At 41.3% G+C, this 60,948-nt stretch overlaps 1 protein-coding gene across 1 annotated transcript; it reads left to right on the top strand.

The window, feature by feature from the left end:
- Positions 1-996: 996 nt before the first annotated feature.
- On the top strand, positions 997-43,068 carry LOC134624171 (NACHT, LRR and PYD domains-containing protein 12-like). The gene is made up of 14 exons (XM_065470063.1): positions 997-1,090; positions 2,475-2,595; positions 2,680-2,772; positions 3,990-4,091; positions 5,080-5,158; positions 5,320-5,506; positions 5,663-7,463; positions 12,856-13,029; positions 20,850-21,029; positions 23,984-24,163; positions 26,214-26,387; positions 32,185-32,349; positions 42,332-42,378; positions 42,527-43,068. Exons 2-14 carry the CDS (start codon positions 2,507-2,509, stop codon positions 43,066-43,068), a joined length of 3,813 nt encoding a protein of 1,270 aa, XP_065326135.1. The 5' UTR covers positions 997-1,090; positions 2,475-2,506.
- The last annotated feature ends 17,880 nt before the right edge of the window (positions 43,069-60,948 follow it).

Raw genomic sequence — 60,948 nt, 5'->3', positions numbered from 1 at the left:
AAAGTACCAGGAAACTTTTTTTGAGATTGTATCAGCAGCACAGCAGCTTCTGCAGGGCACCGTCCAGAGCAGCAACACATGGATATCTTTCAGCACTCAGCTGTGTTAGAGCCTCTTTCACACAATGATTGTCTAATAAACACTCAGAGCTCCATGTTGATGAAGCATGATTCATGAGTGTAAACTAAGATTTATGATGTGTATTTTATGATAGTATTGTAGTTTTTGGGATATTAGACTTTATTCTTAAATTTACAGATTTTTCAATGGACTTTGGTGGCAGCAGGTTTTATTTTTGCAGTCACTGAAGGATAAACCCCCCCGTTGTAGAGCCAACAGTCTGCTGCGGCACCCTGAATGCATCATTAGTGTACAGGTAAACTGTCAGGTCAGGAACATGAATCTGATCCTGGATCAGTGTGGTCAAACACACAGTGAGGATGAAACACTGCTTTAATGTTAGTTTCGTGTATTTTCAGGTGTTATTGCTGCTGTTGGGATCAGCCTGTCTGTAGTATTCAGAGTATTTACTGCAGTAAAAGTCCTGCATTAGAATCCTGCTGATGTTCATACATCAGATGAAGGTAAAGTGTTACAGTAGAAGTTTAGTACCTCACACTCGACCATGATCACTCTCATCATGGATGTTTGACTGTCAGGAGAGAACTTTGGATGTTTGGATGAATGTGGAGCTGAAACAAAGTGTTGACAGATGTTTGTTTCAAACAGGAAAATGAGCAGAAATAAATCAGCTCTGAACAAACAGCCACCTGTCAGTATTATTATGGTCTGTGCAGACTAACATGTGCTGTTCATTCACTCAAACTGATCTATTCTGTGTTTTTCTACGTTCAACAGAAAATGTGCTGCGTTCACTGACTCCATCCTCTCTGTTACTGACGCAGTTTACTGCTGTGGAAAAGCGGAGGGGACGTAACAAAAGCAGAGTGAAACGGAGCGCTGTGATTGGTCATAATGTTTGTGGCTGTGGACCCTCTGTCCCACAAGCCCCTCCCTGTTTTTTCCTTCCCGAAGTTTTTCTCTCCTGAACTTTGACGCTGATCGTCTCCGTGTGAAGCTCCGTGTTAAGGTAACGTTAGCAGTGTGTAATGTTTCCTGGCTAACATCAGCTGTGAGCAGCTTAGTTCAGCACAAATCTGCCGCTCCACAGTTCTGATAGTTATTCTGATTCACGGTAACGGACTCACAGCTGGACCAAGACGCTGACCCGCCCTGAGCTCTGAGTGAGGCCGCTGTACGTGACGTGGAAACAGATGTTTCTGCCGAAAAAATGAAACATGCTGTTAATATTTGCTCTGTCGTTTCTTTCTCTGCTCGCTCTGCTGTCGCTTTGTTTTTAAGAGAAAAAAAAACGTTTCAGTTAGTCTCTGTGTTTCAGGCTCTGAGTGTTGGAATCTGGATTTAAATGTAAAGTTAAAGTGAAGCTGTTTGTCATCGTGTGTCTGGGATGACGTCACATCAGAAACAGATGGTTTGGAATCAACCTGAATAATTAGGAACAGAAACACGCAGGCCCAGCGTCATTATGTCACTGAGTTATTCTGGAGAACCGCAGAAACTCCCTCCTGCAGCTGCGCACACTGACGTCAGCGCTGCACAGCTGCTCTCTGCTCTCAGTGCACACAGGTGACAGTCAGTAACCATGGATACAGGTGACAGGGAGGGTTTCTCTTGGATGAAGAGTCCCAATAAAAGATCTCAGCTCATTAACAGACAAACTGGTCTCTAGAGTAACTTGACTGGAAACCATATGATCCACAGATTTACATGTGTGCAATGATTTGTGTGTTTCATCTGAGGACTCACAAGCGTGTGCTTCAATCCACACATCCCAACCTGAATAGATGCTCAACATTTATACTCAGTTTATTAAATTCAGCTTCACGAATCAAAAACCTTCCTGTGCACAAATATCTAAAACATCTGGCTCCATCACACGTGCAGTTTTGAGATAAATGTCACGCTGTCAGCTTCATGCAGCTTTCCACAAACTGGGCTACGTTTGTCTTACAGATAAACAGATTAATCAGCATTTCCATTTTTTTCCTTAAGATTTTTTCTGTGGCTTAAAAAAAAATCAACTGTAGCAACGATGAAGAACTCAGTGCTCTGTTTGCTTACATCAGCATCATCCTGTGACTCCAAGCTTTACTTTTCACTCTTTAATGTTTTATTTACATTTTCTGAGCAGCATTAACATGAGTTAGCTTAGCTAGCAGAGCAGTTAGAGTATGAACTCTGTAAGCAGTCAGCTCGTTCCTGGACATTGTTACTGACATAAAGCTGCTCTCTGCAGCCATGTTTGACCTTTGTAGGACTACAGTAATGGAGGATTTGGAGGCTGAACTCGGCTCGAAAGCTGACTCTCAGATGGATGTTAGTCCAAAACATCAGACACGACCTCTGCAGCTGTCAGCTGATGTGCACATGAATGATTTGTGTTTCCTCTGCAGGTAGAAAGTGTGTGTGAGCTGAATTGAGCAGCATGGATCAGTGTGAGGACAGAGAGGAGGGAGTCCCTCCCTCTAAAAGCACTCTGTGTGGGGAACATGAGAGCCAGACCAAAGCTCAGAGGTGAGATGACCATCTCTAACTGTCCATGACTCTTCTCCATGTCACAGCTCAGCACTCACATCACTGCTCCATCATTATTCACAGGAACCCACCTGGACCTCCACCCAGCTCTGTGTCCTTACAGAGTGACGCGTCTAAAGATGATCCCTATAATTTTAAAGTGTCTGCTGCAGAGAGGTGAGCTGTTAGTAACATGAACTCTTTGAGTTGGTTGGTTGCTAATAGACATAGATTAGTTCATGTTAGCTAATTAGAGACAGAAGCAATGACTTAGTGGAGAATAAAAACACTGAAGCTAAAAATCTGTCTCACTGTTGTGCTGCTCTTTGCTGCAGCAATGAGTTTATTTAAAAACTTTGGCTCTCTGTCTCTTCAGCAGGAAGTGGTTCTGCTTTGTTTGCTGGCTGAGCTAAAACAGGAAAATCCACTTGTTAGCTGTAGTGTTTGTAACGAGGCTAAAGAGGAGAAACAGAGACCGAACTTTATTAACCCATCAAGTTGGTTGCTCAGAGAAATTCAGTTAAACAACAGCTGGAACTAATCAGGTACAACAAGACAGGTAGAACGCACAACTTAACAAAATCCTTTAGAGACACAAGAGATGGAGCGTGCACAGGCAGGGGCGGTCCTAGGCTGTTTGGTGCCCCGGGCACCATCATGAAAATGATAAAAAGTAAAGGCTTGAAATACTTTACATGTAATGAGTCCATATTATATATTAGTTTGACCTTTTAAGTCGAATAGCAGACAAATCAACAATACAGCTCTTCTAATTAATGGTTACTTAATATTATGCTGAACACAGTGCAGAAGTGCAATAGATTCTATGAGCAAAAAAGGGATGACGTGTGCTAAAGTCGCAGGTTAAAAGTGGGACAGTGAATGACCGCAGGTGTCCATAAGTTGCAGTTGTGGTGCTTCAGCATCTACCTAGCCTACTGTAGAAGAGAATTAAGGGAAAAACATTTTTAAAGTACCAGGTCATTTCAAATGCAGCATTTCTATCAGCTCAAAAAACATCAGCTGACAAACTATCAGACAAAAGGAAAGAGAGCGAACCTCCCTCAGAGATGGAGAAAGATAAGAAAGGACAGGAATAAGAGAGCTTACATTTAAAGGTAAAGACCGCTTAGTAGTGTTGGATAAACTGGAAATGTAAATCTCACAGATGTTTTTTAAATCAGATATCGGGTCTGTACATGTTAATTTTTGTTGATGTGACTGTGTTTGTGAGCTGAGAGGAAATGAAAATGAATTTGTAACAAAAATCAGTTTTGTCCAGTTTTCCTGTAAAAAGCTGAACTCTAATCTAAGAGGATGTTACTGACAGGAAACAGCTGCATTATCTGCAGTCTGTGTGATCACAGCTGCTTCAATCATGTTTGTGTCTGCAGAGGTCAGAGGTCACAGTCTGCAGGGTCCAGCTGTCCATCTGTGAGGAGTGACCGGTCCAAACCTGAAAATCCAGACTTCAGTGGTGAACCTGGACCAACGAGGTCAGAGAGCTGTGATGACTCCTTTACATGTTTGTGTTTCCTGGATAAATCTGACCTGAAACATCCTCAGATTGTTACAAAGATTCATTAAAAAGAAAACAATGACAGAGAAAAGATCCAAATGTTCGACTTGGTCATTTGCTGTTTGAGGACAGTGATGCTCATATCTGTGGGGAAAGTGTGACCTGAGTGGGTTCATGTTTGTCTTTAAAGAGCTGCTCTGATTCTCTTTGTGTCTGATCTGTTAAACAGTCTGAGAGGTCACACAGAGACCCAGCAGCTAAAGCCTGGATCATACTGGCTGCTGTTACTCCATCAGGACAACACTGAACCACAGTGGTGTGGATGTAGTGGATAAATCCCACCATACTGATGCTCAGAGTTAATCACAGGGAACAAAACCAGATGTTACCTTCAGATTGTGACCTTTGGAGTGGAGGATGCAGATTTCAATAGAGAATAAATGTTGTTGTTTTTCAGCTGTGAAAAAAGAATCTAATTTTCTGAACTTAAGAATTTATGATGCTGGAAAAAACATGGAGACTATAACACAACATTTCACTGTATTCATAGAATGAATGTAAAACCTTCAGACATTCATTAAATATGCAAAATGTCCACAGAAACATCAGAGGGTCAGATGTGAAGCCCTCAGTGATTTTGATAAAATGACTCATCAGTTATTGATCTGTACTACACTGATCTACCACGTTAGTAAAGCTGGTGTTCTGGTGGTGGAGGGAGACCTCGGATCATGTTCTGGTTTTGGAGCAGTGATCTGCTGATGGTTCAGTTTGATGAGCTTCTTCAAAATCATCCCTGACATCACCACTGAAAGGACGTCCATGAAAACAGACTGAAAATGACTGATATGTTCACAATCTGAGAGGTTAAAGCTTGACAAATTTGATTCAGATGAAGTTATTTGAGCAGAAACTCCTGGATCTTTATCCTGTGCTTGAACTAATTCTTCATGGTTCCTCCACAGAGTGGACCAGCAGAGCTCAGAGGTCCCCAGTGGTCAGTCTGCCCAGCAGCATCAAACACAGCTGGACTCCATATTTATGGTCTGTACATGTACAACAACTACTGTTACATCTATTCTGCTCACAGTCATCTCCATGCTGCTCTTTGGAGACCAGTGGATTGTCAGTGTGTCCAACATGGATCTGATGTTTGGCTCCATGATTTCAGTCTGATTGGCTCATTCATAAATATTCTGTTCCAGCTGCTGGAGGACAACATCATCACTTTTGTGAAGAACGAGCTGAAGAAGATCCAGAAGGTTCTGAGTCCAGATTACCCAGAATGCTTAGAGAGTCAGAGGAGCAGCAGCAGAGAGGCATTTGTGAAGATCACAGTGGACTTCCTGAGGAGAATGAAGCAGGAGGAGCTGGCTGAACGTCTGCAGAGCAGTAAGAGGATTTCTATAAATATTTAAGCTGCTGGATAAATGAACATTTACTAATGTCTCAAGACACGGACCAACATGTTTTAAAGATTCATTCTTTTTGGAATTAAGTGTTTGTTTCCACTTTCAAGTGATATTCTTCATATTTCTTCTCATTGAGAACTTCATGCTGCAGTTTGTCATCGTAACCTTAAATCCACCCTGAAGAAAAAGTTCCAGTGTGTGTTTGAGGGCATCGCTAAAGCAGGAAGCCCAACCCTTCTGAATCAGATCTACACAGAGCTCTACATCACAGAGGGAGGGACTGCAGAGGTCAATGATGAACATGAGGTCAGACAGATTGAAACAGCATCCAGGAAACCAGACAGACCAGAAACAACCATCAGACAAGAAGACATCTTTAAAGCCTCACCTGGAAGAGATGAACCAATCAGAACAGTGCTGACAAAGGGAGTGGCTGGCATTGGGAAAACAGTCTTAACACAGAAATACACCCTGGACTGGGCTGAAGACAAAGCCAACCAGGACATCCAGTTCATATTTCCATTCACTTTCAGAGAGCTGAATGTGCTGAAAGAGGAAAAGTTCAGCTTGGTGGAACTTGTTCATCACTTCTTTACTGAAACCAAAGAAGCAGGAATCTGCAGCTTTGAAGACTTCCAGGTTGTGTTCATCTTTGATGGTCTGGATGAGTGTCGACTTCCTCTGGACTTCCACAAAACTACAATCCTGACTGACCCTAGAAAGTCCACCTCAGTGGATGTGCTGCTGATAAACCTCATCAGGGGGAAACTGCTTCCCTCTGCTCGCCTCTGGATAACCACACGACCTGCAGCAGCCAATCAGATCCCTCCTGACTGTGTTGGCATGGTGACAGAGGTCAGAGGGTTCACTGACCCACAGAAGGAGGAGTACTTCAGGAAGAGATTCAAAGATGAGGAGCAGGCCAGCAGGATCATCTCCCACATCAAGACATCACGAAGCCTCCACATCATGTGCCACATCCCAGTCTTCTGCTGGATCACTGCTACAGTTCTGGAGGATGTGCTGGAAACCAGAGAGGGAGGACAGCTGCCCAAGACCCTGACTGAGATGTACATCCACTTCCTGGTGGTTCAGGCCAAAGTGAAGAAGGTCAAGTATGATGGAGGAGCTGAGACAGATCCACACTGGAGTCCAGAGAGCAGGAAGATGATCAAGTCTCTGGGAAAACTGGCTTTTGTTCAGCTGCAGAAAGGAAACCTGATCTTCTATGAATCAGACCTGACAGAGTGTGGCATCGATATCAGAGCAGCCTCAGTGTACTCAGGAGTGTTCACACAGATCTTTAAAGAGGAGAGAGGACTGTACCAGGACAAGGTGTTCTGCTTCAACCATCTGAGTGTTCAGGAGTTTCTGGCTGCTCTTCATGTCCATCTGACCTTCATCAAGTCTCGAAAAAATCTGCTGGAAGAACAACAGAGAACCTCAATGTTGTCTAAATTAATTAACAAACCAAACCTACAATCCTTCCACCAGAGTGCTGTGAACAAGGCCTTACAGAGTTCAAATGGACACCTGGACTTGTTCCTCCGCTTCCTCCTGGGTCTTTCCCTGCAGACCAACCAGAGTCTCCTACGAGGTTTGCTGACACAGACAGGAAGTAGCTCAAAGACCAATCAGGAGACAGTCCAGTACATCAAGAAGAAGCTCAGTGAGAATCTGTCTGCAGAGAAAAGCATTAATCTGTTTCACTGTCTGAATGAACTGAATGATCGTTCTCTAGTGGAGCAGATCCAACAGTCCCTAAGATCAGGACGTCTCTCCACAGATAAACTGTCTCCTGCTCAGTGGTCAGCTCTGGTCTTCATCTTACTGTCATCAGAAAAAGATCTGGATGTGTTTGACCTGAAGAAATACTCTGCTTCAGAGGAGGCTCTTCTGAGGCTGCTGCCAGTGGTCAAAGCCTCCAACAAAGCTCTGTGAGTACATTTGCATTGCATCATGTCTTTACTTTAACATCCAACTGTGTCAGTAATTTATTTCACCAGGCTTTCTGTCTTTGTATGAATTTGTATCCTAAAGTTTTGAAACTGTAACCTCTTTGATGCCTCCAGAACTCGGTGTACTTGAGACGCTGAATCCACCATAAACTGATCATCACTGCTGCTGTTATGTTATCAGTCTTTGTTTAAAAACTTAGGCTGCATGTTCCTAATGTTGTGATACTTTATATTCACATGCATGCTCCTAGTTACATTTCTACTGCAGGTCTATTTTTAGTCACAAATATTAGTGAAACACTTGCTTTTCCATGCATGATGGGTCCTGCGTTAAAGAAAGCATTTGAATTACTCAGTTAATCATGGCAGCCAGAGAAACATCCTTAGTTGCACTGTCAACTAAACTCTGCTTCGGTTGTTTCTTTGTTGTTGTTGGCCTGCTCTCTCCTCTCACTCCAATCTGGTTGCAGCAGATGTTTGTCCCTCCCTGAACCTGCTTTTCTTACAGTTTTTCTTTCACACTGTTGTCAAAATGTTGTTAGAGACTTTGATGCAGCACCTCAGTTCATCTTCAGTCTGAAACCAGCCGTTTTAGCTACTTCAACTCAAGCACACCTTCCCTGGTCATCTCTGCTGTGGTTGCTATAAAACTTAATCTTGACTCTAAAAAATGAACAAAAAAAAACAGAAAACACAAGTCAGACTTCATGCTGTTTATTGGCAGCATGGTGCCTGTTTGTCAGTCTTTGATGATAAACTGTGCTGTCTTCATAGCGCTTGTTAAAAAAAACACAGCACCCACTTATGCCTTGCGAGCTACTGCTCCAAACATTTTATTAACACCATTCCTCCCTCACACCACAGACCAGTCTTCTTTTATGTGCTCCCCTGGAGACATTCATGAGCTTTCTTAAATACAGTTCCCCCTGCTGGTAAACCTTATCATTACATTAACATCTACATATCAACACATGCACCACAGTCTAAAGCAAACCTTCTCATCACTATTGGTTATGTTATTGATCTTAAATAGAAGTTAAACAGATCCATGTCAGTCTGTAGTTCAGCACCACTGAAACAAGAACCTTTTCCTAACAGCCTATAAAACAGATGATGGGCATAGTTTTCCTTTGTTTTTTTGTTTTTTGTTTTTTTTTACCTGTCCCATTTGGTTCTTTTGCCATCAGAATTATTGTCTAAAGGCGAAGAAAGATGCCCAACGGATTTATTTTACCAAAAGGACCATCCCAGCCATGCCGTAATGGTCCATTTGATTCACCTTTTATTGTTTATTTTATTTTCACTTGCTGAATATGGGACAGACTTGACTGGTGGAAAGAAAGGGGAGAAAGAAAGAGGGAAAGAAGAAAAAAAAAAAAAACCTGAGAAGGGGGACGGGGAAAAAGGGCAAAAAAACCAAAAACCAGCAGAATAAGCAGACAAAAAATACATATATCGATCACCTGGATCACCTGTTGAGAAAGAAAAAAGAAAGCAAGCAGAAGAAAACAAGAGTAATAAACAAGATCACATTGATATATGGGAATATGACAGTAAATACTAAATATTAAACATTATTGTGCAGCACGTGAGATTGACAGTGCACAGTGTGCTTTGAGGTAGGAGCCAAAAAGGGTGTAGTTTGTGTGTGTGATCACCCGTGTGTACACCTGTGAGCATGAACGCGCTTGTTTTTAAAAGGTTCCTTCATGTAATGATCTGCTAGAGGATGTGGGGGGCCTCTGCCCCGTCCTCCAGGGCATGAAGCAGGTATGGAGGAGATCAAAACTCCAGACATCCAGAGGCCCCCAGAACACAAGAGACCAGGAAAGACCAACAGAGGGGCAGCCGCGCCACTATCCCAGAAAGAGCTGAGGAGAGTCCCAGATGAGGGGGTCACTCAGCAGCCGCGGAGCAGAAGCCAGGGGGGGTTGCAGTGACGTGCCCGTGAGCTCCGCCGGCAGCCAGCTGTGCCTGAGTCACCGAGCCCCGGGCCGAGAGGCCGAGGGCACCCCATCCCCGAAGAGGCCCGAGCGAGCCCCAGGCTCCAGGCCCCGATAAGCAGCCGCCAAGGAGTGAGCCGGTGGGTACCTGGGCGCCCCCAGACACAAAGAACCACCAACGCACCGATGTCTGAGGGCGTCTGCCACTGGCAGGGGAAGTGGTGGGGGGAGATGGGCCTCCAAACCTTGGAGGACCTGAGATGTCCCCAGAGAGGTGGCGTCTGATACCCAACCTGACATATAGACACAGACATACAGGCACACACAGATACAAACTATTCCCACCCTCATGCTCCCATATACAATTACTCAACACTCACCCAACGAGGAGACATACATAAAGAGACACTGTGCACACAATCACACTCCCCAAGCGTACTCTATGCCCCGGGTCTAGGTACCCTTGCCCCTGGAGGGGGAAACTGCGCCCAGACCCAGGTGGTGTTACCCTTTTCCCTGCGGTGGGGAGATGCAGACCGCCCCGACTCCGCAGAAGCAGGGAGGCCCCACATTCCAGACCCCAGTCGGACGGCCAACTCCTCCTCCTAGCCCCCCCGCTCCAGCAGGTCGCAGAGAACGGGGGTGTAGGAAGACTCCAAACCTCCCTCCACCCGCTCATATGTAGTGTTGATGTATGTGTGTTCTAAGGTGCATTTAAAACCCAGGAGGGCATGGAGCTACCTGCCAGAGCAGCAGGTAAGCGCATAGCCCCTCCTGCTAGCCCTCAATGTCTACGTGTATTTAAAATTGAGAGGTGGGCAACGACGCCAGGGGTGAGGTGTACACCCTGATGGTAATTTGGAATCCGTGTAGCGTGCCCACCCCCAAGATCCTATATGTATGTGTAATGAGTGTGAGTAATGTGAATGTCTAAGTTGTGGGATAAAATTGAGGCACAGGCAGCCAGAAGGGGACAGAGGGGGGGGGGGATGTCTCCTCTGCACCCTGGTGACACACCCCTACCCCAAGGCCCTGCATGTGTGGGTGATTGTGGTGGAGCGGGAAGAGGGAGGCAGCTGGAGATGGGGAGGGAAGGAAGGGAGGGGCAAGTGACCCCTCCCTGGGGCCAGCTCCCCCGCTGACCCCAGTAGGCACCCCCATCTCTGCAACCCGCCAGGGAAAGGGGGGCCCAGGCCCATCCGGACTGGGGCCCAGTGCAGCAGCGCCACCCGGCCCCACAGAGCCCGGGACAGTCCACCTGACCCCACCACAGAGAAAACTGCACCCACCCCATCATCCACTCATCTTCCAGACTACACAAGACAATAGACGTGATGGGCATAGTTTTCCTCTGTGTGTTGCAGATCTATTTTGTGGAATTATGCATGTATATATTCTTCCTGTTCGCCTTGGACACACACAATTCAGATCAGATAACATCTCCTAATGTAGATGATTTTTAAGGTGGTATCTGGGACGAAAAGTTAAAAATCAGCTTGGATGGCCTGTACTGTATGATGGCCTTGGTTGCACCACATTGATAGCCATGCAGGGTGGTTCACTCCTTGGGCAAGAAGACCGAGGAGTGAGCCACCCTTGGTCAAAGCTTAGTCATTCAAGCTCAGTGTTTTCCCCTTGTTGGTTGATGATAAGTATTTTTTTTTTACCTGACTTATAGTCATTCTCATCATTGTCTTCAAATTAACTGACAGACTACTGCTATAGCTCACCTGGCTGAGCAGGTGACCCATGTACTGAAGGTTAGAGTTGTGACTCCAGGGCCTGGTTTGAGTCTGCCCAAGACCATTTCCTGTGTGTTATTCTCCTCACTTCTCACTCCCTTCCTGTCTTCTCTGTCCTATACAGTGAAGACAAAAGGACTCAAGTTGTGAAAACTCTTCCCCTTCATCATCTTCCAAATCATCTCTCTCATCTAAAATCACCAGTGTTCTCTGAGTAGAGAATCTTTTCACAATCTTGAATGATAAGGATCCAAGTGGGTAAAGTTATTTATTTGTTGTGTTCCTATTTGTAGCTGGGACAGATTGTGAAAAACTCTCGGCTGCCAAAATTACATCCAGTTTAAAAGAAAAACATTGAGTGAAGTGTTTGTTTCATCATCCTTCACAGCTCATCCACCAGGTGTCACAAACTGCAGCAGAACAGTACAAAGCATGTCTTACTGGATGGCTGCAACAACCAGAGTTTTACCTACCTTTGGTATTTCTTGACAGCATGAGCGTAATATTTACTGAACAGAGTCGTCTTCTGTAATGTTTTCAGATTCAGATTCAGAACACTGTATTTATCCCCAGGGGCAATTAGGATACTGACCTTGCCAACCGTACATACAATACACAAACATCACATTGGGGAGACAGGTCAGGCTAGGTAGCTGGCCGGTCAGCCGCTAGAGCAGCGACCCGGAACCGAACAGCAGAAAATGCACAACATCAGGAAAGATGAGGAGAAAAAAAAAACTCCGCCCAGACTGAGCTCCAACAGGGAGATCAGTTTGAGAACAGAAAAAAAATGACCTTAGCGCAGACCACATGAAAACTCTTAATACGCCATAGAAACACATGACAAGCAACAGGGATGGGTAACAGGTGAGAGACAGCCGGTGTAGAAAGCGCATCCGGGCCTGCAGCATTTGCGCTGGTCCCCTCGGCCCACCGTCTGCACCGGGAGGGGATAAGCATGCTTAGGATGGGAAGGAACAGTCTAAACACCGTCTGTTATCAGGGTGAGATTTGTTGTGTTCAGCTCCAGCCTTGAGACCACAGCTGGCGCCGGTTTGTTAGCCGCATGAAATGATGGTGGTTTTCTTTGGTGCCAACAACTGCATGTCACAGCTGATCTAACAGTCCGTCACTCGTCTCTCAATCTCCCGTTGGAGAGCCACGAGCTTCTCCGAGAGGTTATCAGTTTTGCGGTCAAAGAGCAAAGTCTGAGAACTCACGACCGCCATGAGCTTCTTCAAGATCTTATCCGTGCTGCGTTCAATGAGCCCATTTTGAGAAGTTACGACCCGTGCCATTGTTTCAGTCACAGCGGGCAGCCTTGTGGGGTTTGAACAGCTGATTCCACTTTCTTTAATCTTCAATAAGCCAGGGCCAAGCCAGCTCCGATCAGCAAGAACCCTTTGCTGCTGTGAATGTCTGTGTTGCTATATTTCAGTATCAGGCTCTAAATGTACAAATGGATCTGAGAAGATTTCCAATCATGTTTCTACTAGATTTACAGTTTGTTTTCATGTCTTCTGACTCACAAGGTGGAGCAGGTGGAGCTTACAAGGAGTAAGTGCTGATATAGAAGAAGAGTTGTGTTTTAATGAAGCTATTTAGTTAACCAATAATTGTATTGCATCCTGGCATTAAAAAATGTTTCATTTGACTGATTTAATTAATTTGTTTGTTTTCTTCCAGACTGAGTGGCTGTAACCTCTCAGAGAGAAGCTGTGTAGCTCTGTCCTCAGTTCTCAACTCCCAGTCCTCTAGTCTGAAAGAGCTGGACCTGAGTAACAACGACCTGCGGGATTCAGGAGTGAAGCTTCTGTCTGCTGCACTGCAGAGTCCACATTGTACAGTGGAAACTCTCAGGTCAGGATCTAAACATCCCCACTGCTGATCATTAAATGATATTATTGTATAAACAACCAAGCTTTATAGAATTGGCAGGTGAACTTTTCTTTATCTTTGGATTGCTTAGGAGATTCTTACCCAGATAGCAAGGAAACATTGAAACAATGTTGAGTCAGTATCAGGCGACGTCATTGAATCAACGTTGAAGTGTGATGTTGATCTAACGTCACTCTTGCACCCATTTTTAACATTGAAACAACGTCAGGTTTTGATGTTGAATCAATGTTGAAACCTGACATTGATTCAACGTTACATTTTCTAATACTGTTGACATTGAAACAATGTCAGATTCTGATATTGAAACACTGTTGAGCTATGGTGTTGATTTTCCACCTCTTTCACACAGTTGTTTTTTATTAAAACAAGTTAAATCATGACTGGAAATCTACCTTTCTTTATAGTTATTTTAACCAGTACTAAACTACTGCATGTTTCCATCAATACTTAAACCACCTAAACACATAATTGCACTTATTCCCACTTATGCCACCCTTTATAAAAATCAAATGTCTCACAATGTATCATGTCAATATTAATATCCTAAAATAAGAAAGCATTGCATGTGATGTAACAGAAAAAAAAAAACTAAACAAAAAAAGGTCAATAGACATGTTTCGTTTGCTAAATACTTTATTAAAACAGTTTTCTATTTACATTTATATTTTAACATAACTTTGTAGTTTTTACTCCGGGATGGGGACGGATGATGTGCGTCCTGCGCCACCCAAACGGTCTGGGGCGTATCGGAGCAGTTTCTGCACTGCCTGTGCAAAGACAAACTCTGACATAGAGTTTGCCCCTAACTGCTGCGTCAGGCCATCTAGGACAAAAATACACACACACAAACAAAAAAAGTGAATTAGAGCACATGAATAAGCTCTTGTTAACTGTCTTCAGCAGGGAGAAAGTATGTAAACTCCCAGGCTGATAAACATGAAAGTCACCAGGCGTAAATCTGCAAACTGCCGCATTTGATTCCCAAAGAGCTATGAGTGGAAAAACTGATAAGTCTTAGCATGGTGTGCCGTGCATCCTTTACAACAAAATAAACATGGGGTCCTCGGGCTGTACAAACTACAACCCAAGGACTAAACAAGCCAAAGACCAAAGACTCCATCTCCAGATGAACCTGACATGAAAGTCTTGTTATTAAAAAAGACAAAGTAATATAGCAAAAACCAGACATAGGACATGTGAAACACACCCAGCAGATCAATCGATCCCTTTATTGTTCACTTTAGGCTCATAAAACTACAATAAACGGTAAAACTTACCAAATATGCATCTGCATAGCGCAGTATCTTTAAATGCCCTTCTTTGCTTCGTCTGGTCCTTTGTTTTTTTCCCTGCCCAGTTTAGTACCGAGGCCAGCTTGTTTGTGATGGCATAAGCCATTACACGGCAGACTCGCACCTCTAGTGTGGTCCCTCCAATCAAGGCAAAGCGTCTCACCTATAGACACATTTTAAGAGATGGAATTAGCGTGTTTCATGTCTTAAATGTTTATGCAAGTGCTTGTGTGTATGCCGTAGTTATGCATTTAAATCACATCTGACAGCTATTACACTTTATAGTAACAAAGTGTACATAAGCTTTATATACTTACCATTGCCTTATTTGCCTCTTGTGATTGAAGAGCTGCCTCTGCATTGTTTAGCTCCTCAATGTTGGGCAAGGGCAAATCCAAAGGGAGTACCCCAGCATCTACAGATTCATTGGAGCCGGTATTGCAGATGGCTCTGACCTCCTCACGGAGTTCGTAAAGAGATCTCGTCAGGTCTGACCGCATCTGTTTCAAAGAACAATTCCAGAAAGATTAATGGTTTAAGCAGTGAGAGGCGAAAAACTAATATATCCATAAGTGATGGTGTAACATTCTGCATTCAATTATTAGTTGTTTTAACTGCTAAAAGTGTTTGCTAGTTTTTGCCTGTCATACATATATGATATCTGTATATGTTGCTTGCCATCACCAGTGTGTGAATGTGTGTGTGAATGGGTGGATGACTGAATGTGTAAAGCACTTTGGGGTCCTTAGGGACTAGTTAAAGCGCTGTACAAATATAGTCCATTTACCATTTATACCATGTAAAATCTGAAATTCCAAGATGTTTGAACTTGCCTTGTAATAGTGGCCTCACAGAGTCTCTGGAATCTACAGAAAAACAAATCACAACAAGATGACATTCAGGAGTATAAACTGGTGTTTTGTAGATAAGTGCACAATGACATTGTGATTCAGCTTTAAAACAATTTTAAAAACATAGCATCTATAGGGAAGGCCTTGACATCAGACTCTGCATGCTGGGGAGATCGCAAAGCCGTGTTGTTTGGAGTGTTCTGCCGAGTGGTGAAAGGTGCCGGAAGCTGGGAGGGGCATTATGATGCCTGCTGTCAGTGGGCTGGGGGGAAGACTGCGGAGTGGTGAGGGCTGTTTAGAAAAAGATACATTTTTTAAAGTATTTAAGAATACAGACAACTTGTCCAAAAAGTTTCCATGTGTCACACACAGATATGTACACAGACACTAGACATTATTTTATTACCTGGTATTTTCACTCGAGGTGCCTGGGGAAACCGTTTTTTTGTGGGCTGCTCATCCTCTGAGTCACTATATGTGTACAGGGGATTTGGTCTAAAGAAATAAGTAGAAAAAGTTCATAAGTAATTACAAATGTGCTTTTGGCATATTTTTTCCTACAGTTACAGTTTGATTTATAATAACACACACACAGGAAACGGAGATGTGCAAGAAGGTGCAGTATACAATGAATTTTTGAAGTGCACAAGTGTACATGGCTTTGCATTTTTAAAAAGTTTACAAACTTACACTTTTTGGACTATATTATGTGGTGATATTTCAGTATTCAAGCATCACAGATATGTACAAAAGACAAAATTATAAATTCTTAACAATCAAAGATATGTTTGTGAATAAAAAAAGTTTTACTTGTGCTTTCTTTTATGACTGGTCTGAGTTTCAGCTTCGGACTGAAGGTCAGACGTATCACAGTGTTCACTTAGTCCTATGTGTGAAGGGACAGTTACTGTGTGTGTATATGTAAGCATTTAAACACCGAATATACTAAAATTAACAGTATTTTGTCTAAGGCTGCCATTGCAGGAATTCATGGCACCGAGACAAAAACGTGGCGCACAATGTGACGTCAACATTGGTGCAGACCTTTGACGCCGCGTTTCCTCCGTTTTTCTGTCCACACATAAATGCAAAAACTGAGTTTTCGAAAATATCCACCCTGGCAGGCGTTTTTACAAATCTGCATTTTCAGTGACCAAAAACGCTGTTTACGTGTGGACGAAAGGTGCAAACGCAATTGGTCGGTGAGCGTGCAACGTAAAGTTTAAATTGAGTGCGAATTGAAGCGGGTGCTCTCCAATCATTAAAAGTAACAAAGTCCTTGAACACATTTATACAGTTACCATTACGTTTATCAATCATATATCACAGATTTACAATTTTTTTTTTGTAGTACTAAGCAAGAGCGTCTGGGTCAAGCGCCGAGGCGACGGCAAGAACAAAGGAAACCTCGAAGCGTTAAAGCTAGCTTTGTAAGGGAATACAACGAAGAAATTATGAAACGAAAATGTTTTCTTTGTTGATATACTTTGTTCGCAGTGCAATTTATTTGTTGCCGGATTGTAAGAAGTAGACACAATTTCGAACAACAGTAAAAAACTTGTTAATGCACAACATTAACGAGTTTTTTTTACTGTTATTCAAATGCAAACATGGAAATAACGAGTAGAAAAAAATCATTCATTCTTACCTTATACTAATCGTGGTGCAGGCCAGTGCAGTGCATGAACTGCCTTCTCCGGTCAATTCTGCTGAGAGTAAATCAAATGTCCCGCTCTACTGTACAAGACAATGAATACCTGGGGGGGATGTACCAATGTGAGAGGGGTGCTGCGGAATAGTCCAAGTGATCGCTGCTTTAATTTCCTGGTCAACTATACATAAATTGCACGTAGACACGATTTTTTAAAGCTGGTGAACTAGACCAAGTCATTGATAACAAATGAACAATAAATCTACTTTCTCTGGTACTTTATACCCGATCAGTTGCAATGCAATTTAATGCTCAACTACAAATCGATGGTTTTTGATGGTGACCCGTGCCGGATGATCGTCAACTATAAATAGACGTTTTCTCCACGTTGTTGTTGTCACCTGGTCGACTACAAATAGATCAAATATCAATGACAAAAAAACAACGGTAAATCAACATTGTTACAACGTCCCTATAGTAAGACCGTCGGTTTACCACAGTATTTCAACGTTGTTACAACATTGGCATTTCAACCCCGACCATATCCGACGGTTCAGATGAAAAATCAACATAGATTCAATGTCGTCTTGCTATCTGGGTAATTACTGTCTGAAGATTTTTTTTACAGTCACATATTTTGTTTTAATGGTAAAACAGAATTATTGTTCAGTTCAATGAGCAGGTAGCTGTGAGATTCATAATAATGAGGTATATTTGTATTAAAGATGACTAAACTTGAACAGCAGCTGTGTGAGTTACTGTGTTTACTCATGTGTGCTGATGTTGTGAGTCATTTAAACTTGAAGTAAACTTGTAATGAGTTTAATAGAGTTTCTGAAGTAAGTGTACTTGGAGATATTTATGTGTTTACTAAAGTCCAGGAGCAGGAGGCTGTGTGCAGCATAGAGGAACCCAGACCTCAGCTTTGTCTCCTGGTTTCTGTTGCTGCTGTTACAGTTTCACCTCATCGTTCCCTTCAACAGTCTCCTCACTGTAAATCAAAGTGTTACTGTATAGATTCACGTCTGAATGTTGCCATGTGCTATTAAAACTAAAAGCGATGTTTCATACACCCCCGTGGTTCAGTCACACAGTAACTGATGGTAAATAATGTTTGTGTTGAGCACATCGTACAGGTCAGCTGCTCCACACAGATCTCAGGTTTACATGCTGGAACAGTTTGTGATCATGAAGGATAAACCTCACTTCCTCTTTCATACAGATGTGACATGAACAATAACACATTCATGAAATCCTTTTAGGAACACAAACACTATTGTAGCTGGAGAATATATTTGAATGTGGGATAATGTAGGGGATCAACAGTAATAACTAACCACCACCTCACCATTTGGGTTGGTAGCTGCATGTTGATTGATGAAGTCATTTTCTTCTTCCTCCATTTCTACCTTATTACCATCAGATTAAAATCTGCACAGAGACAGGCACTGGACATGTTTAGCCTAGCTTAGTACAAGGACTGGACATGGGGGAAACGGCTCTCATCACTGGATCAAAACATGAAAACAAATCTGAAGTAAAGTTTTGTTGATGTGAACTGTGATGGTGCTCAATGTTCCCTCTAAGCTGCGCTCATGCACAATTGTGCACTGCTGGCACGTCTCTGCACACAGAAAATCTGCGTTGCACGCAAAAAAAATCCACCTGAATTGAAATTAAAATTAATACTTTAACAATTCTGTTTTGCAGTGTTAGTCAGTGAGTGACTGGCTGCTCCTGCATGGGATTAGAACGATGCCACCTTACCCCATAGTCCAGTCAATTACGCGATTCACATTCGTATATACGCAGCTAATCAACATCGCTGACAGGCTATGACAGCGTCCTTATGTGCTGACACCGGTGTTTTAGCTAGCAAAGCAGCGTGGCTGATGTGGAGTGAAGCCACGTTAATGACAACGTGTACAACCATTGGAGATGTGAGCAGGACAGACGGAACAATTGACGGGAAAAGTGTGGATTTTATACCAGTTTTTAAATTGTGTTGATAGGCCACGTAAAACCAGAGTTATGATAAAAATATCTGCAACGTTTGGTTTTCTTCCTGAATACTGTCGTTGTTTATATTTACTGCGGGAAGAAACGGCGTTTTCTAAGGAAAATGCCGTTTTCCTTAGAAACGCTGACAAAACCAAAATCCCTCTCCCTTTCCTATTGGTCGAAAAATGTACCATGTCGACCAATCAAAAAATGATATGGCATTTATTTTTTTAGGGAAGGAGAAGTTTATGGAGTGACGGCGTGTTTTGAGATGCGAGAGATTTGTGACGTTTAGCGTGTTTGGAGTGTGTTAGTGTGTAGTTAGTGTGTAGTGTAGTCAATAGTTTTGTTGTGTGTGTCAGAACAATGAGGCAGCTGCTGAATGTTACAGGTGTTACAGGAGTCATACATCTCCTGTTGTCAGGCCTGCAGGTATCAGGCTGTTGTTCTCCTTTATCTCATAGTGGACAGAAATTATTTTTTGGAGTGGCACAAATAATTTGTGTGGCATCAGATTTGATGCAGAACAGCTGATTGTTCTGTAAATAGTTTGAAATGTTTATTTAAAAAACGCCTTGGCTGCATTTTTAGGTAAACAGCTGCAAAAAACTTTGTTGTTTGCAAAACTCAGTAACTTTTTTGAAGAAGTAACTATATAATTAATTGCCCAACATTGGTCATTATTTACTGTATTTTGCAGACAGAGTTACAGGACTCTCTCCCAGACCACAGACTCATAATACAAGTCAGAGCTTTATGAAGAAAGAAAGAAAGAAAGAAAGAAAGAAAGAAAGTTGTGTTTTCAAAATTGGAGTTCAAGTTATTTTTACTTCCAATAGTGTTAACATACTACACAGGTCAATGACTACATTTTTGTTTTACATTGTAAGTGGGCTGAAGCAGTTAATTAAAAGTAGTCTAACATAAAGGTAAATGCTGTAATTTGATTATTTTAATAAACATGTAACTTGGATGGATTCGATGCTGGTGTGACCACAGTGCACACGTCTGATGTCGCTCACAGTGGTCCAAGGTATCGCTCAGGGAGTTTGTGTGTTCGCTCAGACACATGAAACATTAGAGGGAACATTGGCGGTGACTGCCAGGGAAAAAGGGAATGATAAGACTTACTGTAAATATAATTATGTATGTATTGAAAAAGGAACAACTAAAATGTTCCAGCTAAAAAAATGAAATCAGTTTCAGTTTATGAGCTCTGTTTGTTTTCTTTACAGTTCCAGCCTTTTATATTGAAATGAGCTGCTCATTCCTGTTCAGATGACCTGCATAAAACAATACAGAGCACATTGGGCTGAATATGGAAAGGAAGCATCACAGTACAGCTTCACTGAAGCCTTAAAGTCTCTGATATGAAATGAGAAATGATGCAGCCAGAGCTTTTTCATGAGTGGAAATCCACTGTGACTGTGAGCTACTGCTACAGCCCCTGGGCCTGTGGTCAGAGTGTGTGCTGGATAATCCGGCCCAGGATGAGGCCAAACTGACTTGGGATTAAATGTCTATCACATATTTGTGCTTAATTTAAAAACATCCTCCATAAATATTGAATAATAACAATAATAATAAAGGGTCAGAAGATGACTTGTTGGAATGAAAATGAGCTTGTAGTTTGTCTGCTTTAATCATGTGACTGGAAAAAGGTGTTGGACTTCAAATATGTCCGTTTCTTTCACACTTCACCTTTAAAAGTGAAGCCTTGTGGTTCCTGGAAGGAAAAACATGACTTTTTCAAGTCTTTGTCCTGTTTTTATGATAAATGTACGACTTTAATGTGAAACGTTCAGAGTTTTTTCTCTTGTTGTGTTTCTTTGAAGCTGCTTCTTGTTGGCTTCAGCTGTTTGGAGTTTCCATTTTCTAAACTTCTACATTCTGAACCTTCTTCAGCTCTGAACAGATTATGAAACACTGAATGATTTCAAGCTCACACTTTGTCTAATAAACTTACATCTTTCATTCTTTATACAGATTGAAGGACTGTGGTTTGTCAGAGATCAGCTGTGATTATCTGGCAGCAGCACTGAAGTCCAACCCCTCGTATCCCAGAGTGCTGGACCTGAGTGTAGACTACAACAACCTGCAGGATTCAGGAGTGAAGCAGCTGTGTGTTCTTCTGGAGAATCCACGATGTCGATTTGAAACTCTGAGGTCAGTCACATGTTTTAGTTGTGCTGAGATGAATATGATGTGAAAGTCGTGCTGACACTGTGGATCAGTAGGCCCACAGACCTCTATACAGGAAGTCTGGTTCTACTCTTTGTAGAACTTCTGATCCCTGATCCTCTGAGTCTGGCTCAGTAGATAACGCAGAGTTCTGAGCTGATGTGGATGAGTGGTGTCAGGCAGCCTGACAGATTTGATGTCTTCTCTGCTTGTCCTGATACACATAAACATGAGTATCTGGTCAGTGATTGTTGATCAATGGTCATGAGAATTAAGATTAAGGAACTGACTTCACAGTCCATTGTTCCTTCAGTGGGCTGGTTTCAGTCATTATGCAAATGTACTGTTTATAAGATTGGGGAAACCTGCAGTCAGCTGAGACTGAAGAAGTCACTTGGATGAGTGACGAAATATTTCTCCCACAAAACGCTACGTCCAGATGAACAGAATCAGCTTTTGGAGAAACATGAGTATCCTTGCAGGTCAGATCATATCAGTCACAGCTGTTAGTGCAGCTCTCCTCTAGATTGTAGTGCTTGTTAAACTAGGATGATTTTAGGAGCCTGGACCGCAGATCCAAGGGAAGATATTATTTGGAAAGACTAAACCAACCTATTAGAGGTGTTTGCACTAACATAGATAAATACTCAGATTTACATCTTTATTGTCTCACAAAGGGTTAAAAAGTGAATGTGCACAGAGAGGTTGGTGGTGAGATGGGCACTTCCAGCACTGTAGATGTGTTCCAGATCAGTGTTCATGGAAATAATCCAGAGAGCAGGATACCTTGATGAATGTCACATCTTCTTAAAGTTATAATCCACAGAGAAAACTTTGAAACTGATATCTACTCAGCCAATCAGGTGTTTACATGCCCTTCACTGATCTTCAGCCCCACCTTATTATCACCCCCTCTCTCTCTTTTACATCTGAATAATCTTCACTTCACATTTCAGTCAGTTCAGATTTCATTAGCACGTTCACTTTAGCATAATCCATTTTAATCCAAACACTTTTCTCTGTTTGTCAGTCACAGTATATCCAGTACAATCCTCTTCTTCACTGAGTCACACATTCAGAGATCAGAGTGTCCTGTGTGTGCTCTCATTCACTCACACTCACTCTCATATGGCTGAAGTCTGTTTGTGCAGAGGCTGTCAGCTGGCCTGAGTTAGGCCTGTCTTTAAAATCATTGGTTTCTTACTTTTATTCTGATTAATCAAAGCTAAACTCAAACATCTTTATATTTACTGATTATGTTCTCATCATTGATTAACAGTCAGTACATTCAGATATGAATCATAATTCAGTGTTTAACATATTATCACAGATGGACTCCACAGGAGATCTCCTTTATGAAGAAACTGTGACAGTTTGTCCCACAGTGGGAAACATTTCAGAGAACATCTCAGAGAATATCTGTGAAGCAGAAACTAAACATAATAATAGAAGAAAAGCAGAATAATGATCCAAATCCTGCTCTGAGACTATCAGACAGGCTTCCAAAGACTGCTCACCTCTCACACTTAAAGATGCTGGTGCTGTCCACAGATCAGCTGACCTGCTGGGTCTCCATGATCAGCTTTGTTTCTTGGAGATAAAGGCTGAACCCTTTAGAGCTTCAGTTCTGCAGAGCAGCAGGATGTCTGAGGTCTGCAGAAACACAAAAACACAGCAGCTAAAAATAGTTGTTCAAAGAAAACGAGGTGGGAGCTGCTGGTTCCTGAGCTTTGATACTGGATTAGCTTCAGTAGTTATTCCCATCACTGCTGTAGGAGCTGCATTTAGTCACAGCTGATTGTCTGCTTTGAACAATCACAATGACTACTGTTGTAAAAAAAACAAGCACACAAAGAACCAATGAGAGTGAAGAACAGGATAAAGAGCTCCTGTGATGGTGGCAAAGACATGAGCAGCAGACGGCCGTCTACATGTTGTAGTGGTTTACAGTCACCATGGGGCGCCGTCACAGCCATGCAGTCAGTGGGCTGCTCTGCTTATGCTGTTGTTGGTGAAGCTGAAGTGAAAGCGAGTGTTAAAACAATGAAAAGTGTCCACTGCAGCCTCCATCTGAGCTTCTCATGTTCTTCTTCTTTGATTCTCCATGTTTGTGCTGAACGCTGCCGTCGCTCCCTTCCCTGTTCCCGCCCACTTTCTAACCAATCAGCATTGGAGCATCACACATCCAGCTGTCTGTGACCATGTCCACAGCAGAGTGTCACCGAGGCTTAATGCTAACACGCACACATGAAGCTAATACCACCACGAGCAGCTGCTCAGTGGATTTGGAGGAGAAATGTCTCCAGCTTCTCACAGGCAGTATGCAGAATGTGGATCTCCACAAAGACTGTGGAGACCTCGTCTCACACTCTAAATCCACACTTGTCTGCAAAACTTCTCACACGTTCCCGTCACAAGTGTCTTCTAAGTGAAGCTACCAGGTTCAGGTCCAGCTCTGTTTATCTGGGGCTGCAGCAGATGGGTGATCCATCCTCACAAAGCAACACAGACACCAGATATGCAAACACAGCATCATACAACACAACCAGGAGATCCAAAGAATTTTCTCTGCATTTCTGTGGCTGATGCTGCTGGAACGAAGCTGTTTGAAACCTTGTTGTTCTGCACTTTGGGACCTGAAGAGGAAACTGAACCTCTGTGCAGAGGGTTCAACTCTGAGGATTCCTGTTCAGTTTTTTTTATTTCACACAGCAAAACTTGACAACTTTATGACAAATGTACGACTTCAATGTGAAAAATTCATTTTTTTCTCTTGTTTGTTTGAAGCTGCTTCTTGTTGGCTTCAGCTGTTTGGAGTTTCCATTTTCTAAACTTCTACATTCTGAACCTTCTTCATCTCTGAACAGATGATGAAACACTGAATGATTTCAAGCACACACTTTGTCTAATAAACTTACATCTTTCATTCTTTATTACAGATTGGTGGGCTGTGATTTGTCAGAGATCAGCTGTGATTATCTGGCAGCAGCGCTGAAGTCCAACCCCTCCCATCTGAGAGAGCTGGACCTGAGTGGAAACTACAAAAACCTGCAGGACTCAGGAGTGAAGCATCTGTGTGGTTTCCTGGAGAATCCACGATGTCGATTTGAAACTCTGAGGTCAGTCACATGTTTTAGTTGTGCTGAGATGAATATGATGTGAAAGTTGTGCTGACACTGTGGATCGGTGTGCCCACACACCTCTATACAGGAAGTCTGGTTCTACTCTTTGTAGAACTTCTGATCCCTGATCCTCTGAGTCTGACTCAGTAGATAACGCAGAGTTCTGAGCTGATGTGGGTGAGCGGACTCAGGCAGCCTGACAGAGTCGATGTCCAGGTCTTCCCTGCTTGTCCTGATACAAATAAACATGAGTATCCTTGCAGGTCAGATCATATCAGTCACAGCTGTTAGTGCAGCTCTCCTCTAGATTGTAGTGCTTGTTAAACTAGGATGATTTTAGGAGCCTGGACCGCAGACTCCAAGAGAAGTTATGACTTGGAACGAGTAAACCAACCTATTAGAGGTGTTTGCACTAACATAGATAAATACTCAGATTTACATCTTTATTGTCTCACAAAGGGTTAAAAAGTGAATGTGCACAGAGAGGTTGGTGGTGAGATGGGCACTTCCAGCACTGTAGATGTGTTCCAGATCAGTGTTCATGGAAATAATCCAGAGAGCAGGATACCTTGATGAATGTCACATCGTCTTAAAGTTATAATCCACAGGGAGAACTTTGAAACTGTTGATCTGATATCTACTCAGCCAATCAGGTGTTTACATGCCCTTCACTGATCTTCAGCCCCACCTTATTATCACCCCGTCTCTCTCTTTTACATCTGAATAATCTTCACTTCACATTTCAGTCAGTTCAGATTTCATTAGCATGTTCACTTTAGCATAATCCATTTTAATCCAAACACCTTTCTCTGTTTGTCAGTCAAAGTATATCAGGTACAATCCTCTTCTTCACTGAGTCACACATTCAGAGATCAGAGTGTCCTGTGTGTGCTCTTATTCACTCACACTCACTCTCATATGGCTGAAGTCTGTTTGTACAGAGGCAAACCTCAAGAAATCACATGATAGGATGGGGCTAGGTTTCACAATGAGCTCTCTGCAACCTTGGCTGATTGTGACCTACACCCATTTTCACACCTTGGCTCGTGTGATTAGGTAGAGGATCAACAGGGGGGTTCATGACCCCCTTGGCGGACTCTCCCACAGGGCTTAAATCTGGGACTCTCTACCATTTGACCCTAGAAATAAAGAAGCTTCTTGGATGAGAGGTGAAGCGTCTTCAAGAAACTTAAAGAAGTCCAGATGCCTTTTTTCTAAGCTCTTTAGATGACTGCGAACCTTCACAGACACCTCATCAGTGTCACTCTCAGAGCTACCAGCCCTTTGCTACAATCACAAAGCTCTTCATTGAAATCAATGATATCAAAGCTGGAATCCAATGAGTCCAAGTCTTCTGCTGATTCAGCATCACATTCATCTTTTGTCCTTGCTCTGCATCCCCACCATGGACTTCATTCCTTTCCAAGAGAGCCTTGATTGTCCTTTATTCAACTTATGATCTGCTTTACTTTTACACCTGATTTTAGCTGCTTTATCTCTCTTTCAACAAGTTTCTGTGCCTCAATCTTATTTTTCTCTCCCTCATAACCAGACAGCTTCTCCTGACTGAGAACAAGTTTGAGTGATTTACTAATCCAGGGCTGATTTTTGGGGAAAATAGTTCCTGTTTTCAAAGTAATCCCCATTTTTCCCAGGAAGAAATGTAAGTAGAAATCGATGATATAAGTGAGAACATGAGCCTTTAAAAAGGTTCTTCTGAGGCTGCTGCCAGTGGTCAAACCCTCCAATAAAGCTCTGTAAATAAATATGTGATCATAGCTTTAGTTTTTAAATGTTTATTCTAGTTAACACAGATCAGGTGGAAACAACTCAAATAAAATATCAAAAATATTAAGTGGTCATCGGTACTCAGTTTGTTCAATACTGAATACATTGAATACATTCTCTGATTCTCTCCACATGTTGCTCTGCATCAGTGCTCAGTTTTCTGACAAAACAAGATTAAATATTGCTAAATATAATAGTATCTCATTACACTTCACCATAAGTGTTTTATTTTTGTAATTGTTTATCTGTTATTTTTCAGACTGAGTCTCTGTGACCTGTCAGAGAGAAGCTGTGAAGCTCTGTCCTCAGCTCTCAGCTCTCAGACCTCTAATCTGAGACAGCTGGACCTGAGTAACAACGACCTGAAGGATTCAGGCGTGAAGCTTCTGTCTGAAGGACTGAAGAGTCCACACTGTACACTGGAAACTCTCAGGTGAGATCAAGCATTTTTCTTTCATCAACTGACAGAATTAGCAGATTAATAATAAGGCAGTCCTCTAAAAAGAGGAGAAGTGGAGGTGTTTTGAAGGGAAACATACTCTTATGTTAACAAGACAGGAAGTAGCTCCTGGGAACTGCTTCCTTTGTTATTGTCTAAGTAGAAACATGATGGTAAAACAGTGATGAATTTGCAGAGGTGAATCCACAGCACACAACACAACAATGCTGCTGAAGCAGACTTCTCACAGATTCTGAGACTGCAGGTTTCATCACTGGCCAACCAAAATTCACTGAACCAGCAGTAAATGAACGTCCAAAACTACGCTTCATGTTTGAAAAAACAGATGATCAGGGGGATTTGTGTTTACATCTTTGTTGTGTAATCTGTTCACCTGCTGTTTTAGCTGTTTGGTGGCTGTTGAGATGGTTTTGTGAACTTTTAGCTGAGATTGTGACATTTCTGTAGATACCACACATGTCTAATTACTTTGTGTAGCATGAATGGCCATAACAAGGTTTTTAACAGTAAGAAAAGTTGTAAAACTTAAGAAAATATAGTTAAAAGTCCAAAACCTTCTACGTCTGGTCGCTTGTGGTAAGGAGCAGATCAAGCGAGTAAAGAATTGCATTATAATTTTAAATGGCTTCAACAGCACATTCAGGTCTGTGAGACTCATTCAGACACTGAGCCGTGGCTCTGTGCTATATGCACATATTTCTGCATCTCTGACATTCAGACACACTTGATATATAGTTTATTTTATGTAGTATTCAATACTGAACTGTACATTTAGACTTTTTTTTAGCAATTTTTATTCAGTGTTTATTCAGTGTTTTCATAAAAGCCTTATTTTTATCCATTTACTGCTATTAGGAAGAACACACGTGAGGTTTAAGACCTGGACGAGTTTGAAACCTTTTGTCCTCCACAATGGAAATGTGTGGAAATAAAAATGGATATCACTTTAGCCAGCTCCTAATTTTATCAGTTCTACTCTCAGCGTCTCCTGTATATCTCCTATATAAATGTTGCACTCAGCTTTGTTTTCTCCAATATCACTGAAATGCAGCCAGATGCTGCTCATTTTGCCTTTTCACTCTTTCCTGACATGCTTGCATTTCAGTACAGCTCCCATTTCTCTGTGCACCTGGTCTATACCACTACACTTGCTGTCTATGGGACATCTCTGTCTTCTTTCACATAATGGTATGATCCCAGTCTGTCTCTTAAAGTGTTTGGCCACATGGTTTGCTCATCAGAATAAAATCTCAGCCGTGCTCACATTGATTATCAGCAAGCCTGAAAATTCATCAATATTTGACACATGAAATTATCTCAAGGGCTGGATTTGGCCCACGGGCCATATGTTTGACACCCCTGGTTTACACAGTTTGCTATTCAATGTATAAGTGAGTTAGCTCTCAGCTAACTAGCAGACAAGCTAACTGCTGGGACTGCGTCTTTCTAACAAGAGCGTCAGACACTCAGACTGGTTTTCTTTGTGGATGATGATGTGTTCTCACACTGATCCTTCATGCTGATGCTGCCATCCACCCACTGCTCCTGGATTCCTCATCATCATCTCCATCAGCCCTCACAATACTCCACCTTCATCAGCTCCATGTTCAGGAGCCTGGATGGACAGTAATTCTTTCCATGTGTTATGGTGGGACACTGAGAGCTGAAGTCAAACAGCAGTGAGAAATGAAAGACTGATTCATTTCTATTTAGTCTTGTGATGTGCAGATTTGTTCAGAGCATTAAGGCCCAGCAAAGATTACTGAGGTCATAGAGTCACTGATGAAACCTGTGTGCTTATAGAAACTGAAACCAGATGAACCAGAATAGAAGGACATTAAAATGAAGGGTCAGCTGCACAAAGGCAAAGCTGTTCAGTTGTTGGTGTGAGTTATTTAAATGGAGGATGGAGTCAGACTTTAAGCTGCTGGACTCAGTCACTATATCCTGTTCTGCTCATAGAACCTGGATACACAGACTCACCTGTGACACAGTGACACACAGTGTGGCTACACACACATTAGAAAGTGGATCAGTCACACTTGTGCAATCATTTGTTGTGCTGGGAAACCATGATCACTTTAAATCACCATTAATGACATTGTTACAGCAACATTTAATCATCAGTTCAAAAGTAGTGTATTGTGTACTTATTTTAATAGTACTGCAGTATGAGAAGTGCAACATTCAGTGTGCAGAAACAAATCAGGTGCTTTCTAACAGCAGTGTTCCCTTTAACACAGCAGCAGTTCAGATATTTCTGTCAGTCTGAGCTGAAACATGAATCTAATCAATTATCAAATCAAAGTTCTTTGCCTCTGCCAGGACGTCAACATCTGATCTAGTTTTTTACAAAGTTCCCCTCAGTCCAGAGCCACCATCATAACATTATAACAGGCACCTTTGATCAACAGCAAGTGAACATTTATAAATGTGTGTTTTCAGAACAGGAACCAGCAGAACTATTTTTCTGTTATCAGGTAGCAGCACAAATGCTCATCAGCTCATTTACTGTGCAGGACTTTGAGTGTGTGAAGTGTGTGTTTGTGCTGGATTTCCTTTGGAGAATCTGTCAGAAACAAGACAAAGAAAAACACTTTCAGTCGTCCAGGTTGAGTTGACAACATGAACTGCATTTATCTTCCTCTGACTTGACATTTTCTTCCTCCTCTGCACTGAGCCAGCTGCTAAGACTCACAAGCTCACTGACATTTTCTGATGATAAAGAAACTCTCTTCTTCTGTACAATATGAGCAGCAACAGAGAACAAGCTCTCACAGGTACAGATGTTGCAGCTGTGGCCAAGTACATGTGCTGCATGTTTGGAGCAGCACTCTAATGGACAGGCCTCTGTACTGATGGTGGGCTCTGTATCCACCACACTGTTCTCAGCTGAGTCTTCCTCCTGTTCACAATCACACTCTGATGAAGCACCAATAGGGCCAACTTTTTCTCTGGTGGCTCGGATGTTGTTGCTTCCACAGGTTTCCCTCCAACAACCCTCTGTTCCTTCAGTAAGTTCAGTAAGATCTGGGTAAACACTTGAGCTCCTTGAATCTGGCTCCAGTGCAGCAGCAGTTTTCACATATACAATGTTGGCATTTTGTTTGCGTGTCTCCAGGTCTGATCTGAATGTAGACTTGAATCTGAGCTCTCCATCACCTGAGAGAGACGACAAAACACAGAATCACAGAGCATGAAACCAACGTTTCTCCTCCCAGAAGTTCAGTCACAGACCTGCAACAGAAACAAGAATCAAAGATTTAAATGACGCAGAGCATTCATGTACTTATATACACAAACATGTCCTCTACATATTCATGCTGTATTTACACACACATACAGAGGCTGTTTGTCTCTCACACACAGACAGGACACTGAGAAATACATCATGTTAAATATACCTGCAGGGTTCCAGCTGTGCACGTTGTCCCTGTTAGCTGTGATTGCCATGGCAACCTTGGTGTTGTGCACGATGCAGGGACGTGTTCAAAGGCAGACGTCTGGCAGCAGCAGCATATTTGATGCACTATCTGTACTGAGTGTGCTGACTTTATTTCAAATGTCCCACTGCTGTGCAACATGAATCACATGTTAGCACGTTTCTGTAACTCCCAGGTAACCATGGTTACCCAGCTATGTCAGGTAGTCTCCAGAGAGACCAACAGCTGGTGCACGTTGTAGCGCCGTGGCTTTCGTAGTCTCTCCTTTTTCTACAGCTCATGTGTTCTTCTTGTGATGCTGCGTCTTGAGGCTCATACATGCCGTCATTTGTTGATCCTAAGAACGTTCCTCAGACCGACTTCTTCAACAACACTAATCGGCCTGCAGTTTGTAGTGTTAACAACTCCCAGTTGTTTTAATCTTTGGGCTGAAGGAGGGACAATACTCGGTGTATACATGCTCAATCAACAATATTTTATTTTCATACAATTCAACACTTATGAGCATAAGAACCATCATGATGGGGAGAGATGCTTGAAGAGGGTCACAGCATGTCTCCAAATGGTGACGGGTTACTCAGCCTTTTATAGCCCCTAGTGGCCCCCACCTAGTCGTAAAAGCCTAAACATTCACATGTTTTCTCTCTTACGGCGCCTAAGTTATGACCTCGGCTCCTTGTCTTCATGCTCTAAGGAAGGTGGGGGTATGGAATGTAGTCTATCTTCTCCTAACTGCAGACACAAGGTCTTCTGCACACAACCTTCTCTTCATGATTCAGCAGTAAAACATGTCAAGAAAACAGTGTAACACATTCACAGCAGATCAAGGATACAGAGTGGTGCACACTTATCTAATGAACTATGTAATGATTATATTCTTCTAACCCAAACGTATGATGGGAACTTGACTACTCACACAGCACACAGTCTAAACTAAAAGATAATATATGTCCTACAGTTGTTAACATAAATCAGCTATCTTGACTACAGGCATAAAGTAACATATGTTTCTACTAATAACCTCATAGTAGCTACTCACTTCACTGTGGCGTTTGTTAGCTTGTCTTTCTTTGGTTTATCTAGACTCCTCCCACCAGCTGATCCAACATAGTCTGCCCAAGCCTCCCACCTCTGTTTGTTTGGGTGGTTTGTTTGCTGCCATCAACAGCGTGTAATGCATTTAAGTGATACTTCAGACATGAAGTACTCCGGTGATAAAAAACTCAACTTTGCTTCCAGATAACTTTAGTTGTGTCAACACTGCCTCCTGGAACAGTTTAAAATGAACATGTCAAAGATCTGTACCTGTCTCCATGTTTCTGACCCCGCCCATTTCTTTCTGTCCTGGGTCATGTGAGCGCTGCAGTAGTATTAGGTCCACCATCAATGCTCTCATTGGCTGAGATGCATAATGACGCCCATTTCAAGCCAGCACTGATCAACATCCCTCCTCTGACCCATGGCTTTATCTTCAGAGCCAGTGAGAACTTTCACAATAATCATGATTTTAAAAACTGTGATTAAAATAATTGCTGACGTTAATCAATTAATGAGTTAACGAGATAATAACAGGTTAAGTTGCCCTAATAACTAGACTATGATGACAAACTGATGTGATCTCCATGTTTCCTTTGTTGGACTGTGGGCGAGTGTCAGAACTGAATGTACTGAGTAACATGTAGAGTTTAAATATGTGTCAGTTCCAGTTTTAGAGCTCTAAAGTGCAGCTATCATGTTAGGAATATGTTAGGAATAGACAGAAACACTGAGGTCAAATCTTTATTTTACCACTCGCTGCATTCTTGATGTTCATGAATTCAGCAGGTTCATGATTGTCTGCAGCATTAATCTCATATTTCCATCTAAAGTGTTGAATTTGACTGTTTGATGTTCTTTATGATCTCTGGCACCAGTTCATCTGTAGGCTGAGCTCAGTCCATCCATTTAGTGAAATGATGTTTAAAGGTCTCCTTGTTCTGTGAGCGTGCAGAGATCCTGAAGCAGAAAGCCTGGGTTAACAGAGAAATGATCATCACTGTGATGATGCTCATCATCACTGTGATGATGCTCATCATCTCTGACTGGGATTTGAGGTTTTGTCAAAGCAGCAAACACAAAGAAAGCCTGGCTATGTTGGACTGGGTGTGGAAGCAGCTCCCAGTTTGAGTTCAGGAGACAGACACCCTCTCTACTTTGACGATTAGCTTCAAACTTTCCTTTTTGATAAAGCTTATAGTTCGAGCTGGATCAGGTGACCCTGAACCATCCCTTAGTTATGCTGCTATAGAGATGGATAACAGATGGATTGTTGTTTTGTGTGTCTGCAGTCTGTCAGGCTGTCTGATCACAGAGGAAGGCTGTACTTCTCTGGCCTCAGCTCTGAGCTCCCATCTGAGAGAGCTGGACCTGAGCTACAATCATCCAGGTGACTCAGGAATGAAGCTGCTGTCGGCTGGACTGAAGGATCCAGGCTGGAGACTGGACACTCTCAGGTATGGAGAGAATGACTGTGTCCCAATTCAGGGTATGCACGCTTGAAGTACGCACACTACGCGTACTACGTACGGTGCGTACTACAAGTACGGGAAGTGCGGAAGTGAGATGCTTCTGAAATGGGACGGTCTAGCCTTCGTCGCGCTGTTCAGGTTGCCTAGCAACCATGATACTAACCGCGAGAAACGTTTCATACAGCTTTGTGTGACAGAAATGAAGGAGAAAAAATGTTTTGTTGTTCATTCATTTTTGTCATGACATCACTTTGATTAGTTGAGACCACAGGACTGTAAAACATGATAGTTGGGCTCCATTCCTGTACTGAACAGTCATTTCAAGATTAGTTAGTAAATAATAATTAGCTAATGTTGTTCATGAGACTAAAGTCATCTCACTGTGGTAATGTAAATATAATATGGACAATATTACATGTATTGTCATATATATATATATATAAATATGTGTGTGTGTGTGTGTGTACATATGAGCTTGAACTCTGGGTCAAAGATGCAAGTAGCAGTTATTTATATTTCCTATCACCTTAAATCTTCACTCAAAGACAAGTATCTCTGACAGTGTATATATAGATGTATTATATATAAGAGACAAATATTGTTCTTTCAATATGTTGGCATTACTAAATTTGGCTCAATGCTTACATATATGTGTAAAAAGAAAATGTACGAGCTGTGATAACTGTTTCTGATAAAATGAAGAGTAGACTGATATATGAAATATTCCTTTATTGGGTGAGAAAATCAGACCATGTCATAACTGCTTTAAGTCATACAGAATAGATATCAGAGCCTTAAACAGGCTGACTTCTGCTAAATGGGTCAAACTGGGCAGAAAGTCTACAAACACATAACATCCTTATAGAATATGATGTAACACTATAGATCAACTTACCTCAGAATATATAAAGCATATAAACAATTACAGCAATATGATGCAACAAACACAGCAGGACTACTAATCCAAAATACTCAAAGCTTCATAGAACTGAAACAAACATTTATTTTTAGCTCCATTCTGCTGCTGATACATACTTTAGGTTTCTGAATATTAAACTTGTTGCTGCCTTTCATAGTGTGTAACTTGAAGGCCCTGAGTACTTTCTCCCACACTGAAAACACTGGAATGATAACATTATTTGAACATTACCTAATAAGACTGATTCAGGACAGACAATTAGTTATGTTAAACTTTCCTAGCAGTCCTTCACAAACAGGGAACAGTCTGTCTATTCTCTCCATCTGTCAGCTGCTGCTGCCTCTTCCTCCTCCTCTTCCTCACACACTGCTGAGTTTGTCCTGGTGGATCATCAGGGGTGCAAAGCCTCACAGATGATGTGCAGCAGTGGGTCCCTCAGTCTGTCCTCACTCTGGACACTTGCAGTCGTCACACATGGAAATCAAATGTGTGATAAGCTGCAGGATTCAAACACAAGTGTAACTTATAAATACATGTTCATACTTTTATTCCACAATCAGAGAGAAAGAAACAGAGAGAGAGTGCAGGACAGACAGACAGGTGACAGTCTCAGGTGTACACACTGCTACAAAACAGCACAAGAGAAGGAAGATTTAGTGTTTGTGTTATTACGAGTGCTAAACAAGAAGAGTTCCAGATGGTACAGTGGACACATGTGTGACTCCTGTGATTAAAGCATCTTTCTTTCAGCTTAACGAGTGAACCGTCAGCTCGTTCAAATTCACGTTAAAGTCCGTTTGGCTCGACACCACCGAACAGAGGCAGCAATATAACATAGCTAACATTAACAGTGCAGTGAATCCTGCTTGTGCCGTCATATTCAGGACTGCAAACCGAGCAGCATCACTGACTTTCAGCTTGTTGTGTTTGTGGATATATGACTGACTTTAATTATCCATAAATCATCACATTCTCTGTAAGATTAAGGTCGACTATATATATATATATATATAGAAGTAGAGGCTTTAAAACCAAGTTACCGCTGAAAGTACAAACATCGCTAATGTCACATAACTTTGCCGACATGTGGCCAACATTAATGCTTTAATGTTCTTAAACATTCGCACATAAATAAGTGACATAATATTCAGTATTTACTTTTGACAGTTCACTCTTCGGCCGCTCCCTTCTGCCGTATTTTGCGGCAAAATTATCCACACCCACCGCCGCGCTATGGATTGTGGGATATATGAGACCACGAAGCATGCACCGGACCACGCTTGATATTTGGGGAAATCGACGGCGCATTTGGAGTATGCATTTGAAGTACCCTTTGAAATGGGACAGCCGTCGTCGCGTGGCGGTGACGTAATCGCACTTGAAATGCGTACTTCAAGCGTGCATACCCTGAATTGGGACACAGCCAATGTCTGATAGAGGAGGAAGAGCTGGAAACATTTCCTGTGTCCTTCACTCACTTCCTGTTTGTTTCCTGCAGAAAGAACAATCACACATGCAGGAATATTTTCAGGGACAGACACACTAGTCTAGCTGGATAGTACATGGATATTTATGTAGGGGGTCTCCAAGGAGTCTGTTTGCAGGGACATTAATGATAACTGATAAGTCAAGTTGAGAGTTTCATTAAAAGTAGATCTACAGTTAGGTCCATACATATTTGGACAGAGACAACATTTTGTAACTTCAGATACACTTTATTAGGTCACAGGTGTACCTGAGATAGTGGCCACTGTGTACCTAATAAAGTGTCAGCCATGTGTATGTTTCCCATGCTGTATGTCCACAATCACAGTGACAGTCAGTGACACTGACAGAAGGATGAAACAACACTGTGAATCATTTCAGTCTGTGTGTGTGACAAAGAGGCAGACAGGAGCAGTTAACATTTGGAAATGGAAGCTTAAATACTGGAAACTCTACATTCACGGCTGAAATCACAATAAATTTGTTCTCAAGTGCACATTTAGCAGCTAATGCTAATACTGTTTTCCTTTGCTTTCTACAACTTGAGCAGCTATTGCTAAGTAGGCCACTTTGCTCTGCTAAGGATTTGTGTGACCATCATGGAAACTCTGATAGGCTAATGCTGCTAAGCTAATGCTGTTTATGGGCCCTGTTAGAATCAATATTTCATTCTCATTCTGTTGTTTGAGAACAATGTTAACGTCTCACATCATTATAACACAAGAGAAAAGGGTATTAGCGTTAGCTACTAATGCTTATTCACCTCAAGTTAGCTTTAGCTGCTAATGGGAGCCTACTTAGCATAAACCCTTCACATCGTTATAATGCAAGGGAAAAGAGTCACTCATGGCAGCCTATTTAGCATTAACGTCTCATATCATTATAACACAAGAGAAAAGGGTATTAGCGTTAGCTACTAATGCTTTGTTACGCCCCTAGTCTAGGCGTGTAGTGTGTACTTAGCATTAACCCCTTACTAATATAGGTCGTGTCCAAATTCATGGGCTGCATCCTCCTGAGGACCCGGCCTTCGCGGTCTACTTGGGCCGGGTCCTCAGAAGGTCGGGTAGGCCGGAAGTAAATGGCTGTGAAATTGGACGGTCTAGCCTTCTGATTAACGTCACCGCTGTCTGGTGGAGTTTAATAAACTCGGCCGTCTGCTCCTTGCTATCTAAAATATAACAGGACACTGGCGTGCCTTGAGGCGACTTTTGTTGTGATTTGGCGTTATATAAATAAAATTGAATTGAATTGAATTGAATTGGCGTAAATTCTCGACCATCTTACACTTCTGTTTAATCGGTTTTCTGTTTGACGTTTATTCAGCTAAGTTTCATTTTATCTAATCTAATCTAATCTAATAACTTTAATCTCAGCCAAACCGATTTACTCACGAACAAATAAAACACTGAAAAAAGCCAAACAATAACATTTTTAGGTTGTCTAAGTGACTTATATATTACGTTTAACCTGAGTAGAGAAAGTCCGCGGTGATCTGAAAATGATGTGCCGGGAGTTGTGCCGTTCTCGGCGGCTTCAGTGACCCTTGAGCTCTCGGCTAGCTATCGAGCTCGTGGGTAACAGACGTCTCCGAAAACGTCGAAGCACTTTTGCAAATATGTGATACCTTGATAAACCGAGCAGATATTTGAAGTTTACAAAGCTACGTTCTCGCCTGAAAATATGTTCAAAGTTTATTTTGTGACCCAGAAAGATTAATAAAAGTAATTTTAAAACTTAGTAGCAACCGCCGTTGCCGGAAACTGGAGTTTGGCTGGGCCGCGCTATGAATTCTGGGATATGGTGGGCCACGAAGGACACACCAACCCATCCTTCAAATTCGGGGAAAAGGAGGACGCATTTGTCGGCTGCATTCGGAGGAGTCCACGAATTTGGACAGCCTTCGGCGCGTCACTGTGACGTAATCGGTCTACAAATGCGGCCTCAGGCGGATGCAGCCCATGAATTTGGACACAGCCAAAATGTTAATTTACATCAAATTAGCATTAGCTGCTCATATTGTTATAAGGAAAGAGAAAACAGTATTAGCATTAGCTGCTAATAATTTTTCATCCCTAATTAGAATAAGCCGCTAAAAGCAGCCTTAGCATTAACTTCTCACTTCGTTGTTACCCAACAGAAAAGAGTATTAGTATTAGCTACTATCATTTTTAATAAGTAAGAGAAAATAGTGAGTTAGCATTATCTGATAATGCTAACTGACATCAAATTAGCATTAGCTATTTACAACAGCGTACTTAGAATTTGCCGCTAACATTGTTAAAATGTAAGGGAAAACAGTATTAGCATTAGCGCATAATGCTAATTCACGTCAAAGTAGCATTAGTTCATAACGACAGCCTACTTAGCATTAACTGCTCACTAATATAATGCTAATTCACCTCAAATTAGCATTAGCTGCTCAAGTTGTTATAAGGAAAGAGAAAACGGTATTAGCATTAGCTGCTAATAATTATTCACCCCTAATTAGAATTAGCCACTAATGGCGTATTGTTAAAAAGTAATCTGATTACTTTTTTCAAGTAACGAGTAATGTAAGGGATTACTATTGCAAAAACAGTAATTAGATTACCGTTACTTTCACGTAGGAACGCTGCGTTACTGCGTTACTAAAACCGTGATTTTTTGCGAGAACGTCTCATGACAGTGACGTAAGCGAGTGCGACGTTCGTGACAACAGCTGTCTGCAGATCATAATATATCACACCTGCACCAGGGTAAACCTCCTCCGCCTACCCCAGTCCTGCTTTACAGGTGAAAATAGAGCAACAGGACCGCTAGTCTTTGATTTTATTTATTTTCTGCTGTGTTTTACTTGCATCTATTTGAAAGAGTGAGTGTAAACACAAAAAAATATTTTATTTTATATGCTGGAATGTGCAGAAAATAGGTTTAAATGTTAAACAACTTTCTTCCAGTCAGAGAATGTTGCATATAATTTAATTTTTGCTTGATGCATAAAGTTAAAAGATTAAAACTAATAAAAGAAGTTTTAAAAAGAGACGTTTCCATTGGATTACATTTTGTATGATGAATTATGCAGAAAAAGTAGAATTGGGCTGAAAGATCTATCGCTTTATCACCTATTCAGGTTGTAAATCGTGTTTTTAAAAAGTAACTAAGTAATTGATTACTTTTGAAAATAGGTAATCAGTAAAGTAACGGGATTACTTTTGGGGGGAAGTAATCAGTAATTAGTAACTGATTACTTTTTTCAAGTAACTTGACCAACACTGTTAGTTAATAATGCTAGACTTTTTATCATTAGCTGCTGTCATTATTACAAAGTAAAGGAAAACAGTATGAGCATTAGCTTCTAATGCTTTTTCATCTAAAATTAGAATTAGCCAGTAATGGCGTCTTATTTAGCATTAACTCTTCACATCGCAGGGGAAAAGTTAAAATTGAATAAAACATGTGTTCACATTAGCTACTCGTATTGTTAAAAAGTAAGAAAAAACATTGTTAGCATAAGCGGATGATGCTAATTCACCTCAAATTAGTATTAGCTAATAACGGCAACCTACTTAGCATTAGCTGGTCACATTGTTATAAAGCAACAAAATATGGTTTTCTTGCCAATTTAGCTGCCAATTCCTCTTTACCTAAAATTAGCATTAGCCACTAATGGCAGTCTACTTAGCATTAACTCCTCAGGATTAAAATGCTAATTCACGTCAAATTAGCATTAGTTGCTAGTATCCGCCTACCTAGCATTAGCTGCTCACATTGTTAAAAGGGAAGAGAAAACGATATTAGCATTAGCTAGTAATAGAGATTGACAGACCACGTGACTTTCGCGCATTGCATGCCGGGTACTCGTGGCAAAACAATCAAAGCAATGCATCAAACGCAAGCATTTGCAGCACCGCAAAACGTCCATTCTCCGGTTCCAGTACCTTCTTGCTTTTTCTTTGTCCCCCAAAAAAGTTATGTACAAAACGAAGGAGAACAATGCCGGTCCGTACAAAGACAGACTTGATGAAAAGTCAAAGAAAAGATACGAGGAAAAAAAATCAAAGGAGTGAAAGGGTTAGACCCTTATGAGCACACAGAGTGTACAAAAGACGTTAGCGTGCTGCCCAACTTTCACCACGCTCATATTTATAATTATACGGTTTTTGGAGTGAGTGCATACACTCATGAGGTTTAGTAACTACAGGTCACTGCAACAAGCCCAGGTACAGTTTACCGACGGATGGGTACAGGACCTTGAAATGCACCGTGTAGAACGAAAGACCATCGTACGAACAAAGTTTACCTCACAAATCATCTTCATAAATACACATTCGTTAACCATTTATTAATAGGACCTTTAAGCTCAACGATAATTAAATAGTAGTGGAAATAATTTCTGGTACGCATTACAGAAATGTAGCAGTGACAATAATATTGTGTGCTGTAATCGTACTGGGCAATTAGTGATACAAAACAACTGTTTTATCCTGTGAATAAAAGTATATGTTTTTGTCAATGTACCATGGTAATAACAGAAGCGAAACGCAATATTGTGTCAGGACAATTCACTATTTATGCACAATAAACAAAGGAGCATAGCGCGACAATTTCTGACTTGCTTGTAACCTATATCACCAATTATGTTATGAAAAATGACGTATTAACTACTACTTTGTGAAAATGCTTGGAGCAGACTAACATGTGAGCTGGAGTGTTCTGGGACGTTATATTTGGTCTTTGAATTGCTGCAATCCAGGCCATCCGTCGGCTCTTTGTTACTTCGGAAACATGGCTCGAACAACCTCTCTTCAACGACGTAATCCGATAACAACCGATCTCTTTACCCGTCGGCTTCCCGTGGCTGTCATGCGACTGGCTATTGCAGTTAATAATACAACAGCTTCTTGCCATTTTTTGTGTTTCTTTTTATCCGCTGTGTAACTGATTTCAATTGAAAGCCTGCGTGCGCTAGTACCTCTTGCCACGAGTTCCCAGAATCCTTTGCGGTTTTATCCCTGACTGACGTCACATTTTCAATCTCTATAATTATTCACCCCTAATTAGAATTAGCCGCTAATGGCAGCATACTTAGCATTAACTCATCACATCGTTATAATGCAAATGATGCTAACTTGCATTAAATTAGCATTAGCTAATAACAGCAGCCTTCTTAGCATTAGCTGCTCACATTGCTTTAATGCAAGGGAAAAGACTTAGCATTAACGGATGATGCTAATTCACATCAAATTAGCATTAGCATGTAATGGCAGTCTACTTAGCATAACTCCTCACATCGTTATAATGCAAAGGAAAATAGTTAGCATTATTGATAATGCTAATTCACATCAAATTACCAATAGTTATTAACGGTAACAAACATCACATTGTTAAAATGGAAGGAAAAATGGAATAAGCATTAGCTACTCATATTGTTAAAATGTAAGAAAAAAACATTGTTAGCATTAGCGGATAAATTAGCATTAGCTACTCACATTGTTAGAAATCAAGAGAATATGGTATTAGCATTAGTTGCCAATGCTTATTCACCAAAAATTAGCATTAGCCGCTAATGGTAGCCTATTTACCATAAACGTCTTAATGCTAAATGAAGTTAATTAATGCTAAATAGGCTTAACTGAAACGAAAGTAATGTTAGCATTAGCTGCTGATATTGTTAAAAAGTAATAAAAAGTAAGATAAGACATTGCTAGCAGTAGCGGATAATGCTAACACACATCAAATTACCATTGCTAACAATGGCATCCTTCTTAACATTAGCTGCTCACATTGTTATAATGCAAGAGAAAAGAGTTAGCATTAACAGATGATGCTAATTCATGTCAAATTAGAAAATATGGTATTAGCATTAGCTGCTAATGGCAGTCTACTTAGCATTAACTCCTCACTAATATAATGATAATTTACATCAAATTAGCATTAGCTGCTAGCATCAGCCTACCTAGCACTAGCTGCAAACATTGTTAAAAGGGAAGGGAAAAGTGTTAGCATTATCGGGTAATGCTAAGGCGCATCAAATTAGCATTAGCTAATAACAGCAGCCTTCTTAGCATTAGCTGCTCACATTGTTATAATGCAAGGGAAAAGAGTTAGCATTAACGGATGATGCTAAGTCGCGTCAAATTAGCATTAGCTAGCCTACTTAGCATAAGTCCTCATATCATTATAATGCAAAGGAAAATAGTTAGCATTATTTGATAATGCTAATTCACATCAAATTAGCTATAGTTGTTAACGGTAACACACATCACAAATAAAATTAAAGGAAAAATAGTATAAGCATTAAAAATTAGTATTACCTAATAACGGCAACCTACTTAGCATTAGCTGCTCACATTGTTAGAAATCAAGAGAATATGGTATTAGCATTAGTTGCCAATGCTTATTCACTTAAAATTAGCATTAGCAAGTAATGGTTGTCTACTTAGCATTAACTCCTTGCTAAAATAATGCTAATTCACGTCAAATTAGCATTAGCTGCTAGCATCAGCCTAACTACCACCAGCTGCTCACATTGCTATAATGCATAGGAAAACGTTATGAGCATTAGGTTCTAATGCGTATTTGCCTTAAAATTAGCATCAAATTAGCATTAGTCAATAACGACAGCCTATTTAGCATTAGCAGATAATGTTGACCTTGGCCCACTGGAAAAGTTCAGAACTAAAGATTTAGGAGTGTTTCTCGATAGCTCTTTCTCATTTGAGAAACAAATACATTCTGCTTTTAAGACAAGCTGTAAGGTTTATATTGTTGATTGTAATTCATGCTTAGAAATATTTACTCATAAATGAGTTTTATAATCGATTGCATAATGATAGAGGTTTGATCCTTAGTAGTCTGTAAAGACTCTGTGTGCCTTCCAGAGTGCTCTGGCATGCACACACAACTTGGGGTCATGAGAGAGGTCGTACCTTCTCTTACTGATTTATGGTATGAGGTCACAGGGTCACATCTGGAACACACACACACACACACACACACACACACACACTGGTTCCAGCGGTGGCTCTGTGCTAGACGACTCATCACCAGCTTTTTCCAGCTTTTTCCACTGGTTACCAGTACGTCATAGAATCCACTTCCAGATCTTGTTGTTTGTCTTTAAATCTCTGAGTGGATTGGCTCCATCTTATCTCTCTTTAACTAAATAATCCAAGCAGAGCCCTCAGGTCTGCAGATAAGTAGCTTCTGACCAGAACTAGCCGTAAAAACAGAGGTGAGCTTTATTGATCGCTGCAGCCAAACTCTGGAACAGTCGCCCTTCACATCAGGTCGTCACCAACACTCGACATTTTTAAAACCCGGTTGGAAACACATTTGTACTCTGTAGCTTTCAATTCTGACGAGTCTTTATAGTAATTACTGTGTATGTTTCCTATTTTATCTCTACTCTGTGCAGCACTTTGGCTCAAGCTGTTTTTAAATGTGCTGATAAATAAATGTAGATTTCTTTGAATAAAACAGTGGAGCCGAGCTTTGAGCTCAGTGTGTAACAGTGTGTGTATGAGAGCCATGTAATGTCCATGTGTGCATGCTGACTGCTCTGACCCCTCCTCCTTTCAGGGTGGAGCCTGCTGGAGTCCGATGGTTGAGACCAGGTCTGAGGAAGTGTAAGTGTGTTTTTAATGGGATTCATGAAAACAAAGCAGCACACATTCAACCATCTTCATCATGTCAGGAGTCATCATCAAAGTGTCAATCAATGAACAGATGATGGATCAATAACTGCAGCTGGATTGTGTTTGTTCTCTCCATCAGATTCCTGTCAACTCACAATCGACACAAACACAGTGAACACAAAGCTCCAACTGTCTGACAACAACAGGAAGGTGACACATGTGGAGGAGTTTCAGTCATATCCTGATCATCCAGACAGATTTGATGTTCATCGTCAGCTGCTGTGTAGAAATGGTCTGACTGGTCGCTGTTACTGGGAGGTCGAGTGGAGAGGAAAAGTTTATATATCAGTGAGTTACAGAAGCATCAGAAGCAAAGGAGGCAGTGACTGTGGGTTTGGACACAATGATCAGTCCTGGAGTCTGGAGTGCTATAATAGTGCTCCTTGTTATGTCCTCCACAATAACAGAGAAACATCCATCTCCTCCTCCTCCTCCTCCTCCTCCTCCTCCTCTGTCTCTAACAGAGCAGCAGTGTATGTGGACTGTCCTGCTGGCACTCTGTCCTTCTACAGAGTCTCCTCTGACACTCTGATCCACCTCCACACCTTCAACACCACATTCACTCAAACTCTTTATCCTGGGTTTAGGTTCTGGTCTGGTTCCTCAGTGTCCCTGTGCTGAGTGTAAAGAGTGTCTCCTGTTAGAGAAACACTCTGACTGTTGAACAGATAGTTCAGTCTGTACATGTCTGTCTCTTTCACTCACAAACACGTTTTCACATTCATGGATTCAATCAGTTGATGTTTGAAACTCTTCTAAATGATTCCTTGTAAACTTCTTCCTCTTCAGTCACAAACAAACAGGAAGTGATGTCACACGTGTTCCTGTCCACACAGCAGAATGAGTCTATTGCTGACAGTGATGTACAAACAGAGTGAGCATTTCTGAGGCCAAAATAAACTGAGTAGTTCACTGAATGAACACTGTGAGCTCAGTTCCTTCATCATTAGTATGGATTATATATGTATATGTATTATATTAGTATCATATATATCAGGTGCTGCTGGTTTCAGTCATTGTGCAAATGTGCTGTTTGTAAGGTTGTAAAGCTGCAGTCAGCTGAGACTGAAGAAGTCACCTGATCAGTGAGCAAAGGTGAAAACGTCCAGATGAACAGAATCAAGCTTTTGGGATCAGCCAGCAATGCAGCATCATTGTTGTTCAGGTTCAGAGGTTTGCAGGAATGAACTGATGACCAGAAACAGCTGCAGAGTCCAATCAAATACCAGCTGGAGTTCAGCTGCATTTGAAGAAGTCAAAGAAAAGTAAGGATGGCAAAGGGCGATGTTTTCTTCCAAAGAACTGAAAACATGGTCGACGCCTCATTAGAAGAATCATCTGGACATTTGTGAGGAACTCTAACCAAGAAAGCAACACAAGAAAGCAACGTCACACAGATCCAACAGACAGTTTCCATGACTGGAAGTGTTCAGTGGAAAAATGCTCCATTGCATTATTGCATCCTCTCACCACAGGAGGCGCTGTTGGCACCACTGATTGCTGATCATCTCTGATGATCTGATTGATCCTGTGAATAACGGGACTCACTGAACTCTGTGACACAGTGAAGATTACAGAGTTTAACATCTGACTGACGTCACACAGACAGAAGGATGAACCAGTGAGGCACAGAACACAGTTACTGGAGATACTGGATCAGCTCCATGTGAACCTCTGATGGACAAGCTGCTGACCCAGAGAAACATCAGGACATGACAGGCAGCTGCACTGATCTAACAACATGTAGCAGAGCTGATCTATGTTAGAGGATCTATCACAGCAGCTGAAAGTCCAACACTGGATACCAGCTGAGCCTGTGCTGAGTGTTACAGGAAAAGAAACACTGACACTGGTAGACACAGTGATGCTGACTGGGGCACAGAGCTGAATGATGCAGCATCAGGACACTGTTTCAGTCTGACTGACAGAGAAACCTGTAGCTGCATCTACATGTGAGGCAGAGGCCACACAAGCAGCTTTCTATGTTTCACAGTGACTGAGATCTTCAGTGGGGGTGGACATGCTCCTGTACAGACCTCTGAGGAGAACCAAGGTGCAGTCAAAGAGTCCAGTCTGTCCTCACAGATGTCAACATGTGGTTTCATCAGGTCTGCTGTCAGCTAGCAGGCTCACATCAGAATGACTGTTCCTGAAAAACACAGTCTGTGTGACATCATCAGTCAGCTGATGGTCCCAGATCTGAATGGTTTCTGTCTCTACTGAGGAAGTCAGAGAATCTCACTGAGGTGTGGATCAGGTCTGAGTGACCTGTGGAGGGACAGCTTTAAACAGTCCACAGGTCTCACGTCCTGCTCAGTCTGGTAGCAGATACCTCGTATTGTTCCAGATGTGCTGACATCACCAGCAGCAGCAGCAGCACATCTGTGTGATACGATGAATCTCAGTTATTGATCCAACACACAGTAAATACAAAGATCAGGATTTATGAGAGTAATCATTATGAGTCTGAACACATGATCACTGAATGTTAGTCTCCACAATAATAAGCTAACACAAGCAAACACAGCTTTCAGCTCTTATTTTGAAACTTCTTTAGAGAGCTGTGATGTGAGCGTGCCTGGCTCTGAGGCACTTGGGTCAGCCTCTGTTGTTTAGAAGTGTTACAGACTGTGAATGACACAGACCTGTCAGTAGGGCTGGGCGATATGGCCTAAAATTCATATCACGATATAATTTGAAGCACGTGCGGTAACGGTATATATCGCGATATATTCTTTTCTTCTGTATAACGTATTTTCCACACTATAAGGCGCACTTGAAATCCTTTAATTTTCTCAAAAATCGAGAGTGTGCCTTATGTATGAATTCTGGTTGTGCTCACTGACCTTGAACTGATTTTGGCGTGTAGAAATCTGTTAAAAAATGTTTTAGTACAACTTTGGTAAGCCGCACTGCTTGATGGATTGTCAGAGCATTACGGCTGCCGTAGTAGGAGCTTCGCGGAGTAATCTGGGTCCAAAACTCCGTCTTCTTCAGGTCCCAAAGTCAAACGAACACTGAGAGTTAAAAACGGTCTAAATTCTTTCATCTTTAATAAAATCATCAGCGTTGCTGCTTTATCGGGTGTAACAACTAAGTTTAACATCCAGGCATCCATGAAAACAGAATCTATTAAATTAAACGGAGTTAGAAGTTAACAGGAAGTTAGCTCGCTAGTGTATACCTAAACATTTCATACCATGTTCTGACTGAGAAATTTTTGAAACTAATTAAAACGTACAGCTCTGCTACCACTTCCAACATAAATGAAGACAGGAAACTAAACAGCAGTGGCGTTTGTAGGGTTACTGAAGTTGGACTACCTGGTATATAATGATGTGCTACGTGATTGCTAGCGACACAGCTATGTTAGCATAACATTAGCACAGTGAAGCTGGAGTAGAACTGGGCGATATATCGAGTTTTTTAAAAATATCGATATATTTTTATACGAGATATAAGATGTGACAATATCCTTTATATTGATATAGTCTATGTTACGTTATAATTATAGTTGTGAAGCCACAAGTTTGCCTCTCTTTCGTCCTCGCCTCACTGAACACAACTCCCCCTCCTCCCCCATCGCTTCACCTGCAGGCAGCGACAAGATGGACACGGCAAATCTCCGTTAATGAGTTACTGCGTATCGCCCCGCGCGTGGGGCTGGACGGCGTCAACGTGTTAATGAGCTAACCATGCTATTGAGCTAACCACGCTAACGAGCTAACCACGCTAACGCCATGCGCGGCCTGAAATCCTTTCATTTTCTCAAAAGTTGACTGCGCGCCTTTTTGTATGAATTCTGGTTGTGCTTGATGACCGCGAACCGATTTTATGTGATACACAGCGCTCAGCAATCTGTCAAAAAATGTTTTAGTTCGACTTTGGTAAGCTAGGGAGCTGCACCGCTTGATGGATTGTCGGAGCATTACGGCTACCGAGGAGCCTCGCCGAGTGATACGTACTGTGCTTCAACGTAATATTACCGTATTGTGTGTGTATAAGGACCATAAATGGCACCTGTTCAGAGACACGGTTACGAAGTGGATTTCAAACTCCAGGCTGTCAGTCACGCAGTAGAAGTTGGGAACAGAGCAGCTGTGAAATCTGTCTGTTATTATGCTCAGCGTCTGTTAGTTTACATTTTGACTGCACAATTGTGAGCTCTTTGTTATACACAAAACAACATAGTTTTCTTTTATTTATGGAGCATCATTATTTCATAAATGCTCATAATTTATTTTTGAGTAGTTTTTTTCATGTACATCTATGCTGTATGTTAATAAAAGTGCCTGTGTGACATCTGGGACACAGCTTTGACTAAGAACTCTCTTTTTGTTCTTACTTTATGGCTTTAAAAAAATATCGAGATATATATCTTATATCGCCATCCAGCTAAAAAATATCGAGATATGAATTTTGGGTCATATCGCCCAGCTCTAAGCTGGAGGATGAACGGCAACTTTTTTTCCACTCGATAAAAGTTAACATGAGGGATTCTGGTGGTTTGGGACAAATGCAATCGCATAGCAGGATGCTATACACGGGCCAAACTTTAGTCAGGAGAACATAATTTAGAGATGATAATGGTTGTAGCCGCTGCGATACTTTCGACCAAAACAGGTGAAACTTGATGACATCATCAACATGCGCTATCGCGATAGAGCGATATAGTCAAAATCTCTATCGTTTCTATCGTATATCGTTTATATCGCCCACCCCTACCTGTCAGTTTCCATGTTTGTCTGTAACACAGCTCAGGGGCTCCATGCTGAACGCATCCATCCAGTGTTATTGATCCAGGACTAGTACCAGCATTGGGATCAATACTACACAATCACATGTGTCCACGTGATGGATTTGACCAGCTTTATTCATTAATGATCAATCAACTTATTTACTGCATCTGAGTCCAGCTTCATTTAAATGATCCAACCATGAAAATGACATCAGTCCTACAGAAGCACTTAATGCTAACAGGAAGTCATTGATTAAGGTGGAAACACAGAGAGACACAACCACTCACAGTTAACCTGACCCCACTAACTGCATGTGTTTGGACTGTGGGAGGAAGCCGGAGTACCGGAGAGGACGCACACAAACACGGGAGAACATCAAGCACTGAAACAAAGATGGTGGATTTGACCTCAGGACCAGGCGCGTCATTTCCAGGGGGGTTACGGGGGTCACGACCCCCCAATAATCAGATCCAGGTAATATAATTTCATCATTCCAGTTTATAAAATTATGAATTATCTTGATTTTCTTTAATCGTTTCAATTATTATCAGCAAAATAGTTTCATGTTTAATCATCTAGTAATGTAACCCCGCCTCCTTCGCTGCATACTTGGTATTACCCAACCAGCTTTATCTACCAAACCTTCACTGTTTGCTGTATGTTTGTTAGCGCAGTCGCTGGTGCCAGAGACTGCCAGTGACTTCAGTCTGAGGGTTTGAAGTTTCCATGTCTGTGTGGTGTGAAGGCTGCTGGTTAAACTGGGACTCACTGTTTAAAGCACTGAGTGCTCATAGAGAGATGCTCCATGAGTCCCAGTACAGACTACAAACATGGTGGAAACTTAGCTTTGATATCCACACACTCTGCACGTCTGTGAGTAACTGTGATGAAGATGTGCAGAGATCTGTGTCCAAACAGGAGGAAGACTGTAAAGACTCTGTGCTTCTAACAGCCTCTGTTAACATATGTGAGGCTGTTTGTTGTTGTTGCCATGGAGCTTTTCACTGTTTGGGTCAGCAGGTCATGTGATCAGGTTTGTTCTGTGAAAGCTGGACGATGGTTCAGTGTCAGGGTTTGTTTGCATTCATCAATAAATATCTAAATAAGTCAAAGACTCCGTGTTTGTTCTTTCATCATGTGACCTCTGCTCATCCATCTCTGTGTGTATCAGGATACATTTAGTTCATAATACACGAGTCAGAGAAATCAAAGAAAAGACAGCGTGATGTCCTGTATGGACAGGTGGAAGGAACCAAGTCCTCAGCTGAAACACTCGTGTTTGTCCACAGACAGGAAACACAGCAGGAAACAAAGAAGCTCATGGATAACACACTTCCTGTCAGTCAGAATGAGGCTGGAGCCAAACACAGAAAGGTGTTTTTGTCCAGATGAGCCCAGAGAAGAAACACGAGTGTTCACAGACATCAGAAGCTCAGAGAGGTGAAACATGAGGTTGGAGTCCTCGTCAGCATCCAGAAGAGCTGCTGTGAAACCCTGAGTACTCATGACAGACTCTGATGGCACAAACACATCATGATTCAAACATGAAGACAAACATGGAGCTCCTGATCCTCCTGCATGAGAACAAGCTGACATGAGCGCTGTGTCTGAGAGTGTCTCCCTGTCACAGTGACAAGAACACAGCTGCTGCTCACAGTCATTAAACTGACCTGAGGTCAGCTGCTAGCACGTCTCTGTGCTCCTTACATATGAACCATGTGACCTCACATCAGTGCTGTGGATGACTGTAGTCATAGAAGAGTAGAGCTGTAGCAGGTGGTGTGAGGAGGAGGAGGAGGTGGTGTATTCTAGTGAACGCAGTACTGAAACACTCCAGCAGAGGGCGCTGTTAAGTCCTTATTGTAACACAGTTACTGTGTGCAGTTATACTTCATACATAATCTGCACTTATTTCCATCAGACATGCTGTCAGTAAATGATTGTTTCTATTGATTCTACTTCCTGTTGACTAGTTTGATGACAGTGAAACAATCACAGCTGATTGTGTGATGATGTCACTGTTACATTCAGTGTGTGTGACATCATGTTAGTGCAGCTGATAACAGCCTGGTTCTGTTAGAAACACATGAACGTGTCCATAGATCAGTGTGTGTTTAACATGAGAGCTTCAGCCCTGCTGATGTGTTCAATAAAGACATGCAGGAAAACTGATGAGACTCTGAAATAACTCTTTATATTTATAATGTAACTCTGCATCAAAAGAACAACAAAGGATCCCAGACAGCTTTATGCGAACAAAGACCATGTTTCTGTGTTTCTAACAGTTTGACATTATTAGGAAACAGACTGCAGTGAACAGGATTTATAAAGAGCTTATATATAAAGATATGACAGCTGTTTGTTGATCACTCTGTGTTTGGACCTGATCAGTCCAGCTGTTTACTTGAAATATGTTCATTTACCTGTGACGTTATATTTATGTTCTTGTCTCTGTTGAAAACACATTTTAATGTCCCTCAGATTTTTCTCCCAGATGAATAAATATAAAAATGACACAAACTGACTGCAGCTACTTTTTGTCCTTTCTGTCAGAAACCTTCATGTGACTCATGAGAGACACGTTTCAGCTGTTTGTGACAGATCAGAGGCCAACAAGTCATTTCTAACACTTTCCATCATTGTTTAGCACAAACACATGTTGACACAGCAGCGGGGCCGCAGTGAGAGTCAGAGCCAGGAGATAAAAACTCCTGTTTGACCACAGCCTCACTTTGTTCCTGCAAACACTTCCTGTTGTTGACTGGGTGGAGTCAGGAAGCCAGCGAGGCCCTGCAGGACTGAGACTGCAGACTGGGACGTGCTCTGTGATGGAGATCAACAGCATCACTGACTGTTTCTGTGAGGACACCATCATCCCAGCAGGGCTGTTTCCCAACAACAAGCCTGGACCATCAGAGACCTGAAGATGCTGCTGATGATAGTTTCATGTTCATCAGGATCATTTTCTAAAGAGCTGATATTTAGACCATTTACTGCACTGGCTGCACATTCTGTCTACATTTCTCTGTATGTGCTGTGTTTGTCTTTCATATTTCTCCATATTGACACAAACAGTGAACAGCAGTAGATCTACTCTTCATCTGTTTTAGGCCCAGTGAAAGATCTGAAGCAGAAATGGTGTCATTAGGAGAAGAAGAACGGCGAGGAGGCAGCAGCTCTTAAAGATGAAACACAGCAACTTAGCCCTGAGCTCAGAGAGCTTCACATGAAAAAGCTCCTCAAGCAGATCATGTCAGAGGTTTGTCATCAACAGGAGGAACTGTTCATATCATAGAATGAAGGATGCTGTCAGCTGGATGAAGAAGGTTATTTAATGGCAAACGTTCACATTGAAGTCAAATTGTTGTGGTGTTGAACAGATTCATGGACTGATTGTCTCCAGAATGTTAGAAGAGCTTCAATGAATCATTAGAAACAACTTACAGCTGCACAGTTGTGTCAAACACATCTTTGTGTCATTTTTGTGTTTCTACATGTGACACACGTCTAAAACATGCACACAATTTGAAGACAAACAGGGATCATTTGTTCCCACAGCCAGATGCTGAGAGCCATTTCCTTGTAGTCCTGTGTCTATATATATGTAGCATTAGATGTTATTGGAATGATTGTCAGCTTTGATAGTTTCATGTATGTTTAGCTGGACGGCTGTTTGATCCTCCACATGTTTAAAGGTGTCCAGTCCTGAGACACTGGGGGTGGAAACAGCTGTGATGTCATTGGACTGTCACAAAGACAGAAGTGCATGAAGTGAGCAGCCAAGGAGCCGCTGATGTTTTGGATTCAACAGCATTTGAAAGGTTGACACAGACACATTTGCACATAGAAAGCTGAATTTGTCATATGCCACAGTGAACTCACTGTTCAGTGTTTTTCAGGAAGCTTCTTAACTGCCTCTGCTGCCAAACAAGCAGCTGATGTCCTTGAGAAGAAGCTGAAGAAGTCTTCAACAACAAATACAGGAAGTGGACTTTCAAATACTAGATTCACTTTAGACTCACACAAGAAATGACTCAACTAGCTGTGTTTGATTGACTCCTTTGACTCTATGAAAGCTCAGTGTGTGTCTGTACACAGACTGTTGTGTTGGACTATTATTCAGTTGTTTTCAAATGTCTGCATCTCAGTGTAGATGAGGCTGGGGGTCATGGGAGGCCACCATAGCAGTCTCTTCAACATCATGACATCATCATAAATGCTGCTGGACTGTCTGATGGGCTGACGGTGAAAAAGCCGTCGGGAAGGAAACAGAAGACATTTCAGAGGCTGCAGCAGATTTCTTTGATTTGGGGCCTTTTTCAGCTTTATTGGACAGAGCAGTGAAGATAAGTGACAGCAAAGCAGAGGGAGAGAGAAAGGGGGCGTGGTCAGAATCAAAGCCAGGCCAGCTGCTCTCCACCTCGTGGCACATGGTCACCTGCTCATCCTAGTGAGCTCCACCAGCAGCCCTTTCACACAGTTTACACTGTCAAACACTGTGTGTGGACCTCAGCTAACAATAGGCTCCATTTAAGTCTGGACTACATGCTTTTATATTGAGGCAGATTTTTCCCTGTTTTTATTCCATCAGCAGCTCAACATCATGAGCAGCTTTGACATAAAGACATCAAACTCAAGCTGACTTTAAACTGGATCTACTTTTAATACAGGGGCTCAAAAACAACAACATCTTTATTATATATCAGGACAGAAAGTCATATCAAATGGAAAACAGCTTTATTTGGAATAATCAGCACTATCAACTGGTTTGGGATCTCCACCAGTTTCATGTCTTTCCAGCTTCTCCAACAAAGTTCCTGTAAAATCAGCATCTTTATTGGTTTGATAGTGATTGATTATTCAGTCCCAATCTGCTGTCATCTAAAGAACAAAATGATGTTTCTATGAGTCAAAAAGCTCCAGATGTTGTTCACAAAGAAAACAAAGATTAGGAAGTTAAACACAAAGTGTTTGGAGCCAAAATGTTCCCAAGCTGCTCTTTTTGAAATGGCAGAGGTACAGTGGTGTCTAACAGCACACTGTGGAAGGCAAACATGTTCTTGTTGGATGAAACTTCATGAATCCTTTGTAGATTTGAGCTTTTGGAGCCTTTCTTTTCTCTTCAGGTGTACAGAGGCTGAGGAGGCAGGTGAAGCAGGTGGAGCTGTTGTAATGCTGGCAGAGGGTGTGTCTTAGTAACTCTGTGAGGTAGAACTGGATCCAACATTGTGGATGTGTTGATGTTGGAGCCATTAAGATTCTCTGCACACTGTAGGATTTCCCTGTGATTCACTGCGGGGGCATTTTGGAGTCTGTCAATGAAACTCTTCATATTTGTGTTTGACACCAGTTTATAGAAACAGACAAATGTGTCATGCTTTTGTTCGGCCTCCACAAATATACACATTTGTTCATTGGTTGGACTTTTTGGAAGTAGACACATTGAAAACCATGTTAATAAGATCTTGTTGTTTCCTGTGGATCCGACACAGAGAGTGGACTTCAGACAGAAAGCGTGGAAGAGATTTTAGAGGCCGTGTGTGGCAACAGGAAGTTTCTGTATGTTTGCTGATCTTCCATGTGGAAAACAACACGTGATGTTTGTGAAGTTCTACAATGATCATTGTTCTGACAGCATTTTGAGTGGGAACAGTTCAAACTGGGAGTAGTGGGAGTTATTTACTGATTGAAACAAGCTGAATGTTTCTGTGCACGATGAAGATCAGCAGCTCAGCTGATCAATGAATTGACATCTATCAGTCATTTCATGAGATGAAGTCATCAGCAGACATTTGTTCTAACTGTGTGATAAATGTCAGAACGTCAGGGCTCTGCTTTAGTCACTACTTGATGATCATTGGCTCATTGTTGAATCACGTGGCCCAGTCTGACCTCTGACCCTTTGCTGCAGGTCTTCTGTGTTATCTCCACTTTCATGTCTGATCTTCTGCTGTATCGTCCAAAATAAACATCTGAATCATTTCCAACACTTCAGCAGATCTTTAGTTTGGGCAGCACAGTACAAAATAACACATATTGTACTATACTGCCCACTTCCTGATCTTATTGGATCTGTGTGTGAGGTTGGTGAAGGAAACACATGTTTACTGAGTGAATCGCTGCCATTAGGAACTAGTTTTTATATCACAGCCTAGAAATCACACAGGACCATTTCTGCAAGTGAAAAGTCCTAATTGGAGGAAAATGATTGTGTAGTTTGTGCGACTGAAGAATTGTCCCAACTACATGTGCTGCTGACCTTTGACCTTTTCTTTAGGTGCACAGAGGAGTCTGTGGAAACATCCTGAGGCAGTGCTACAGATGTCTTCAAATAAAGTGGTGTATTATCCATGTTTTCTATGGATCACATCAATATCCTGATCTAACAAGCCCCCTTTTTGTGGATTTTAGAGCCTCTGACTTTTGCTGCGTCTGCGTCTCATTTCAAGCACAAGAGCAAGAAGTGGATGAAGAAATGGGGCGAGTGGGGTCAGTGTGGTGCATGTCAGCTGTGCTCATGCTTTCACAAAGAACATGTGTATTCATTGGCAGCATTAAGGTGCACTTTAGTCTTCATAATAATAAAGTATTCTGACGTTATTATTGTGAATCCTCACAGTCATGTTGCAGCTCTGCTTTGCTTTAAGAAAATGTTCTACCAGGATGTTACTTTCCTAAATGTGTTCTCCAAATGTTATAGATAAAACGGGAGTTTATTTGTGAACTCTGTGACATGCGTCTGATGTTTAGTTTGAACCAATCCTGTGTCAGCTGCAGCCACATCATTGCCACGCATACAAATGGCTGCGTTCCTGTTTAGACCTGCTGGCTGTCAATGGGCTTCATTCCATTTCAGACTGCCGGTGGTCGCTGTGATCTAAACTCAACATGGCTCCTGTGTTAGAAGAGCCTCTGATTTTAAATTTGCACATTGAATAGTTTCTTTCCAACACTATGGAGCTACCAGCCCAGTATATGTAGCCCACAGTAGATGGAGTTATCAAGCTGCACTGACAAACATCAGGACTCATGTGATCCCTACATGTGGACCTTTCACACATGGATCCAAGTGCAGATTCAACTCTGCATTACATTTGACTTCAGCTGTTACACACTTTCATTTTCTAGCTGTGTCACTTCCTGCTTTTTGGATCAGAGAGTTTATCCATGTCCACAAATGTTTGGCTGCATATTTGTATCATCTATATTTTCCAGTCTTCATACAGCCGATATTTCATGTGGACTCCAATCTGCCACCTGCCATCACGTTTTCAGGGTTCATTCAGTGTTGAAATGTAGGACAAACAGCAGCACATGTTCTCTAAATGTTTGCAGTCATTTTAAATGAAGCTGATACTACATGAGACATTTTCCACATTTATTGTCTTTGAACAGAGAATAATAAAGCCATCAAACATATACAGGCTGTGCAAATACAAACTTCTGTGGTGCATTTGATGACCTGCAGAGGAGAACAAGTCGGGCTTTTCAGCCCTAACACAACCTCTCTGTTCTCAATACTACAAAACCTTCAAAGGCTGATATGCAAGTTTGCATCAATCACCAACACAGTTGTGTTTGTTTCTAGTATAGTTATAAATAAGCTGATCAAATATCTGCTGACTGATTAGATCCAGTATCTATTACAGATGAACTGGATATCACAGCATGTTGTTAATCCGTCATATCAAACTAAACAGTGTTGCTGCTGTAAATATCCTCCAATAAAGTCAGATGAGGGCTGCTGTTGCCAGGTAACGATGATGTCACACTGGATCTTCTGATCTTTAGCATCGTAGCGCTCGGAGTCTGATGTTGGCTCATGTGTTGTCAGACACCAACATGACGTTCTACTAGTCAAGGCCTCACCTTAACCCACTGATGCTGATCACACAGACCCACTAATAGAACTGTTTGATCAGGTTTATGCAGCGTCACCATTAATGTCACATTTAATCACATTTACATTACAAGCCCACTACAACCATTATCAACATGTTACATTACATTACACATCTGCACTGATTTAAAGTATTTTAACATGATTCATTTTTAACACCTTAACAGTTCATTCCTCAAATCAAACAAGATATTTGACCCTCAAAAAATGTACCAAAAAATAATTTTGCAATAAAATATTTATTTTACTCTTTTTTCCAAGTGAAATCAAACAAGTGTATTTAACAGTGAAACCAGAGTGAAGCTGCTCATATAGAGTCCAACCCAGGCTAAAAGTAAGTTGAGTTCCAGCATCATCAAAGTGTCGGCTCTCTGAACACGGTGCAAGAGCGCCATCTGCAGGACAAAACTAGTTTTTCTCCTGACGCCCTCCTCATCAACGTCAAGATGACCTTCATCATCTCCAGCATTTCCCCAATCTGGAGATACAGGAACATGTTGAGCTTTTTGACCTGAAGGTTCTGTGCAGCCTGGGTCTGCTTCAGCATCTGCTCAGAGAATGAAAGTCACGATCTGATTGGCTGTGAGCAGCATGCGGGAGCAAAGCTGGAACACCTGAGGACAGGTTTGAAGAAGCAGGGAGTCAGTGCAGACAGAAAGCCTCAGAGCTTTGAAGGAGAGGCTGCAGGAGCCCAGGGCATAGACTGGATATCAAAGATGGCCTGTTTGGTGTGAGTGCATTTGGAGCAGATGGTGGAGCGCTCAGTTTCTCAGTGGAGTCATGTTTCAGTCCTGGATGTTGATGCTTGTTTGAAAGGACACAGATGGACCTTGTTTCCTTCTTTCCTTCCTTTTTGTGTCCTCTGTGCTTCATCTGCTGCTCTTCACTCTGTTACTTTGGACTGATTTCACTCACACTTTGTTTCCATGGTTTCTTTGCGTCACGCTGACAGCACGTGAACAACACGACATGTTTGATCTCAAAGAAGGAGCAGCATCCTCTCTCCAACCTGTTTCTCCATCTTCTACAACACCTGATTCATTCCAGTTTCTCTGCTTTCACTTTGATTCATGTCAACATGAAGCCTGAACGTCTGTGATGAACACACTATCAGCATCACTGACATGTTTCATCATTTACAAACACTTCCTGTCACTGTGGTGGTTACAGTGACATCATGCAGTTTGTGTTTTGACCTCCAGAGGGCGACAAATCAGCACAGACAGAGAGCTCCATTCAAACTTTGCTGCCATCAGTAATAATTCTTCAAATATAATCATCAGTGTTTGAGCAGTTATGATATCAGGGACAATCTAGACATGTGTGACAATACTGAACATGTCACATGACACACCTTAAACATCATGTGATCCACTCTCAGTCTGCACTTTCATTCATGCACAACCTTCAATAGGTTGAAATGAGCTTTGAAGAAACATTCAGTGAAATAAATCTTTCATCACAGGATTCATGTGAGCAGCAGATGAACTCTACAAAGAATCAGTGGATTTATCTTCTGTTTTAGATCCACTTTGATCACTTAGAGCAGGGGTCGGCCTACCCTAGGGTTAACTGATGGCACGGCCATAGCTGGACTGGCCATCGGGCATACCAGGCATTTGCTCGGGGGCCCGATTATTGTGTGGATGCTTTATGCATCCACACTATTGAGTTCCTGTTTCTCTTTATCGTGTGGATGCTTTATGCATCCACACTATTGAGTTCCTGTTTCTCTTTATTCTTTATTGTGTGGATGCTGGAGGCATCCACACTATTGACTTCCTGTTTCTCTTTATTCTTTATACTTTATTATTATTGTGTGGATGCTTTAGGCATCCACACTATTGAGTTCCTGTTTCTCTTTATTCTTTATACTTTATTATTCTAGTTGCCACTTTTTGCACTTTTATTTGGCACTTTTCTACTTCCACAATTTTCAGCCGATTTTCACCGTTCAAATTTTAAACTATTCTGCTATTTCTGCTAATGATGGCTATGACTTTTGGTATTTTTAACTGTTATACTTTTTAAAATATTAAGCTTTTTTCCTTTAATTTGTCCCATTGAAATGAATGGGAAACTTCCGCAATTCTGCTAAAACTTGCTTGTTTTTGAAACTTAACTACTTTTTCCTACTTTCACGTAGAACAACCATTTAAACTTTAAAATGTTCTCAAATTATTGGGCTATTCATGAATGATTCAGCTTTTTCATATCTGTTACAGTTTTATTTTTATCCCTCTTAAAGTTTTGAGTTGCAAAATTGTGATTTTTCAGAAAATACATGCGTTGTTATGGTTGCTATGCACTTGGCTTCCAGTGTGCCACTGTAGGTTTCGCAGTCTTCTCTTCATGTCCGAACAACTTCTTGCTATTTGCTCAATTTTCACTCAACTTCCACAAATTATACATCAAAACGTAGGTATTTTTGCTGGCTTTCAGAAAATGTCACTATCATTGTTGTGAGATTTATAGAATTTTGGCAAATCTCCTCAGACCAACACAAAGTCGGAAAACTCTCCATAGAAAGTCAATGGAGAGTTTGTTCAAAATCACCGCTTGATTTCTGTAATGAGAGGCATATTCGAATCGTCATATCTCCCTAACAAAGCGACGTTAAGACATGAGGCTTGTGCCAATATATCTTCAGACACTCCTGACGCTCACAGTGTACGATTTTTTTTCTCACCTATTACCATTTGGCCATGAATTACGTTTGTTTGAGGGTAGGAAATTTGTCCCTCGCTCAGATTTCTTCAGCTTTCAAACTCTGGAAATGAACCACTTTTTTCCCTCGTCATATCTTTTTGCGATACAGCAGCTGTATCGATCACGTGACTTTTTCTTAAAGCGACGCACGCACCGATACAGGCTTCACTCTGTGAGCTTGATACATGCGCCGGTGCGTCAGTGTTGCTGGACCCATCACTAGTTGAGTCATAGCATTTATGCTGCTTTTCAGTATTTGTGCTAAATACAGCATTTCTGCAAAATCATACTATGTCTGCTATTTTATGAGATTTGTGCTAAATACAGCATTTCTGCTAAATCATACTCTTTCTGCTCTTTCATAAGATTTGTGCTAAATATAGTGTTTCTGCTATTTCTGCCAAATTTAGTATTTTTGATTAATTAGGGTTTTTCTACCAAATCATAGTGCAGTTTTACTGCTTTTTATATGATTTTTAGAGGATATTTATATTGCTTAATATAGTATTTCTGCTTTTTATAGTATTTGTGCTTAATATAGTTTTTCTAAAAAATGTAGTATTTATGCTTAATCATACTATTTCTATATATTTCTGCCAGGTCCCCAGGCAGCTAATCCTCTGTGAGGACTGATACATACAAATACATATCAGGGCCTGCACGGCTTCCCAGCCAGCCAATCATATCTGAGGTCTGCCCTTTCTTCTCTCGTCATATCTCAGCGACAGATGTACAAAGAGCAATGCAAATCACAGTCAAAGTACACCAAAGTCCGCTGATTCACCCAGTACAAGAATTATGCTTCTAGTCCACCTAGTTTTTGAGTTACACAACATTTTGTAACTGCAAAAAACGGCGTTTTTCGCCTCTCACCGCAATCTGATTCTGACTGCTCATCACCCTGTTTTCCAGGCACTCGCTCTCTTTCCCAGTGGCGCAGTTGGTAATGACACAGGTCTGCAACCCAAAGATCGTGGGTTCAATTACACCTTGGGCAACATGTGTTTTTTCCCTACAAATTAATACACTATCACACACCACTAATTCATGTTCATCATTTATTACAATTCTGCAAACTTTTATGATTTTAGCAGCTTTTGTAATATGGACCTCAGATTCTTCTTAACACTCCATGGCACAAATACTGTTCCCTTTAGGCTCTGTGTGTGTGTGTGTGTGTGTGTGTGTGTGTGTGTGTGTGTGTGTGTGTGTGTGTGTGTGTGTGTGTGTGTGTGAGAGAGAGAGAGAGAGAGCGAGAGAGAGCCTTTTGATGGGAGCATCTTATTATATCACTTAAATTCAATATATTTAGACTGGTTGACTGAATTTGATCCTGTGTGTGTCTCTCTGTGCATGTGTGTTTCCATATGTGCCCATATTTGTGATTGTGTGACTGTTATACTTTTCTTGCTGATTTTTTTTTTCAATTAACAATTAGATTTGAGGGACCCTTAGCATGTTCAGGATTTTTCCAGCTGTCCATTTTGCTTTTCCAATTTTTCTAGAAGTTATTACTATTGTGCTAAGTCATAGCATTTCTGCTGCTTTTCAGTATTTGTGCCAAATACAGCATTTCTGCTAAATCATACTATTTCTGCTATTTCACAAGATTTGTACTAAATATAGTGTTTCTGCCAAATATAGTATTTCTGCTTAATTATAGTATTTCTGCCATTTTATAGTATTTGTGCTAAAACATAGTATTTCTACTAAATGTAGTATTTATGCTTAATCATACTATTTGTATATATTTCTGCCAGGTCCCCAGGCAGCTGATCCTCTGTGAGGACTCATACATATAAAATTTACATATCAGGGCCTGCACAGCTTCCCAGCCAGCCAATCATATCTGAGGTCTGCCCTTTCTTCTCTCATCATATCTCAGCGACAGATGTACAAAGAGCAATGCAAATCACAGTCAAAGTACACCAAAGTACGCTGATTCACCCAGTACAAGAATTATGCTTCTAGTCCACCTAGTTTTTGAGTTACACGACGTTTTGTAACTCCAAAAAACAGCGTTTTTCGCCTCTCACCGCAATCTAATTCTGACTGCTCATCACCCTGTGTTCCAGGCGCTTGCTCTCTTTCTCAGTGGCGCAGTTGGTAATGACACACGTCTGCAACCCAAAGGTCGTGGGTTCAATTACACCTTGGGCAACATGTTTTTTTTCCCTACAAATTAATACACTATCACAGACCACTAATTCATATTCATCATTTATGACAATTCTGCAAACTTTTATGATTTTAGCAGCTTTTCTAATATGGACCTCAGATTCTTCTTAACACTCCATGGCACAAATACTCTTCCCTTTAGGCTCTGTGTATGTGTGTGTGTATCAATATTTCTCCCATTTTAAAGTATTACTCCTCCATAATTGTATTTCTGTTAAATCAAAGTACTTTTACTACATCTTAGTACTTCTGCTCAATCATAGTATTTCTGCTAAATCATAGTGTTTTGCCAAATTATGGTTTTTGTGCCAAATCATAACATTTGTTTTATGTTATAGTATTACTACTAAGTGGAGGAATTTCTGTCATGTTACAGTATATGTGCTGATTACAGTATTTCTGCTAAATCATAGTATTTCTACTATATTATATTTTTCTTTCTAAATATAGCATTTCTGCTATATAATTGTATTACTGCTATGTTATAATATTTGTGCTAAACCAGAGTATTTCTGCTGAAACATAGTATTTCTGCCGAATGATAGTATTTCTGTCAAATTACAGTATTTGTGCTAAAACATAGTATTTTTTAAAAAAATTTCAATATTAATAGTAAATTACAGTGTCTCTGGTAAATCGCAGCATTTCTGCTATGTTGTACTGTTTTTCTAAATCATAGTATTTCTGTAATGTTTAAGAATGTTTGGCTAAATATATTCTTTCTGTTATCTTATACTATTTCTCCTAAATTCTTGTATTTTTGAGAAGTTATCGTGTTTCTGGTAAGTTACAATATTTCTGCTAAGGTCTGCTATGCTATTGTATTTCTGCCAAGTATTATATTTCCTCTAAGATATTGCAGTTCTGCTAAGTTACTACATTTTAGCAAAGTTCCTTTGCTTCTGCAAAGTTTTTACAAATTCTGCAACTTTTCAGCTTTTTCTGCTAGTTTCAGCAGACAGCTTCAGCATTACA

Source organism: Pelmatolapia mariae, linkage group LG3_W (genome assembly GCF_036321145.2).
Source record: "Pelmatolapia mariae isolate MD_Pm_ZW linkage group LG3_W, Pm_UMD_F_2, whole genome shotgun sequence".
Classification (NCBI taxonomy): Eukaryota; Metazoa; Chordata; class Actinopteri; order Cichliformes; family Cichlidae; genus Pelmatolapia; species Pelmatolapia mariae.
This window is presented reverse-complemented; position numbering and strand designations above follow the sequence as displayed.

What these genes read in the sequence shown, in the direction of transcription:
- LOC134624171 (XM_065470063.1), top strand. Translation starts at nt 2,507, where the DNA reads ATGGATCAGTGTGAGGACAGAGAGGAGGGAGTCCCTCCCTCTAAAAGC. An exon ending in AGCCAGACCAAAGCTCAGAG is followed by an intron (nt 2,596 to 2,679) that starts GTGAGATGACCA and finishes CATTATTCACAG; the next exon opens with GAACCCACCTGGACCTCCAC. An exon ending in GAGACCAGGTCTGAGGAAGT is followed by an intron (nt 42,379 to 42,526) that starts GTAAGTGTGTTT and finishes TCTCTCCATCAG; the next exon opens with ATTCCTGTCAACTCACAATC.